The sequence below is a fragment of the Ambystoma mexicanum genome, chromosome 14, assembly GCF_040938575.1.
Source record: "Ambystoma mexicanum isolate Mex_15411 chromosome 14, UKY_AmexF1_1, whole genome shotgun sequence".
Taxonomy (NCBI): Eukaryota; Metazoa; Chordata; class Amphibia; order Caudata; family Ambystomatidae; genus Ambystoma; species Ambystoma mexicanum.
The window spans coordinates 271,720,408-271,792,496 of record NC_090940.1 but is presented as its reverse complement, the minus strand read 5'-3'; positions in this window follow the sequence as shown (position 1 = coordinate 271,792,496).

Sequence of the window (72,089 nt, the reverse complement as noted above, 5' to 3'; positions counted from 1 at the left end):
CGCCTTCAAGAATAGATAACCGGCCTTGGCTGCTTTGACTTTGATACCAGGCCAAACAGCCTTGCCATTCGTATCCACAATCTCAGCCAATTCTTACTTACTTTTCTTCTCCATGGGTCTGGGCTTGCTAACTTCATGACAATGATGTGCACCTTCTATACAATGGCAGCTCCGTCTGCAGTCTATTTACTACATATAGCCAGCTTCTACGATTACTTAGTCTACTTGCATTGCTGCATCTGTACAGTTATTGAACGGCTTGCATTTTTTTCAGTTCGTCACACACGTGCAATTTTCTATTTGCATGTGAAAGTTTACTTGATTCTTAACTTCGTCATCAGTTTCTATAAGGTCCATGCATTCTCTTCAGCCAATATCCTCAGTGCGCCACGTTCATCTTTTGTGATGTCACCAGCTCCTCTTTCTCTGATTTTTTATATTCCTTCAGGGAGTTCCTCCCTCAGATTGTCGTCTCTTCGGGAATACATCTGATAGGGTTTTCTCAGAGGGTACCTTCTTTCAAATATTCGCCGTGATATGGTCACAACTGCTGGTGTCAAGCATGGCACAATCTCAGGCTTCCAATATACAGGAGGCAGGGGGGGGATTTCCTGCAGAGGCATGCAGCTGCACCTCTACAACAGCACTCCAAAATTACATCAGACACAGCAGGAAAGAGAACTACATTGTAGCTCTAAATCAAATAAAGTTAATGACACTCAACACTCTGCTGACACAACTGTATAGACTGCAAGACTCTCCACACTGACTCACAAGCGCACTCACAAGCTGAACTTCCTCTTTATGCACCTTCATTTGGTGCTAGCGGCTCACAGATCATCACAGGGAAGAGTAGTGGCTGCAATTGATAATCATGCTCCCAAAACAGAACCGGGCTGCAAAGACTGCAAGACTCTGCACTGACTCACGCGTGTACGCATGCGCTGAACTTCCTCTTTATGCACCATCATGTGGATGTAAGCGGCTCACAGATCATCACAGGCAATAGTAGGGCCTGCAATTGATGATCCTGCTCCCAAGATAGAAACAGACCGCACAGACTGCAAGAATCTCCGCGCTGACTCACGCACGTGAACTCTGACTTAAAATGGCAGCCCACTGTCAAAATCAGACAGTGATAGTGATTTGAGTCTAAAGTTGCATTTATAACAAACAGAAATACATTAGTAACTAGAGAACATTTACTATGAAAATAAGCTAAATACGTAAGAAGGAAACAGAATTAAAATACTGCAAGAGAGTTAATACTCAACAGCATTTAGGTGTCTTTATCCCTACTTCATCTACACCTCACAGCACATTTTAGGAAGTTTTCTTTCTGAAAATAGTATGCTGGCCCATCAGCCCAGGTCAATATGCCAGAGTCTCCCACATTCTTACTCCCAACAAGGTAAATGTTTGGATGTACTATAAAAGTTCTCAAATGGTTTCAAAATGGGTGTAGGATGCCACCCAGCAGATGCAGATTGGCAAAAACCAGGCAGAGGTGTCCAGTGTCTAGGATGGCCAGAGTACTACAGGGCAGTTTCTGTCAATCAACAAGCGGATCACCCATCCGAAATCAGCTCAGGTTCTGGAAGGGGGCTGAGGCAGGGTACAGAACTCATAAGAGCTCAGAGCGTCGGCCTGTTGCCTCCTCCTTGATACATAACTTACTAGGGGGCAGTGCTGATGGCCTTCAGCGCCCTCTCACCACAACACCAGTTACACTGGGGCAACCATCCAATAACACAGTCTGGATGTTGAGGCTGCAGGTATGTCAAACTTTGTAAGGATTACGGCCTCGGGAAAGCCTTTTGTCCTAGGGGTGTCACTTAAACAGAAACAAGGTGCTGCCCTGAAGCACAGAAGGGTATCGAAATCTGAAGATTCAGAAACAAGCTAACCCTTGATAGCCAGATCAGAGATTCTTGATTTTTGGAAAGCAAATAAGTAATTAAAACCAAATCCTCCCATCAGCCCAGGTCAATATGCCACAGTCTCCCAAATTCTTCCAGGACTCCCCATTCTTGTCAGTTAGGAGCCCGTTAAAACTCAACGTTCCAAATTCTAGAACTCACCATCAGTTCCTCTGATGGGGTAAATTCTTAACAGTGTAAGCGGGCCCATTCTGTAACTTCATCAACGATTAATAGAATAATGAACATGTATATTTCCTTTCACACTTTTCCATACACATTTTACATCTACACAGAGTGTTGTATGTTACAGCATGAGAGAGCCAACACCATGTTGTAACCCGTGAAAGGAAGTGTGGGTTTAAAATGTGCATATTTCTACTCATTAAATATAATGTTCTAAGGCAGTGGTTTTTAAACTTTTTAGCCCTATGCCCCCCTGAGCAAAATGTGGGCAGGCCGGCCCACCAAAAATGCCAAATGGACAGTAAGTTCAATGGCTATGAACTACTGCGTGCCATCACAGCACCCTATGCCCAGTACAGTCTCTGGCCTCCCTCATCCCACTCCTAGCCCAGTCCCTGTACTCTCCTCACCCCACCCCACCACAGACCCTGGGCTCTCCAAACACTGCTCTCACCACTATCCAATGGCTCCTACCATCCTGCTCCCAGCACAGTCCCTGGGCTCCCCATCCTGCTCCCAGCACAGTCCCAGGGCCAGTGGTGGCTGGTGAATTTTTTAAGTGGAGGGACAGACATATTTCCACCATATTGCCATAGCGACCGAGCGCAGCAAGGGATCCCAAACCAATCAACAAAGGTTTGGGGGGTTCCCACCTCGTGAATTTCTTTAAAGTAATGCGTAAAAAAAAAAAGAATATTAAAAAATAAATAAATAAATAAATAATGTGTTAAAATGTTGCGTTTTAGAGCATACTTTTTTAAAATGGGTAAAAAAGCCAAACAGTTTGCAATTGGCACTGGGGGGCCTAGGGGGCAGACATGATATTAATTACTGGCCATCTATGATGGATGTCCAGTAAAAAGATACCATCCCTGTCCCCTGGGCTCCACAGCAGATCAGGAAAGCTGATTTTGGCAGGTGCGTAGGTGGGTATGGGGATTGTGAAAAAAGGGGGGTGAGGCGCGCACTCTAGTTCCCAGCTTTGTGTACCTTCTGCAGTTCAGTTTCTCTTTTCCTCCAAGCATTTTCATGCCTCTTGCAATCTTCAGGGAGGCAGTCTGTTCAGGTGTTGCTGATTAGTACCAATTTTGGCCTCATGGAATCCTGGTAGCTGTAGTCAATGCTAGTAACTGAACTGCAGCAGGTATACAAAGATGGGAATAGAGTGTGTGCCTCACCCTCTCTTTTTTCTACATATTGGTTCAAAAGTCCCAGGCTCCCGAGGCAGCCTCACCGGGGTCACCATGCCCCACCTAGGAGAGCCACATTGATGGTTTCCCCCCTCCCAACCATGGGAAAAAATTGTGCTATTGGAGAGGAGTTGGTTCCTGGTTACCAGAATTGATTACAGTTACCAGAATTCCCTGAAACCAAAATTGAGACTAATCAGTAACACCTGAAAAAACTGCCTCCCTGAAGATTGTTAGAGACATGAAAACGCTTGGAGGAGAAGAGCAACTGAACTGTAGCAGGTTTACAAAGCTGGGAAACTAGAACGTGCACCTCACCCTTTCTTTTTTCTACAGGCAGGGGGATTTTGCAACAAAGGAATGTTTAAAATGCCTTTGTTGTACAACCCTCCTCACCCCCTCTAACCCCCACTCGCCAAAATCAGCTCAACTAACCAAAACAAACACACACACACACATTCACACAGCAATCACTCTTATCATTCACTTAAGCACCCATCACCATACACTCACTCACTCATAACAAAAGCATAGACGCATCCATACACGTATTTAATCAAATGAACATAAACCTACCTTTTGCAGGGGCTTGCGCATGGGTGCTGAACCACCCCATTCGGGCTGCTCTGTCCATATGTGCGAGGAGGCGCAGGAGCTTCCCCTTACACATACTGACATGCAGTGCCCCAGCCAGCATTTCCAATGAGCTATGCAAGGCTGGCGAAGCAACACGCCCCAAGCCTTGCATGACTCAGCGAGCATGTGCGGCTGAGCAACGGAACTAAACTATCAAAGGGAAACAGTGTTTCCCTTTGACAGTTCAGCCATCCCAGGAGCACTCCCTCAGCTGGAAGAAGCAGCTGAGGGAGTGCTCTGTGTTTCACTGGGCTGGCTCCTTGGCTCCTCCATAATGAGTGCGGTGGCCACTAGGTGGACGTCCCCTCGCCCATTATGGATTAGCCGCCAGGCTCGGACTGGCCTATAGGGCAATAAGGCAATGCCTGTACCAAAAATCCAAAATGCTAGTGTTGGCCAGTCAAAATGGGCCACTTTTTTTTATTCAACGTGGACCAATTTGAGTTACTTCACTATACTGCTAGTTGTTTTAACCACTGTTGCTGAATAACTATTCTTTAAATATCACAATTTGCTTACATTTTCACAACAAAAAAAGTTGGGTCCTATTCAAAAAGTCTGTGACTAAAGGAATGAACATCCATTTGAAACTGCGGGCCACTTTTTCACTAGTGCCTGAGACAATGTTATGCTCCAGTCCGACCATGTGAGCTGCCCCTGTCCATTTGCTCCAATCTAGTTTGAAGACCTCTGTTCTAAAGTAACCGCACTCCATCTATTCACAGGAAAATCTTTCCCCCTTAACTGTGCAAACTCTGCTTTCAAAGCATCGTACTCCATCACTCTGGTTGCTGTCTTCTTTTAGCCTGCCATTACAGCTGCATTTTTAATGTGTCTTATGTTATAAGGAAACAATTCATTGCCAAATAACATTTACAAAAAAATTGGTAAACAATAAGACCTGTAAATTGGCAGTGGTGTCTCATTACTCCCGGGTCAAATTCAAAGCTTTATTGTTTACCTACGAGGCACTCTGACCAAGGGCCAACTTACCTAAACACATTCATCATGAATGACCAACCTCAAAGTCCCCACAATTCCTCTAATGCCCCACTTCCAGCAGTTCCAAAATTACCCAAGCAACGAATGGGCAGAAGTCAGAGTTCAAAAACTGTCGCCCTCCCCCACCCCCGCCCGAGCTGCTTCCCATCAGCCTTTCGTAGGCAGAGTACCACTGCTGCTTCCGTTGCCCACTTGAAGCTAGTTTGCTTGGACCTACCACCTAGGGAACCACCCTTCGAAAATTAGAATAAAGAAAGAACTACTTTCAAAATTACTTATAATGGCCCTCATTACGACCCTGGCGGAAATCGAAAAACGATGGCGGAAATGTAATACCGCCATCGAATACCGCTCGGTGCGATTATGACCCGTCACCGTAAAGTACGATGCCATTAGCGACACCGTAGTGAACGCCAACGCTAACTGCACCAAGTACGCGCACGCGCGCCATGCAAAACCGTAATTACCACCATGGCGCAACGGTACGCGAATTCTGACCCTAGCGGACATTTACTTAACGCCATCAAGCATGGCGGAAAGTACCATTCCGCCATGGTGAGAATTACGGCATCGTGAACCAACCGTAAATGGCCCTACTGAGTGCCTGTACACCACTCCCTGCCCACATTGCACAACTCCTCGTAGGTGCAATGAAGTTACACAATGCAACCAGTGAAATGTACAAGTCACCCATGCATGCCAACGAACAAATGAATGTAGGGGCTCCAAGTGCCTTGTGAGTGGCCATCCATATTTGGCATGTCACCATTGCCGTATTGATGCAGCACAGGCATGTGAAGGTCCAAGTACAGCAATATGAACTGAAATATGAGACAAAACAACAACAGGTCCCCATCGCTTGACACCAGTGTAAGGCAACATTCAAAGCAGTATCCTGAGGGAGACTGCACCAGCCCTGTACTCTTGCCAGTAAACAAACCAACCATCAGCATAAGCATGTACCACACAAGTTGGCAGAGTGACTGAGCAGCCAGGCTCATCTCAAGAGGGGCCAATGGGAGCTGCAGGGCACAGATGGCACGAATACAGAAGCTATTCCAATGGACATGACCTCAGTCTCCCTCCAAGAAATGCACGCAAACACAGGCACCTGTGACCAGCCATTTTCTGATAATCACATCATTCCACCAATCCACCTGGCTGACCGGCATCTGTTACACAAAAGCTAATCCCCCGCCCCTGAGCATGACATCATTAAAACAGTCATAATGGCAGCCCCTATCCCTGACCTTACTGGGCTTCGTAGGCAAACGCGGCCAGTACAGTACCACGCAACTATACTCAGAAGCCGGAACCCAATGCAGATCTTCTCACAATACATCGCTCCACAAATAGGAATATGCTACATTACTTGCAAAGAATAACGCTACACGGTTAATATCAGAATAACATTTTAATGCACATCAAAATCACCAAGCCCATACAGCTATTAGGTCATAAACTCCAAAATATTTTTCATTACTGTGGGCTGCATCCGCAATAAATGACCAGCTTCTTCTTGTGTGACGCCCTGTTCCTTCATGGTACACAGGGGCTACATTCACGTTCAAAAAGGCAACATGGAAGCGCCTAGAACCGCAGGGCCGTCCCTTTAGGTAGGCACTAGTCCAGCTGAAAGGTTGATATGTTGCTCCTAGCCACTAGTACTGCGTAAGGGCATGTGGCCCATTGGCGATCGTCCCATAAGATCGTAATGGTGCTCCACTGATTAACTCGAAGCAGCAGGTGTCGGGAGTAAAAGCCATCTGCAGGAGTGGCATACAGATGGCAGCGGCAAAAGGGGAGGAGATACCTGTCACCCAAATGAAATGAAAAAGAATAGTATGGGCATCAGAACTTCATTTGTATCACTCACTTCAATGATCACACTAAATCTACAGCCATATGCATGCTAGCCCACTCAAAAGGATAATTTCCACCCAAAAATCACTTGCGAATCATAACTATATAAATCGAGGTGAAAACACTATTACAAACAAGTGTTTGTGTGCATGCGTCTGTTAAAACAGAATCCATTAGATGGGATTAGTAACGTGCATAGACACAAGTGTTTGAAGGTGCGTCGAGACAGGGAGGGTTCAACAAGGGCAGATAGACGATGGTCCCACTATGGCAGCTCTGCATCACATAGCGCAGGGGAAGGGGATAGATTCCAAAAAGCCATGTACATGGCAAACTCTCAATTAAATCATCTGTCCATGCATCCATACATCATTCCCTCATCCCGGTATAAAAACGCCTGATTATTTACTCACATAACATTAGAAATTTCCATTGAGTCTGTGCGTAATGCAGTCTGCAAAATCCACTGTGCTCCAGGCCGGAATTCTAGTGTTGTGAAGTAACATGTATTTGGGAACGTCCTGCCTTATCGTCCACTACGCTATTGCGCATCCCATACTATTCATATCAATCATTGCATTCTCGCCATGGCCCCTGTCCCAAGGACATTAAACAATAGAACGTTATATTTGCAGTCAGACCTGTGGGCGTCTCCTCGCCGCTAGCTGAAAACCGAAAGTGCTGTCCTTCGAATTCCTCATTTGCAACATCACGTCGAAAAGGCATCTGTGACCGCTTGAAATCACAAATTCATCCATGTAGTGCGGCAGTGTGTGAAAATGGCAACTGGCTTCACTCACAAATGGGACGCCCCGCCCGTCGGTGAACCTCGGTACAGTGCTGCATGAGGGTCCACCGTTAATCGAGTACTACATTCCACTGACCCTTCACAAGTTTGTTCGCGACTGCAAAGATAGTATGTGAAACAATGGGACCAAAGCAGAATGAACATATAAACCAATATTTCACTGCCATCGGGAGTAAATACATGATTGTAATAGCAAGATGCCATGCGTCACATTGCAGCGTTGTGTGCGGGACGTGCTCGCCCAAAGGGGATTGCAGCTGGCACAGGTGGAATGAATCACCACAGGTGGAGGCTATACAGCCTGAAAACACATAAATTGCACACCCAACCCCCTCCCACAACCACACCCACTCCAAAATGCTACCGGCAGGACTAGCGATGTTGGCCCTGGGGGACCTGATAGCACTGCAAGTACTCCAACTTCAAGAAGAAGACGAACACCAACTACTACAACAACCGGCCGCACAGAGGAGACGCAGGAGGAGGAGGAGGGCAAGGCAGGGCCAGCAAGGCCCACCAGCACAGCCACTACCACCACGCAGGCAGCCCGCAATCCCACGCCTCCTAGCTCATCCGTTCAACCTCACTGCTGAGCAGATCCACACCCTCTACCGTTTGGACCGGGACACCATAACCGCCATTGTGAACATGACACACGCTGACCTTGTCAGCATGATAGATAGCCCAACCGCCATCCCACCCCTACTGAAGGTGGTGTCTGTACTCCACTTCCTGGCCACAGGCACCTACCAGCACACAGTCGGACAGTTGCATGGCATTTCACAGCCACTGTTGTCACGGACACTATTGCAAGTGCTCGATGCCCTCCTGAAACACGCAGACGACTACATCTCTTTACCACGCTCGGAGCAGGAGATTACAAACACAAAAGTGGGATTCCATGCACTTGCCGGCATACCGGGTTGCATTGGTGCCATCGACTGCACCCATGTGGAATTGGTTGTCCCACATGCCATGGAGGTCCAGTACCGCAACCGGAAACAATATCATTCTCTTAATGTACAAATGGTGTGTGACTCCAACAGGATCTTTACACATTGTTGTGCCCGATTTCCTGGATCAACCCATGATTCTATGGTCTTGAGGAACTCTACAATACCACGCTACATGGAGCGACACGCAGGGAACAGTTCCTGGCTACTCGGTGAGTCTCATTTCATGCATGATAATGTGGGGTATGTGATGCGGCAATGACCTGGCAGGGAGGGGGGGGGGATGCGTACGTAGCAATGTCATTCCACAAACATCCTTTATTGTCCACATACAGGTGATGCCGGGTATCCACTGAAGAGATGGCTCCTTACACCACTCCGGAACCCACAGAACCAGCATGAGGAGGACTACAACCATGCCCACTCACGTACCCGTGTAGTCATAGAACAGGCATTCGGCCTACTGAAGGCTCGTTTCCGCTGCCTCAGCAGGTCTGGCGGGGCACTCCTGTACCGCCATGAGAAGGTTGCAAAGATGGTCATGGCATGTGTCATGCTACACAACATGTGCGTACGTAGAAATGTGCCCATGCCCCCTGACGCAGAACTGCAAGCACCTGAAGATGGTCATGATGAGGGTGGGGATGTGGCAGCACCTCAAGGAGTCCGCGAGGCAGAGGAGGCCCGTGAAATTCGTCATAATATCATAGATTCATGCTTCTAGCACTCACGCCTGGTGGCTGATACATGGACACGGGACTTGTGGCACTGTGTGTGTCTGGAACATGCACAATGTGGACTGTACGACTATAAAGGCCTCGTACACAAAGATCAATGTCCACACATCTCATTGGATGATTATGAAATGTTTATAGCATATGTGAAATTATATTACACACCCCATCGACCCGCCACCCAAGAAAGCCCAACACCCCCCCTCCACCCTCCTACCTCCCCCCCGAACACCAGTGTCCAAAGATGCTCATTGTCAGTGGGCAGACGCTATTGCAAGCCCCCTCTCTGGGTATCAGGGGCACCCCTGCCTGTGGAGCGCAGGTTCCTCCCAGATCTACGTTGGGGGCTGCCCTGGACGGAACTTGCAACGGATGATGTCTCTGCCTGCTCACGTCCATGCATGTCCCTAAGGGTTTGTGAGAGCTCAGTGAGCACACGGCGCACAGCGGCAAGTTCACCACATACGTCTTTGGACGTCGCATGCAGTTCCCCCCTCAGGCTCTCGGTGCTTCTCTCCATTTGTACCCTTAGTGTCTCTGTACTTCTCTCCATTTGTACCCTTAGTGTCTCTGTACTTCACTCCATTTGTGCCCTAAGTGTCTCAGTAGATGTTTCTGTGGCTGCCTTAGAACCCCCACATTCATCAGCATGCTCCTTGAGGAGCGTGGCCAGTTGCTGCTGTTGCACGATCACCTGGTCGAGGGACTGTTGCCTCTGCTGGGCCATGCCCATTTGCGGTGGTGTCACAGAGGGGCTGATCACCTCATGTTGCCTTGCCACAGGGCTTGTGGGGGATGGCCAGTCGTCGTCTTGTGGGTGCCCCTGCGTGGTATCCTCATGGTGTACGGGATGAAACAAACAGGGGGATTGAGACAGGTCATGGATGGGTCCTACATCGACAGCACCGTTTTCTGTGTCGGAGCATGCTGGCATTAATGCAGTGTCACCTATGGTGCTGCTGCCACCAGAAGCAGTGCCTTCTGTGGCATCCATTGGGGGGACCTGTGGTGCTGCTGTTGTGGGCATGCTGGCTGCTGGGGTGCCTGTTGAAGTCCCCTCCTGTGTGCTGCCACTTGATTTGTGCTGCTGCCGTGTCTTGATCCGTGCAGCTGAGGTGGAGGGTCTTTGGCTGTTGGTCTTGGCCCTCTTTGCAGGTGTGCTGGTAGGGGTGTCCTGAAGCTCGTCGTTTGAATCGGACCATGTGGTGGAGTAATGGAGGGCGAGCGTTATTTATGGGTCTGTGGAAATTGGAATGGCAATGTATCACATGCATTGGGGTGGTACCTGAGGGTGATTTGGGTCAGGGCCTTGGAGGTGGTTTCATTTTTGTGTGGATTGAGGATGCAGTTGTTTTGCAGCCTGCAGTTAGGGTGTGCATGCTGCACGTGTAGAGGGTGTTTTTAGGATTTTTAATTATTCATGTATTTAATGTGACTTTTAAAGTGCGCTATCAGGCCAATGTATGTGGACGTTCTCCTGGACATGTGTTTCTGTTGCACTATGTGGACACATGGTACTTCACATGATTGGACATTGTGGATTTAGCATTGTTTTATTTGGCCCACCTACCTGATTCTTCGGATGTCTGCACTCCTTTCTCCATCCCTCCGACTCCCTCTATACTCTCCATTCCAATGGTGGAGGCACAGATTTCTTCCCAGGGGGTCAACTTGATGGGTGATTCCGATCCTCCCCCGGTAGCTGTGGCAATGTTACGGTTGGCTGATAGTATGCTCCGTACGCGTATCCGCAAGTCGTCCCATCGCTTTCTGCATTGCTGTGGGTTGCGGGGTGCGGTCCCCACCGCACTTACCCACTGTGCCACCAGGGCCCATGTGGCCTTCTTGTTCGCAAGTGCCGTCCTGGTCATTTGCGTCGAGAAGACGACGGCAGCATTCTCCTGGAGGGTCTCTGTGAGCACGGTGAGTTCCTCATGGGAGAAGTGGACCTGCCGCTTGCGGTCGCACGCTTTTTTAGCAACTTTTCCCATTTTGATTGTTTTAACTAGGGTGGCTGACGGATTGGGATGTGTCTCAGGGTCGGATTTTTGATGGTTGTGTTGGGATTCTGATTTAATAGGTGTACGGCGTGCTGTTTCCCGTTCCGGCCCTATGTTTTTACTTCCGTTTCCGTATATTTACGGTCACTGTATTTTGCGATTACCGCTCATTACGGTGACCGCTATGATGGGTGGCGGAATTGCACCTAGGGCGCCGTACGACGGCGGTGAGGGGCGTTTTGGGGACATTTCCGCCATCGCTGACTTTGCACTTCCGCCATGGCGTAATGCTCGTGCCCGATGGGTCAGAATTAGCCGCCCTTTACTCCATCGTGCAATGGCGGAAACGCTATTTACGCTATGGCGGTCAGGTCAGTTACTTTCCGCCAGGGTCGTAATGAGGGCCAATGTGTTTATTTGTTGTGAAATTGCACTTTTGCTGCATCTCTCTAAACACAAGTGCGTCAAGTTTACCTGTACTTTTTCGATTAGTTTATTTAGTTAGAATATGGAGCACCTTTGTGAATGTAGTAGTCTTTAAAAATGTAAAAATTCAAAGCTTTTTCCAACATTAAGATTTACAAATAAAACTGATCATACTGTAAATATGTAAAATCTATTTTCTTAAACAATAGGTAGTTTGTCTTATTATTATTGACTACGATAGAAAGGCCTACTCACAGCTCCAGTATCCCAAAAGTGCAGAAATACCACGAGAATGATTTGCAGAAATGCAATGTCGTTGTCATTGTACCTCCCAACCCCTTGACAAATCCCACGTTGAATGTTTGCCAGAAAAGATCCTAAACGTCATGTGACTTGAACGGCAGTCACGTGATAACGTCATGACAGTCTATAATCTTGCCTTAAGAATGTAATTGATGCTGGGAAATGTCCGCCAATTCAGTAATAGGTGCAATGTGTTTTCTATTAAGTAAGTCAACAGCCAAGATGATTAATTCAGACCGAGGTGGTAGAACACATCATTAGCCTGACACACTAAAGTAAAGATTTCAGCAGCCGTGCTGTGTTTTTCGGCCCACGGGCAGGCCATATAATACAGCCTAACGTGGACATATGCAGTTCAAGTAAAGGGGTCTACAGAGCTGTGACTTACAAGTAACAATGCTTTGTCCATGGCAGAACAACCACAAAGGCCAACACGGTTAAACTAAAGGGTTTTAAAGGACTGTGATAGTTTGAAGGATGACTACTCAGCGCAGTATCCATTGGACAATTTGCCGCAGAGCAGACGATCAATAACACCTGTGTCTGCCATTAATGGGGAAATTTACTGATGATGCTACAAGCGCTTGATAGACAGGTGCCCCTTCGCTGTCCTTACACAGCTGAATTTTCATTCCAGTCCCAAACCTGAAAGGACATTAGGTGATCTAAAGGCAAAGAAAAAACACAAAGGCTAGAACTGAATTTTAAAAAAGTGTTAAACACCTTATTATCCATACAAGATCAGCACGCAAAGGGCACACTCTGTGGAGGCAAAATGCTGATGGCGCCTGCTACCCAACAGGAGACAGCAGAAGAGAATCATTTTGGATGTGCAGAGTTCTAAAATATACGATCATTATTAGCAATTCACACAGCGTGCTCCTCTAGCTGACTGGGAACTGAGATTACAGTATGTATAACATGTTCTGTTTTTCTATAAAAAAAAATCCAACTTTTAATATGTTCCCTTTTCTTACCGCTGTTATCTACCATCAGATAAGACAAAGATTGACTGCTGGCAATTTGTACTGTTTTAAAGGCATACGAACTATGCCAATTTTAGATTAAACGCAGCATGTGCATTACTTATGGAGAACATTTAATTAATGTTGCGCCTTTGTGGACTACATTACTCAGTGCACAGATTTTTGATGCATACTACATAACATATATTACCAGGTGTCTTCCCTAGGTCCCGTTCCTCACGGCCACACGTCTGTCATCATCATAGCAGCAGTAATCTGGAAAGTGTTGTAACCCCTCCTCTTACCTCCCTGGTAAGAGTACTGTCACGACTATCTGTGTTAATCATAACGCGATGCCTGACTCCAACATGGCGGCTCCTGCAGACCACTGCAGTGTGTGCAGCAGTCTAGTTGCCGCGCCCCAGAATGCCTTGCAATGTTTCCGGGTCGACGCGCCGACAGCTTATCTGCCTGCCTATCCCGGACAAGGACGCGTTGCTACTCTCCAAGGAGCTTGCGAACGCTACGTGAGTCCGTGTCATGGAATCCTTTCCTCTTTCTACTCAGGTTTACCTTTGGGCATATTGTCCTATTGCCACTTTACCATTGAAACTAATTGATCATTGTTGTTTTTTATGTGTGTTACTTTAGGACGCCTCGTTGCCTTCCCGTTCTGGGGTTCTATCAGAGCCGCCCAAGCAACTCGCCTTGGGAGAATTTGTTTCCGCCATCCGCCTTCGACCGGTGTGTGTTACTAGGGTTTCCTTTGGTAGGCATCCTTTTCTCCTGAAGCATTTATAGAATTTTGGTTTCTTGTCATGCGGGCTTATATTTTGTTCTTTGATTTTCGTCATCCAGATACAACACCCTGTACTCTCATCCTTTCTGAACCTCAGTCATTCATCAAGATAGAAGGGGTCTCTGTTTATTCTGGGTAACTATTGTTCTCTACTTCCCTCTTGGTGTGTAGGTTGCTTTCAATTACTCTTTAGTGTTTGTTCATCATTTTCCTTTGTTCTACACCCTCCAGTGTATCCACTCTTTCAGATCATACCGGTTCGTCGGTTACTCTCATTTCTAAATCTTGTTACCATCAGATCCCTTGGTAAGGGTTCCGCTTCTAGAAAGGGTCTTTTCCAGTGCTAGGCAGAACCATTTCTATTCACTTTGTTTCGCTATTTCCCTTTAGCTAATCTGATTCTTCTGCTCTGGATCCTATCCTTTAAAGACCCGCCTATTCATCACCACACTCCTGGGAAAGCATAATCTACTTATACGGGACGCCTACACTCACAAGCAGCTCCACAGGGTTTTATTCCCCAAGAGGGTTTCCCTGGGAACCTACCTTTGACCTGGCCTTTGTGCCGGGTCTTTGGGTGTTTCTCGGGGGGAATTCTAATTGTCATCTGAAGCTAGATCATCTCCATCTGGGTACCCTTGTTTTCTACATACACAGCTGCTATTCTTGCTCCAAATCCCCAGGTGAGAGAACTTTGTTTCTATGTTTTCTTCACACGGGACACTTTTGATTGTTAAACAGTGAAGTATTGTGTTCATTCATAACAGTTAGCAACGCCAGAAAAGAGAGTTTATTTTTCTGTTTCAACTTTCAGTTGTCCCTGGTAAGGAATTCATTTTTTGACCATAGCTAGGATGGATCCATAGCAGCAACAGATTCAACAATTAATTGCTGCAGTTCAATCCCTTACAAGTGAAGTTCAGCAACTGAAACAGGAGAACACCTCCTTGAGACAGCAACAGCAGCATGCTTCTCAACAGATTGCTCAACAGGCTGTGGTGTCGCGTATTCCCCATTGTTCCGAGGTACCTCCCGGACCTCTCCCGGGTGGGCAATTCGATAAGAACCCACATAGGGTGAAAGAATTTCTTGATGCCTGTGCTGTGCAATTCGCATTCAAAGCCAATTTTTTTCATACGGACCGAGACCGGGTTGGCTACATGGTATCCCAGATGGTAGGACCTGCATTAGCCTAGGCAACCCCTTTAATTACTAACAACAACCCAATATTAGACCCCCATGTAGCTTTCTGTAATAGTATCCGTACTATGTTTGGGCGACAGGAGATTAAAGTTGCTTCACAAGAACATCTCCTGGACCTCAAGAAGGGTCATTTGGACATACTGGCATATATTACAAAATTTAAACAAATGGCCAGTGAGACCACATGGTCTGATGATGCGCAGGTCACAATATTCAGGAGGGGATTATCTGAAGATCTCAAAGACGAGGTCTCTCGAGTTCCACGTCCCACCACTCTCGCTGAGTTCATTGCTCTGGTGATGCAAATCGACTACAGGATGAAGGAAAGGATGGCTGAAAGAAGGAAGGGAAGGATCACAAGAACATCCTTTGTTCCTTCAACCTCTAAGTCTCCACCAGTTGATGAACCTATGCAGCTGGGGTCTACATCTCGAGGACCGTTAAGCCCCGAGGAAAGAAGTCACAGACGAAGCCTGGGACTGTGCATGTATTGTGGCGCCAATTCCCTCTCCGTCCAGGAATGCCCAATTGCTCCGGTTCGGGGGTCGGGAAACGCCAACGCCCGGTCGTGAGAGGAACCATGGTCCGGGAACCGAAGTCTGAACAAGGTTCCTCACAAGCTTCATATTCTTCATTTTTGCACCAACCACTCAACCACCAACATGATGGTATTAAAGGTATCCTTCACCATAGGAAACCTAATCTTACAAGATGTTCCAGCTCTAATTGACTGTGGGGCAGCAGGACATTTCGTGGACGATCACTGGTCCGCTTCTCAAAAGATTCCACGTTCCTCCAAAGAGGAACCCATTCCTGTTGAAAGCGTAGATGGTAGCCCTCTTATCTTGGGTCCCATCAAAGATCAGACCAAAGCAATCCTAATGTCCATTTTGACCCATCAGGAGATCCTGACCTTGGATATAATCTGAGCAGCTCACCATCCGGTAATCTTAGGGCTACCCTGGTTTAAGAAGCATAAGCCGTTTATCAACTGGATAGCTGGGTCATTGTTTCTTGGTTCAGAGTTTTGTTTGACACACTGCATAGGAAGCCACCAGAGGGTAGCCATAGAAGCTTCTTCTGCCTCAAATAATACCAAAGGGGTACATTCTCTCAACCAGATCGCTGGTCTTCCTGAAGTCTACGAGAAATTTCAGGACGTATTCTCGACTTCTGAGTATAACCAGTTGCCTCCCCACAGGAGAGACGATTGTGCTATCAAACTGATACCTGATCAACCTCTGCCCTTTGGAAGTATGTATATTCTGTCCAACAATGAAATAGAGGTTTTGCGTGAATACCTTCGCTTCAATTTGATGAACGGATTGATCACAGAATCTACATCCCCAGCTGCGGCTTCACTGTTCTTTGTAGCCAAGAAGAATTCTAAAGAACTACGTCCCTGTATCGACTTCCGCAGCTTGAACAAGATCACTGTTCCCGACAAGTACCCCATGCCGCTTATTCCTAACATTCTGGAGGCAGGAAAGGGGGCTACTATATATACTAAGTTGGACTTAAAGGGAGCATACCTCCTGATACGGATAAGGCCCGGCGATGAATGGAAAACGGCGTTTAGAATGCCTTTTGGGCATTATCACTACAGGGTCATGCCATTTGGGCTATCTAACGGCCCTGCAATTTTCCAACGCTTTATGGACCATCTTTTTTCCGACCTTCCCCTACACAGTATGGTGCTTTACTTAGATAACATTTGGGTATTTTCTTCCTCCATGCAAGAACACATACAACATGTACAAGAGGTGCTTCGATGCCTGCAACAAAATAATTTGTTCTGTAACCCGGAAATTCTACCTTTCATCAATCTAAAGTAACTTACTTGGGATACGTCCTTTCCGCCGAGGGGATAGCAATGGACCCGGAGAAGGTATCGGCTGTACGAGACTGGCCTACACCTATGTCAGGAAAAAAGATCCAACGCTTCATAGGGTTTGCAAACTTTTATAGGAGATTCATACCTGAATTCTCAAGACTTACGCAGCCACTTACTAATCTTCTAAAGAAAGGAGTCATGTTTGTTTGGTCGTCGGTTACTGATCAAGACTTTCGCAAGCTTAAAGAGCTATTCACTTCAGCACCGATTCTTCTAACTCCAAACCAGAAACGAAGATTCATCGTGGAGACTGATGCCTCCCAACATGCCTTAGGCGCCGTCCTACTACAACCGGATGACCTAGATCAAGAGAGGTCAGTAGCATTTCTCTCCAAAACTCTTTTGCCCTCTGCGATCAACTACACAGTTTTGGAGAAGGAACTTCTTGCGATTAAGCGTGCCTTTGAGGAATGGCGACACTTACTTTTAGGAGCCAAATTCCCAGTTGAAGAATGGACTGACCACCATAATCTTCGGATACTTCAATATGCTAAAACCTGTAACAGCCGTCAAGCAAGATGGGCTCATTTTTTCTCTCCCTTCCAGATCACATTTTCATTCATTCCCGGAAGGGAGAATTTAAGAGCAGATGATCTGTCTCGCAAGGACCACCCTGTTAACAATCCTTTCAGATCTGAACCTATATTTCCACTAATAACCATGGGATTGGTGTCAGCCTCTGATTTTCTGTCTCGCCTTAGAGCTCACTCTAATTCCATGGCAAAGAAATCACTTTCTTTATCCAACCGATCGGATCTGGTTAAAGAGGATGGATGTTATTTCATGGGACAAAAGGCTTACATCCTGACTCGTCCTCTTCAGAAAGAGGTTTTGGATATGTGCCACAAATCCATAATAGCAGGACATCGAGGCTTCACCTCCACGTTGGATCTAGTTTCACGTTTCTTTTGGTGGCCTACTTTTCAAAGAGACACCAAGGAATACGTGACTTCATGTCCCACCTGCTTACAAAATAAGATACCTAGACAAGCACCATTGGGAGAACTGGTCAGAAAGCCTTTACCATACCGTCCATGGCAAATAATATCCACGGATTTCATTGTAGATCTTCCCCAATCCCAAGGCTATTCTACTATTATGGTTACAATTGACACATTGACAAAGCTGGCACATTTTGTTCCTTTGGTTGGGATACCCTCTGCTTCTCAAATGGCATGTATTTTTGTCAAACATATCTTTTCCCTTCATGGTTTACCTGAAACTATCATATCGGACAGAGGCCCACAGTACACTTCTCAATATTGGAAATTAGTTTGCCGATTTATTGGGATATCCAGGGCTCTTAGTTCTGTATACCACCCCCAATCCAATGGGCAAAGTGAAAGGCTAAATCAAACTTTAGAAGGATATCTCAGGAGTTACATCTCTGCGGCACAGGACGATTGGAGGGATCTCCTGACACTGGCTGAGTTCGTATATAATAACTCGTATCATTCGGCCATTCAAACATCCCCTTTTCAGTGCACCTTTGGGTTCAGTCCTACATCTTTTCCCACTATGAAAAGATCTGACACTAAATTTCCAGACCTAAACAAACTGACGGAACAGATTTGTCAAGGACACCGCTCCGCGGTTATCACTCTACGTCATTCCCAGGACAGGAGAAAGCATTTCGCTGATCGTCATCGAACACCAGCTCCTATCATCAAACCCGGAGATTGGGTATGGCTTTTGTCAAGATTTCTACCTAGACATTTAGTTCCGTCTAAACTCTCTCCTCGGTACTTTGGTCCTTTCCAAGTTCTTGCTGCCATAGGTTCAACAGCTTTCAGAATCTGTTTACCTAGTTCCTGGACAAGAATACACCCAGTTTTTCATGTATCACAATTGAAGCCCGATAATCGGAGTAGATTTCATCCCACAGTTTCCGATCGCTCTGCACCTATCAGTTCGGGTTCTGGACCAGAATATGAAGTCAAGGAAATGTGTGACTCCCGGTATCATCGGGGTCGTCTTCAGTACTTAGTCGACTGTTTTGCTCCTCGGTTGATTAAAAGATTTCATTTGAGACATCCAGGCAGACCGGGAGGTGCCGAACCTAAAGGGGCAAACTGTCACGACTATCTGCGTTAATCATAACGCGATGCCTGACTCCAACATGGCGGCTCCTGCAGACCACTGCAGTGTGTGCAGCAGTCTAGTCGCCACGCCCCAGAATGCCTTGCAATGTTTCCGGGTTGACGCGCCGACAGTTTATCTGCCTGCTTATCCCGGACAAGGACGCGTTGCTACTTTCCAAGGAGCTTGCGAACGCTACGTGAGTCTGTGTCAGGGAATCCTTTCCTCTTTCTACTCAGGTTTACCTTTGGGCATATTGTCCTATTGCCACATTACCATTGAAACTAATTGATCATTGTTGTTGTTTATGTGTGTTACTTTAGGACGCCTCGTTGCCTTCCTGTTCTGGGGTTCTATCAGAGCCGCCCAAGCAACTCGCCTTAGGAGAATTTGTTTCCGGCATCCGCCTTCAACCGGTGTGGGTTACTAGGGTTTCCTTTGGTAGGCATCCTTTTCTCCTGAAGCATTTATAGAATTTTGGTTTCTCATCCTGCGGGCTTATATTTTGTTCTTCGATTTTCGTCATCCAGATACAACACCCTGTACTCTCATCCCTTCTGAACCTCAGTCATTCATCAAGATAGAAGGGGTCTCTGTTTATTCTGGGTAACTATTGTTCTCTACTTCCCTCTTGGTGTGTATGTTGATTTCAATTACTCTTTAGTGTTTGTTCAACATTTTCCTTTGTTCTACACCCTCCAGTGTATCCAGTCTTTCAGATCATACCGGTTCGTCGGTTACTCTCATTTCTAAATCTTGTTACCATCAGATCCCTTGGTAAGGGTTCCGCTTCTAGAAAGTGTCTTTTCCAGTACTAGGCAGAACCATTTCTAATCACTTTGTTTTGCTGTTTCCCTTTAGCTAATCTGATTCTTCTGCTCTGGATCCTATCATTTAAAGACACGCCTATTCATCACCACACTCCCGGGATAGCGTAATCTACTTCTACGGGACGTCTACGCTCACAAGCAGCTCCGCAGGGTTTTATTCCCCATGAAGGTTTCCCTGGGAATCTCCCTTTGCCCTGGCCTTTGTGCATGGTCTTTGGGTGTTTCTCAGGGGGGAATTCTAATTATCATCTGAAGCTAGATCGTCTCCATCTGGGTACCCTTGTTTTCTACATACGCAGCTGCTTTTCTTGCTCCAAAAACCCAGGTGAGAGAACTTTCTTTCTATGTTTTCCTTACACGGGTCACTTTTGATTGTTAAACAGTAAAGTATTGTGTTCATTCATAACAAGTACAACCTGTATGCCTACTATTGTTTCTTCTAAATGTTCTGCGAAAATGCTCCAGGGAACAGGGCAGTCAGCCCATTCTCCATAATCATAAAACGAACAATATGATAAGGTCTAGCAGCTGATGCCCACTCAGGAATCTGTTTGGGGCTTGTCCTCTAGGCAGAAGTCAGCACACAACTCTATTGGCAACCCAGAACTGCTGTTTGCTCTGATTAAGGATTGCTGAACTCCACATAGGATACAGGGCAGTGTGTGCATGTTAGTCCAGCGACAAGTAACGCAGCCCGATGATGAGACTATTCCATTATTACGATTGAATGCTGGATATAGTATATGAGAAGACTACATGTCTGTAACCATTTTTTCCTTGCAATCTTGCCACGAACACAGTCCTGAAGAAGGTGGCACCAACAACCAAGACTACTGAAACCGGTCGACGCAGTAAGGCTTCTGCCGCAAACCACATTCAAGGGAGACTAAGAAATTCTACTACACACTCCCCTGGCATAGTCTTCACAACATGATCATCGTCGACTTCACACTCTCCTTCTGTCCTCACATCTCTGACGTCTCTAAGAAGTCTCACTACCATCTGCACCTCCTCAGAGGTATTCTTCCTTTCTTCACCTTCCCCCAGAAGCTCACTGTCTCCAGAGACCTGGTTCTCTCTATGCTGGACTATTGTAACAGCCTGTACCTAAATCTGCCTGCTTCTACTCTCCGCCCTTTGCAACTTATCCAGAACAGGACTGTGAGACTTGTCCTTGGCCTCAAGCCCAGGGATCGTATCTCTCCATGACTGAAATCTCTGCACTGGCTCCCAGTGGCTGCGAGGATGAAATTCAAAACCCTCTGCATTGTCCACAAGGCCTTCTGGGGGCTGGGGCTGAAATGACTTCAACTCTCTCTTCCTAAATATCTTCCATCCCGAGCTCTTCGCTCATCCGCCTCCAACTCCCTCAGGGTCAGTTTGTTCTCCAAGCAACGAGTTGGTGGTAGATCTCTCTCTTCGGCAGGGGCCTCCCTCTGGAACAGCCTTCCTGCCTCCCTGAAACTTGAGGAGAACCATCTCCGGTTCCGGAAGCACCTCAAACCTTCCTCTTTGCTTCTGCTTTCTCTCCTCCTCTCCCCTGCTGATTCCTGGCTGAAACTGCACTGGTCACATGGCCACCCTCTCTGCTCACAGGCCCGGCCCAGACAGTTGCTCACCTGCACTGCCTCCCTGGCAACCCTGCACTTGGAGACTGTTTCTGTATCCCTACAGTCCCCTACCTGCACTTATGCCTGCACTTACCTTGCACTTGCCACTAGCTGGCCATTATTTATTCTTATCCTTCTATCCCATGTACTGCACTTTCCCCTCTCCCTTCACCCTCGCACTTTCCCTTTCCCCCTTCCCATGCACTTGCGTGATCTGAATGACACCTGGCCTAGTAGGATCGCTATCTGTCTTCCCCTGTTCCCCCTCCCTTGCCTCGTCGCGCCTTGAAACAGTTGTGTATAGGCGCGTTATAAATGCCATATCATATCATATCATATCATATCATTCTTTTTAGTTCTGTAATCAGAGACAAACATTTTAATTTGGGTTAATTTACCTCCAGTAATGGGAAATAAAGTGATAATTTGCCCTAATACTGTTAGGTATCTGTCTGTACCCCTTATTTTTAAATTCTTTAGAAGCAAAGGCCTTGGTTGATCTATGCTACCCATCCGTTCCACACTATGTATAGTTTTCAACACAACAATGTCTGGGCCATTAGTCAATTGAGCATTTAAAAACGAAAGTATACACGAGTTAAAATATGAATAAACTACTCTCTTCTTAGTATATCCACTATTAGACAGGCGGTCCACCAGCACTGACTAGGGATAGAACCCCATAGAGGCAGGGACAGTTAGAACTTTATCTGTCCATTTTTTGCCCTATTATATTGCTGCTTGATGACACGCTCAGGCAAATTTAGTTGCTGTCTATAGATTACATAACAAACCAGTAAGAGTATTATAGAGTGAGATGGGAGAGCATTGTTTTGATTCTCCCTCACCGCTTGAGATATACAGGGTCATTCACAAACATTATAAATGCTCGTTTGCACACAATTGATTCCAGGGTTTGCCTGCCAACGCCATCCTTTTCGTGTTACCAAATAACGCTTGGGCATAACCTGCATGCTCTTTCTAAGCAACCCATAACCCTTGTGTAATTTGCAGGACAAGGTAGGTGTTGGAGACGATTATCGCGAAGAACTGTTATAAAAAGAACAACAGACATAGCTTGCCTCTGATATATACGTGGGTGCCATCAGAGCAGTAATAATATCATGGCTTTCCCTGAGAGGGAAAACAATACAATGCTCCAGTGGCAGACAAACTGAAAATATTCTCTTTGGGTACACAAAATGGCGACAATGGGACGTGATAGAGTTCTCATCTCGATCACCAAATTCTGGACTAGTGTGCACAAATATCCTGAGACCAATGGACAAGAAAAAACCACCATAGTGCATGATAGACAACTGTCTAGCCAAGGAAGTCGTCATTGAAGTTCCCTGACACAAAGCGGTGCAGGGATTCTTTTTAACAGTATTGATGGTACCAAAATATAGAAATAGTTTTTCTAACCCTGATCTTGAAACTATTGAACAACTATGTCCTAGACAAACCATTCCAAAGAGTAACATTCCAGAATGACATCCAACTCATGGAGCAAGAACTGTTTACGACATCACTGAAATAACAATATTCCCAAAATCACATCCTAATGCACCATCATAACCAGAGATATCTCTGAGTCACTGTAACCGGAGGCAGTATCAGTGCAGTCCTGCCATGCAATGTGAAATAGGCCCCTGTGATATTTACAAAGGTGGTGCTCCGATGGTGGCAAGACTACAGCTAAAGGTATTGGAAGTTCCCACGTACCTGGATGACTGACACATCATGGTGAAATCTCAGGATCAAGATATATTGAAGATGGAGAGAGTTTGTATCCTGGCTCATTAGCCAGGGTTCCTTCTGAACTCGATTCAAACACGAATTCAGAATTTTGTAAAAGTTAGCTTTGTTACAAAATATGTTAGTCACCCTGTCCACAGTGAGGGTGACAAAGATTAGAATGGGAATGCAGACCATGCATCAATCCAAGAGGAGAGGCAAGATTGTGGCTGTGTATAAAGGGGGATATGGTGGCAAAATGTTTCCCAGCATTTTGGGACAGATCACACATGAAGCCTCTGTTGACATATATGAAGGCCTATGAATCAGTATTAACATCTTAGTGTATACTAGACCTAGCAGACAATCTCAGCATCAGGTGCATTATAAATTACTTATCATATCACATCATACCATATATTAATCACAGGGTACAAGATTCAGAGCTCTAGGAATGACTGTGGATCCCACCTGAGCCCAGACAGAATGTCAAGAAACAATCATCAAGATGATAAACATAAAATGTTTCTTGAATGTGATGGAAATGAATGTATGCAGAATGTGCCTTATCTACATGGAAATATGCTTGTCACAGAAACAATCAATTCTATTTGCCTCTCTCTATAAACCAGTGTTGGGCTTCAGATGGCAAAGCCACTTCTCTCAATGAAGAGCCCAGTCTCCACAAAAAAGTAGAACATGACGAGGCAATCAAAGGGAGCCTATATGGCCAAAAGATGTGTGTTTTTCATAGCTTTTGAAACGGCTCCAAACTATGCAAACACGATTCTCTGACATTCTTCCTTAGTTATCGTATCACCTTGTGTAAAAGTTGTAAATGCAAGAGCACAAGTCAGCCCCCCCACTTTCTGTAGGAAGGTAGCCTATGCACCCTTTCATCGCTTTATGAGTATCAGTTAATGGGTAAGGCAGTATCTTCCAAGCTGCAGGAGACAATCTATGAGCCAGCTCACAACTTGTGCATATGCTAATAACGGACAACTCCACCCTGTCCTGAGAAGGGCAGCATTTAAAATCTGGATAAACAAATCATGGCTGTGTTTGAACTCATCCCATATATATATAAATAACCTATCATATCATATCATAATTTAGATGTGGCACAAAGTGTTTCATGAACATCAGCTAGAGATCCTTACCTAGCAAGGTGCCAAAGAGAAAGAACATTGATATTACAATGTTATTGGCACGTCCATCATATTCCAACACCCACCCAGTCAATCCCCTTTTCGTGGCTGCCAGCACACAACTCTTAACATTCCTGCAGCCACCACAACATTTTAGGCCAATTTGCTGCACTTTTCAGTACTCCTGTGCCCCCTTCTATCTTTTCTGCTCCTTATTTCATTATGAAGGACCCATTGCAGGGTTGCAGTATCACTCTGATACCAATGCCCTGGTTTTGTACATAACCTGGCGAGTTGAAGGTGGAGGCATGCAATTTTGGTCTGAGTGACAAGTATTTTGGGTTTTGGGATAGACATTAGACCCCTTAAAGCAATGAACATGGTTTCTGTCCCTTGTCCGACTCAAACAAGAAGGGATTCTGGCCACAGGTCCTGACTACCTGACTAATGCTTGTCAAATGCATCATTGCCCTCCCCAAGATGGGCAATGCTCTTGACGGGCAGAATTCCCCGGAAGCCACTGAGCACAGTGTCTGACCATGCTAGAGTGAGGCTTGAGGCATTATTATTTATCATTATAATTGGTTATTTATAACACGCTTAATTCCCAGATTTCTAAGCGCAGAGCCGGGGATTGAGCATGTGTTGCTCTGTATCATCTTGTTTCCAAGGCGTGAGAGAGAGAGAATGAGCGAGAAGCCTACCCCCCTCCTCTGACTAACTGACTCCCCTATAAGATCTCCTAAAACTATATACTACATACACATACCCCCCACACAGACAACCACCACACTCCCAATTAGCACATCAACGCTAAGCTCTCTTCTTTAGCCCTGTCGCACTCTCCAACATCAGCGTATTACCAGACTCAAAGTGCTCTAGTCTATCAAATCTTGGGATTTTCACTATGGATAAGATACTACCAGGTTTTTACACCAAACCCATAGAAATCAGATTGGCACACAACAACCAAGTACCTCCGACCAGTAACCATCAATATCACAGGTTTCACATCTGCCTCTCCCACTGTTTCTCTAATGACCCCCACTTATAATGCAGAGCCTAGTGTTGTGAGGCCACCGATATTGCAGAAGGGTGCTATATAAGACCACTAACATTACATTCCACACAGTATTTGAAGACCAAGACATTGCAACCTTCCAGTATTCTACTCCAGCCCCAAAACTCGATCCCCCCTTCACCCTCATCCCTATGATGTTGAAAAAGATCAGGTCTTCCATTTCAGAAGTAATATTGGTTGTTCTGTGTTGTGGGTTCCCTGTGGTCAGCGAGCTGGCCGCTGGCAATTATCATTGTCATCTTTGAGAGACCCTCAGTTATCCTGCAGGGTGCTGGCTCCGATAAATCTAATGGTGTGGATGTTGCGAGACAGGTGCTCAAACAACAAGGATTGTTTCGAGGTTTGGCACAGCCTGGTCAGGTCAATGGTTTGCACAGCATTAATATACAGGGATTATTCGCAGGATTGTACGTCTTTCCAAAAATGGTGTTTGTCATAAGGATCAAGTCCATTCATCTGCAACCATCCTATAATTCTAGATATCTTTCTGGATGCTTTTAATTAAGGTATGGAATTAGCTACCTTTAAAGCGGGCGTTTATAAAAGAATTAAGGCAGTCTTGGGTTGGCTTCCTGGTGCTGGATGATTTAGTTAAAATATTGCTGTAAGGGTTTATCCAATTGAATCTATCAATGAAAGCTCTGGTACCACAACAGGACCTTCAATTGGTTTGGGTTGGCATACAAGTCCCCCCTTTCAACCCTTAGAAGTTTATTATATGACTAAAGCAGTCTTTTCCTTGGCTGTTTATTTGAAAAGAAGTTTGGGGAACCTGGCATGTATCATGTAAATCCCCTTATTTAAAGGTTCTGCCAGGTGCCTGGGTATTAAGGCTATGCATACAACCTTTGACCTTGATCTGCAGATCATTTTGTTTGCTGACAAGGTATTTTGAAATTTGATGTAAAAAAGCATGGTGCTCATCTACAGGGCTAGGACAGTATCAATTATAAAATGTAATAGCTTGTTTGTAGCTTCCGGAAAAGGAATTGAGGGGAGGAACACGTAGGTGATGACAGTAGCATGTGTATTTGGTTATGTATTGCTAAGGTTTACGAGCTGACAGGCGTGCGTCTTTCTGGAAGTGTACAGGGTTGATCGACAGGAAGAGTGAAAGCACCTTGCACAGATCCTATGGGAGTGCTATTGGTTGATATCTGCCATGCAGCTATGTGCGCATGTTCACCCATGTTCATTTGCTACTGTAAGCTTCAAGTGGTCATTCTACCTGAAAATAACAATGTACATGATATGTCCCCAGACTGTGAAAAAGGAGAACATGGGCCAGATAATCTTGTGCAAAGGAATTTGGCAAATTACCTGAGCACAAATTGTTCTATCTTTATGATAGGGAATATAGCAAACAGGGTTTGCCCCAATTAGTGTTATCTAAAAATATTTGCAATAGGAGAAATATTGACTTTTCATTTTGCTATGCTTGCCGCACAAGTTTAACAAAAATGTAGTAAACACCATTGTATTTATGTCATACTACAGATATAGAAACAGAATCAATCTTGATTTATTTTTGCCACACTGGAAATGGTTTAGATAGTACGGATTGTGATCAAACACGGTGTAAATGTTCAATTATCTTGTCCAGGAGGTAATGTCAAGGTAAATTGACAAGGGGGGTCCTGGGAGGCTCTCTGCCAGACATTAGTCCTGGTTATAAGAGACTTACCCAGAGTCTTTAGCTCACTATCTTTCACAAAGAAGAAATATCCCAAACATATCAGTCTTTGTCCTGCCCTGGGGCAGTCCAGCACCGAAATGCTAGGCAATTCTCCTCTGAACAAGAGCACCAACAGCATCCCCAGACACATGATTCAGTCTGGTTGAACCTCATCAGTAGGGAGGAGATGTGCCTCGCTAAGAAAAGTGAGCAAGGGGTCCACGTCTGGATTCCCCTAGTAACTTAGGGTGAGACCCAAAGTTACTTAAATATGCAAATTGACAAGGGGGGTCCTGGGAGTCTCTCTGGACCCCTTGCTCACTATTCTTAGAGAGGTACAGCTCCTCCCTACTGATGAGGTCCAACCAGACCGAAACGCGTGTCTGGGGATGCTGTTGATACTCTTGTTCAGAGGAGAATTGCCTAGCGTTTCGGTGCTGGACTGCCCCAGGGCAGGACAAAGACTGATATGTTTTGGATATTTCTTCTCTGTGAAAGATAGTGAGCTAAAGACTCTGGGTAAGTCTCTAGTAACCAGGACTTATGTCTGGCAGAGAGACTCCCAGGACCCCCCTTGTCAATTTGCATATTTAAATAACTTTGGGTCTCACCCTAAATTACTAGGGGAATCCAGACGTGGACCCCTTGCTCACTATTCTTAGAGAGGTACAGCTCCTCCCTACTGATAAAGTCCAACCAGACTGAAACATGTGTCTGGGGATGCTGTTGATACTCTTGTTCAGAGGAGAATTGCCTAGCATTTCGGTGCTGGACTGCCCCAGGGCAGGGCAAAAACTGATATGTTTGGGATATTTCTTCTCTGTGAAAGATAGTGAGCTAAAGACTCTGGGTAAGTCTCTCGTAACCAGGACTAATGTCTGGCAGAGAGACTCCCAGGACCCCCCCCTTGTCAATTTGCATATTTAAATAACTTTGGGTCTCACCCTAAGTTACTAGGGGAATCCAGACGTGGACCCCTTGCTCACTATTCTTAGAGAGGTACAGCTCTTCCCTACTGATGAGATCCAACCAGACTGAAACACGTGTCTGGGGATGCTGTTGATACTCTTGTTCAGAGGAGAATTGCCTAGCATTTCGGTGCTGGACTGCCCCAGGGCAGGACAAAGACTGATATGTTTGGGATATTTTTTCTCTGTGAAAGATAGTGCGCAAAGGACTCTGGGTAAGTCTCTCTTAACCAGGACTAATGTCTGGCAGAGAGACTCCCAGGACCCCCTTGTCAATTTGCATATTTATATAACTTTGGGTCTCACCCTAAGTTACTAGGGGAATCCAGACGTGGACCCCTTGCTCACTATTCTTTCAGAGGTACAGCTCCTACCTACTGATGAGGTCCAACCAGACCGAAACACGTGTCTGGGGATGCTGTTGATACTCTTGTTCAGAGGAGAATTGCCTAGCATTTCGGTGCTGGACTGCCCCAGGGCAGGACAAAAACTGATATGTTTGGGATATTTCTTCTCTGTGAAAGATAGTGAGCTAAAGACTCTGGGTAAGTCTCTCGTAACCAGGACTAATGTCTGGCAGAGAAACTCCCAGGACCCCCCTTGTCAATTTGGTAATGTCAAGGTTACACAATTGGTAGTCCATGTAACACTGGTATCCTATCACCTCTGCTTTCTCACCAAACCCCCCACCACCTTCCAAACCCTGGCAAAATGGCGATGGGGCAGTATCTATATCATACTAACAGGAGGAGCAATTTATAGGCCACGGTGCAGGTCCTACTGTTATCAGGAAGCTAAGGGGAGGACTAGGTGAAAGGGTTAAAACTTCATACATGACTGCTGATATACAGAGGGAAATCCTCAGACTGCGAGGAAGCGCAGAATGAAGGATACCAGTGCAATGTGGAATGCCTTATTTCTAATCTTGTCATTTTCACAAACATTCTCACTGAATGCAACGACAATGCAATATAATCAGACAGAAAGTCAATAGGCGCACGATGTTATACAATACGTTTAAGAGGCATTCCTAAAGGTAGAAGAAAAGCATCAAAAACGAATGTATGCACAAAAGAGTTGCTATAAAATCGAAATGATTATTGTTTCCACACTTCAAAAACACACGCTATGGGATAAGATAGCTTAGCATATTTAGGCACTCAACAAACGTTTTTTTTAAAACTTGACTCTAAATACGAGATTTTTACCATAGCTCAACACACCATTTCTGTCTCCAACTCAGTGAAGACCCTGGGAGTATTCTTTGATCTCGAGTTATCTTTTAGCCAGCAGATCAGTCAGTTAAAATCTACATGCTACTATTATACTCAGCTATTATGGCAAATTCGTCCATATCTAACTGACGAAAACAGAGCAATGATAGAGACTGCTATTATAAACTCCAAGCTGGATTACTGTAACAGCCTATTGATGGGGACCTTGCAGACGGATCTTAAAAAACATCAGCCTATCCAGAACGGCGCTGTATGCGCCGTCTGTGGCCTGGAGCGCTGAGCACATGTCAGTGAAGCTCGCAGGAGTTTGCACTGGCTGCCAATCCAACATAGGCTGCAATATAAAGGCCTAGTTACAGTTTATAAGTGCCTCCATGACCAGGCCCCACCCTATTTAACAACCACAATTAAAAAGTAATCCAATCAGATGCAGTTTATGCTCCAACAACACTGTTCGACTGAGCCAACCACGCAATCTCCTTAAGAAAATTGGTGCAGCCCGTTTCAACTCGTGGGCCCCAGCTCTATGCAACATACTTCCCAAATTTCTTATGGGCATTGACTGTACTGCTCTCTTCAAATACTTCTGAAGACGTTCCTCTTTCATGAAGAACTTGGTTAAACGACTGACTGGAGAATAAAACATTTTTTTTTAAACAGTACACTTTTACAATTACCCTTTCTGTGATTAGGCTTCTCCCCTCCTATCTTCTTTCATGTTTTCTCTGTGAGCGCCCTGAGGCCTATGGGTTAGTGGCGCTATAGAAAACAGCAGATAGATAGATAGACAGACAGACAGACAGACAGACAGACAGACAGACAGACAGATAGATAGATAGATAGATAGATAGATAGATAGATAGATAGATAGATAGATAGATATTCTGCCTCGGCTACAGAGTAGTATATTGGCTGGGCTGAAAACTATTGCATCTTATTTACAGTGCAATGGCACCACCAATACTGTAGTTGTAAGGGCAATATAAAACACAAGATATGACTATTAAGTATCAATTTTGGGTGAATGAGAAACAGATAAAGATTGATACAGCTCAAGGAAATGATCGACAACAATACAGTGATTTATTACGCTGCAACAATAAAACATCAGCATAGGCAACCATACAATTATAAATGGCTTTATTTGTTTTTGGCTGCGCTGCCGAAGGCGAGATAAAGGATCCTTGGTGTATCCAGGAACTACAATACCCAGAGAGCAAGGGAGGTGGCTGCGGGGCGTGATCCTTTGAACCTCCAGCTGCCCTCTATAATCAGTAGATCTGCGCTGAAGCGGCATGCAAGCAGCGTGATAGCGGCGCACTCCAAGCACGTGAAGCGTGCAAAGCACGTCACCATCAGGCTTGAAGGCAGTGGAGGCCATATAAGCCTTAGAGCGTGAAGAGTGCACACTGGAGGGAGTCACATTGACACAAGATTCTACTCAAGAATCCTAACACATTAGAGATAACATAGTGGTAAGTCAAGCCCCAACCTCTATGCTCCCTAACTGATAGTAGTCACTCAGACATCCCAGGACTTGTCTGGCAAAACTTATTAAAGCACCGTTACATGTGAGCAAAGAGGTGAGAATAGCAATGCCATTGAACAAAATAACTAACTTTTTTTCCCATTAGTGCTATCAATATAAGAAATGATCCAAATCCACCCCCAGATTGACTTTTCATCCTCTTTGGCATGTTTGGGTACACAAATGATTGAATGTATTGAAAACACTTTACAACCGACTACAGGACTTTCTAGTGAAATGCTGTGTACTTAATCAGGAAGAAATACATCTGGGGAATTCCTGCAGACTGGCTTAATTAGTGAAGAGTTGAAGCTTTTGTTGTCCAATATCGAGACAAATATTGATTCTGAGAGACTGCAAATGTCAAATGCTACTGTAGCGGCAATAGAAGTTCATTGGACCAAGGAGAACATAATGCATGAACATTCATTTAGCAATACTCCAGATTTATGTCATGAGATGGTCTTGGAAGAAATGCAATCTAGTGGAGAGGTTTTGGTGGTGGACATTCAACTGCATAATGAATCTGCGAGTAGTGACTGTGAAGTGTGTCTTCAATTACTCAGTATCTGGCATTGGAGCAATTATTAAGAGTTGTTGTAGGCAAATGTGAGTTGACAGAGTCTAATTTGGAGACACACTATAAAGTATTGCAGAAATTAATGCAGGTATCTACAAATGGAAAACAGCTTCCTAACCTTACTAGTGATGTGCTTGGTAAATGTGAGATGTTAGCAGCTAAGCTGGAATATTTGACTGCCATGATAAAAGATAATATACCGGAGGGAAGGTGTGGTAATAGGGTATTGCCTAATGCATTAGAATGTGCAGAGTAACCAGATGGGATTGGTACAGCAGAGTGTCCCAAGGCTGGCACATATTGCCTTATTTGAAGTTGAGGATGTGATATCTAACCAGCAACATGATGCTGGGAAAACAGGGAAAAATCAGAGAAAGAGTAAACAGAGAACCTGTAGGATAGCACACCATGCCATAATGTATAGTAACGAAAAAATAATGAGATGTAAGAAAAATTGTGTAGCATCCAACTCAGAAATGGTGACGATGATGATTGACAAGAAGAATGGGGGGTTTGATCTAATAGCAAATGAAGTTGAAAGCCAACAGGGCAGTGTGATAGAAATAGCCAAGACACAAACTAAAAGATGTTCAAATGTATATCCCCCTGAACCAGTAAAAGAAGGATATAATGCATTGCAGTTGCGTAGTGCATCCCTGCTGAGTAGGCATCCCAACATAAATTGTACCATATTGATGCAAATATTAAAAAAGTATAATCCCTTTACGGATAATCTCGTTTGAGGATTTTGTAATTGTTGATCAAGTGGAGTGTGGGTCAGGGCAAACGTCAAACATGGTACTTAATTCAAGTGATCTCTTGGAATATGTGATGGTACACAAAGAAGATGTATTTGAAAAGCACTTTGAATGTAAACAGGTAATGTTTACCAAATCGAAGGAAGTAGTAGCTACTCCTGTGAGAAACAGTAATATTTCTGATATGCAATCCAGTGGTGATGAGGAACCCACTAATCTGTGGAAAAATGATACATCTAGGGATGATTAATCTAGTTTGTTTAAAGCTAATGGCACAGATGATTCTGAAAGGCATTAGCAATGGCTCCCCAAGATATTTCAAACCCATTTTTTAAAGAAGCCCTGACCGCAATCAAATTCTCAATATTATTGTTAGAAGAAACATGGTCCATGGAACCTTTGGAATTTAATGGACGGACTTCAATTAATGTTGTAGCAACAAAGGAAGACCTAGGGCTGGTCTGCATGTCTCTGTTGGTAAAGTCTGGACTGTTCAAAAACAGGAAATGAGCACCAAATATGTACTTGCAGACATGATGAGCAGATAAATGAGGTAAAGAATAGTATACTAATCACAAATGTATAGAACTCACTTGCAATGGTTAAGCATAAATCCACTGTAAGGATATTAAAAGAACACTTGGTTATGGTGGTGAGGATATGCCAGTCATATTGGGTGGAGATTTTAATGCCTGGAATCCTCCTCATATGGATAAATATACAACTGACGTAAACTCGTCCCCAATCGAAAATAATTGATATGATAAATAGGGTCCGTGATCGGCTAGCACACTTTATTTAAATGGTGTTAAGATGCTTAATCGTCATGGTGGATTCACGCGTGTGTGTGGAAAAAGTGATTCAACCATTGATTATCTCTTTGTAAATCAGCTGGTTTGGACAATGGTTACTGATATGGCGAAGAAAGTGACCACCTTCTGTTATGTGCTATCCATAAGCTTAATTCAGCATGACATGATATTGACAACTGTGGGGAGATTGTGGTCAATACAAGCCTGAACAGGTGATATGGAGCCCTACCACAATGGAAAGAGAAAATTGGGTTGTTTGTTTGGGATTGGAGGATTTCTAAAATAAAGTGGAGGCTAAAATGGATCTCCTGTGAAGGATATTTTTGAGCCATTTCAGAATGTACTGCTTGCTGTTCAATATCAGGTACACAGTCGCTGGGCTAGAGGTAAAGTAGCGACACAGAATATAATGATGCAGAAAAATAGGCATCGTTATCACCAGAGGGTACAGTCTGAAAGAAAAACTTTAAGAATGGAAATTAAAATACTGATGACCTTCAGAGTAGGAAGCTGTTTTCTACTTCTGTCACATAGGGTGACGTGCTATAAGAGAGAGAACAAATCTAATGTGCAAGGGTGTTGTTTTCCAAACTAAAGTGGTAATGGCAGTTCTTGCCAACAGAAAAGTTCCCAAGGTCTCTGGTGGTCAAAATGACAAAAAGAAAATTCCAAAATGTATTACTCCAAGAATTAGGGGTTAGCTCTTTCTACTGGATTCCTTCTGGTTCTACTTTAGGAGATTGAGTCATCCGTATGTACTTTCTTTTCCTTTTCTTATATCCTTGTGTCTGAGACCCTGTACCTTCTTCAATGAATTTCGGAGTATTATTATATTTTCATATGGGTGCAAGTCCCAGGCTCGCAATACATGGTTGCAACAGCTTGGTTAACTCTCTTGCCAAGCATGTGCTTTCTTTGGGCTGTCTCTGTTTCCCTCAGGGTGCCAGACCCATTTATTGCCTGGCTCTCATAGTGGTGCAGGTGCCAGACTCGCAATGTGCTGTTGCAATAGCTTGGTTTATGCTACTGCTAAGCATATGCTTCCTTTTGTACTGTTTCTGTTTTTCTCAGGGTCCCATACCCTCTCTTGCTCTTATATGGGTACAGGTCCCAGACATACAATGTGCTGTTGCAATAGCTTGGTTTACACTTCTGCCAAGAACATGCTTACTTCTCTATTGACTCTGTTTCTATCAGGGTCCCAGACCCTCTTATTCTCTGGCTTCCATGTGGTTGCAGGTCCTAGACCCTCTTATCTCGTGTTTCCCAATTCCTCCTGGACCTTTAGCACCTCTCAGTCTGCCCGTGTACCTGTTTGTGTGGTTCTCGTGTTCTGAGCACTAGAGCCTTGCTCGAAGTCTCCAGCAACATTTGGGTGTTCTCTCCAGTTGGTGGTGTCTCCACCTGTCAATTCTTCATCCTAGGGCCAGAATTTCTGTCTCCTGCTGCCTTTAGGTTCCCCTTCTTGACAGTGGTTGCCACGCCAGTCTCTGGCTATGCTTTTTCCTTACAGTGGCTTGCCGGACACACTGAGCTTTGTTCAGGCAGCCTGCAAAGTAGCTCCTCCCTGGACTACCTTTGCGGTCCCGTTCACCTCTGTGCACAGTGTCTCCTGTTGCGTTCTATTGTTCGCTGGGTCTACGTCTCCCGGGGTTCCTCGTTGTAGGATGGCAACATCCATGTTGTTTTCGCTATGATATTTTGTATTTCCTTTGCCAATGAAATGCTGTGAGAGACTAGACTGTTCACTTGTGTTCTCTGAAGTGATATTCATACTCCTGGGCATCTTCTTCACAGTACTTGCATTGGAATTATATGGAAAGCAGTTTGTATTTTCTAGACAGCTAGTCAGGTCTAACCTACTAAGTTGGTTGACCTTACAACAAAGGACATTGGCATTCATTGGGAACAGGGAAGGAGAGTTTGGCTTGGGGCAAAAGAGAGGGTCTAACCAAGCAGAGGTATGCCACGTTCTCTGGGATGGGTTGTCCCTAATCCCTTAAGGGGCTTCTTCTCCCATGTGATCCTCCACCGGTGCACCACCTCCAGGGGACCATTGTACTGTGGATACACCACCCTGGTCCCATGGGAAAGGTCTCCCCTAGGGGAGAAGGGACGACATCCACATATTTGTCACATACTTTTCCCCTTAAGCTGCTGGTTTTTTCATCTCATAATGGAAAATGAGACAGAAAGTCCATATTACCATGCTCTTTTCCTTTCCATTGTTCTACAAGAAAGCAATAAGGTTGGAGATCAAGAAACTAGCACATAATTATAAGGTTGGTGTCTTTTCAAACACTCATTCATGTGAAGGATGAGTGGTCAGAAACTAACCGCAATGTCCTACTGGTAAGATATTACTTCAAGTACTCCACAGCCCATTTTATGGCTAAGTCCTCCAGTTCAACTGTAGCATAATTTCTGTCTTGAGGGAATTGTAATTGTAATTTGGTATTTATAATGCACCTAATACACAGAGGTTTCTAAGCGCGGACCTGGGGATTGAACCTTAGTTGCTCCAAGTTGTCTTGCTTCCAAGGCGAGTGTGTTTCCCCTGAGCTACCCTCCCAGCCCAAGGGAGGGAAGAGCTTTCTACTGGTGTATAATACAGTAGACATTGTAAATGTGGTGCTAGCAGCCCATTCTGATGAAAAGGAATTGAACAATAATCTGTTGGAAATAGGGGTTCCCAATATTCAAACTAATCACTCTCATGTGATAGTTGTTCTTGATACTCAAATCTGGGAACAAAGGCAAGAGATGGATGTCATGAAGGAGTCTCCTTCATGTGCCTCTGACTTCACTGATATGAATAACAACTTCTCCCCATACCTATTTCTGACACCCTGACCAAATTGAACCTAGAAATCAAAGACACATGCAGAGATTAAGGAAAAAGAGAAGGAGGAGTGTCAAGTGCACAAGGGGCCCCAAAGGTTACTCTTCAAGTTAACTCCCGACTATTATCTCTCACAGGCACTTGTAATCATTAGCTATGGTTACTGAAATTGAAAATATGGCCTGTGTGGAAGTGGTTAACAAATTTGATCTACTATCTACAGATCATTCATCGATGATCATGAACCACAAGGCAATATGATCTAAATCAAATACTCTAGATACATGGTTAGTCCAAGAAGGGGCTACTCGATTACCAAATGTAATCGAGAATAATCATGTCATGAATACTTATACATCTAATGGGAAGGACATTAAAGAGACACAAAGTAATAAGGTAAGGCACTTGCATGTAAATAATAAGTCTGGGGCCTCTGGCCAAACTCAGTATCAAAGTTGGGCACAGCCAGAAGTCGTCTTAAGTGATCCTAAGAAATAAAGTTGCACACAAATTGTAATTACTGAATTGCTCGTGACAGATTCCAGTATTTCCTCAATTGGAAGAGAATTCTCCAGCTGTTCGACTGTTTGCTTCATTTAAAACTCATTTCATCTAAGGATATTTTATCAGTTAAATTGCTGAGCTCTCATCAGGAAACCAACTGGGCACTAGTAGACATTAGCTCACTTGTCATTTCAGAACCTGCACTGTCGATTTGGCAAGACCTCCTGTGAAGAGGCATCAACTGTCAACTAGTCGAGGAAGCAAAAATTACTAAGAAGGAACCACAAAAATGAGTAGACTGTCAAAGGTGCACTAGTAACATTTTAGAGTTGATTATAAGCACATTGACAGATGTATTGCAGAGCTACACCAACGCTAAGCATAAGAACACAACTTGTGGTGATAAAGTCGCATCAGAGTATGCCTGACCAGGAACAAATTAAATAAGCCGATTGGTGTTACTTTCTTGGAACACGAGAGGTTTTGAATATTTCACATCAAATCCACAGGGACTAGTACTTCTATACTTCTATTGAAATCAGATGTTTTTGTCTTGCAGGAAAGCTGGCTTACTGAAACATATTGTCTGAATGGGTATCAGGTTATACAAAGATTTGCTCTAACTAATCCTGTGGTAAGACCATCTGGTGGACTATCAATAGGATCCAGGAACAGACTTAATATTACTGAATTCGTACCCAATCTTCCCAACCCATTTGTAGTGGTGGGGATGCTTGTGACTAAACAGAATGGAGAACTCCAGAACATACTGATCATTAATGTTTATGAGCCACCAACAAATAAACACACCAATAACTTCATAACACATGTGGAATAAATGCTGAACGAATGGTAACTATTTGCCACTTTGGGTAGGTTCATTATAGTGTAAGATATGAATGTCCAATGATACCCATCCATGCCGTATAATCCCAGTTGGGATAGTTGCTTTAAATTGTACAGACATAGTTCTGATGTATCAGTGTTAGAGATGGATTTTGATTATGAAAAGAAAATGCCATTATGAATGGTTGGGAAGCCTTTATGTCTAGTACAGGAGTGATACAACGGTATTATGTAGGTGCGCTGCGGGGGTTCAGAGATATATGCACTGTCAAATAGGTGTTGTAGCTCTTGGATAGACTATGTACTCTGGTGGGTCAGAAATGTGAGGCAGACACATTTGTGAAGGTTTTTCAAAAGATGCCATTTAATGAACTCAAAAGGTTGGATACATGTCTCACTATCTCTACCCTGACAAGGATTTCCCTGCCTAAAATCTAACTAAAGGAAACACTCTAACAAATGATATATGTCCCTCAACAAAGCTCCAACACAGTTCTTTGTAACTCCAGCTTGATGACACAAAGTTCCAAACAGTTATTTGTAACTCCAACTTGGCAACAGAAAGTTTCAAGACTGTAGTGCTTTCAACAAAAAAGGTTCCTTCTCTTCCTCTTGTAATAAGAAGATTAAAAATAATCCTCTTCAAATAACTGAAAAAATGCGTGTCTCAGTTCATAAGTAGCAAGGTAACTTGTCTTGGTCAGCATGCTTTGCCACAACGTATTATTTCTAAGGTGAATAACACTTTTGCAGCATTCTTACACAGTTCTTGCTTCAGCAATGAAAGTTTGTCAGAACAATTTTCTAACACCACTTCATAGCACTTCATCAACTTCGACATGGTTACTTCCATGCCAGGCCTACTACTTCAGTCAAACCTGGTTTACTCCCATGGCAGGCCTACTACTTCAAGTTTGCTATTCAGGTATACTCACTTGCCCGAACAGTCCTTTACAAACAACAAGTGCCTCTGTGGTTAAGATGAACTTACAACATCTTTTCAGTGTTCATCTCCTTCAATCATCAGACTTTAAGTAATTCTTCAGAGAAGGCAATATTCACATTAGTGCTCTTTAGTACTCTTGTTATTTTCCAGGCCCTCTGCATGTTATGCTCCTCTCCTTCCGAACATCCTTTTCCAGAAGGGCAACTCTAGCTTCCCCACTGTATTATCAACCAAACACTGACCAGAATATGGATTTATTCATCTTTTTACCTGGCTTTGGTAATGTGCGCGTATACAAGTTTTTGTTATACACTTCTTCAAATATGGGCAATATGCTTTGACCTTTGGAAGTTTCATTGGTCCCCTCCTGCTTTTGGCAATATCTGTTGGTTTTAAATTGCCTTGGTTTTACTCTCTTTAGGCTTGGGTAGTGGTTGTTTTCATAAGGTTTACAAAGTATTGCCCCATCTTGTTGCTGGGTTCTCAATAAATGTTCATGCTTAAAAATACAGTCATTTGGTTTTGAAAAATAATTTGCTCTCTTGTTTCTAACAGTTAAGCATTCAAAATTGCCTCTGTTAATGATTTCGCTCACTCGCAAGTGTTCCCCAACCTGGAAACCCCTCTATTGAGCATGCAAGCGGTACCAGAGCTCTCTCGTGTCACTATCAGCTGGTGAACTCAACGGGCAAGGCATGCATGCCTGATTCCCTAGCGGCTCACAGTTAATCTGCTTCAGTGGCTCCTCGCCACCCGACAATCTGCTGCTTTTTGTCCGCTGCCACCCCGGGCCACTTGCATTCAGAATTTCCTCTGCTTCAGAGACTCTCTGCTGCTCGCTGGCCACCGAAGATAGCCTTTAGGGGAAGAGAACTCTATGCACTTTCACTTCCTGCTACAAAGCCTCTGCAAAACAGGTTTTCAGAGGGCAAGCTTCCTTCTTTCATACTTCCCACTGTGTAAACCCTGAAATTATGGCTTTAAGAGCAAAGACCCTCTGCTCGACAGTGGTCCTGGCATCTTTTCTCTCTTCCTGTTTTTGCTTCCGCTGCTCACACTGCTCTCCATGCTCACTCTGCTCACTAATGACCTGCACCTGAAGGGGCCTTTTAAGCCTCCAAGTCTCCTTTGGTGTGAGTCATTCCCATTAGCAAGCTGACTACTCCTGCCATTTTGTTCCTCTTAACTCTTTACTTTGTCCCAGTTCATTAGGAATTATGGGACTTGAAGTCCCTAATGAAAAAAAATATTTTTTTCTACTTTTATTCTCGGTCTCAAACTCATTTCCATTCCTCATGATATTCTTTAAAGGAGTATTTTAAGGATCAATCACAAGACAAGATTGTATGGAGGAATAAAGTTCTTTCGAGTTTAGATTGTTATTAATCATAGATTTCCTTTCACTGTGACTTTGGGAGTTAGGGGAGCTTTTAGCTCTATGAGTCTCCATGGTTTTACAAGGGTTTTTATTTCTTTCAATGCCTAAGGGTTTATAATTGTTTTTATCCATATTAAGAGGTTCAACTTGGGGAACGCAAAGATTGTCATAAGAACAAACCATTACTTACTTTGGTATTTAGAAACTGTCCCCCCTAGAGGAAGACAAATACAGCGTCTCACCCCCCGGAGTCCTCTCATTCCCCTGGGCCCTTTTTCCAGGTGATCCTGCCACAGAACAGTCCCCCCAAGATAAGGATCAGAAAGCGTCTGCCTTTCACTGGCCACCTGGGAGAGGACTTTAGGTAAGGGCTTAGTGAGTATCCCGTAGGATTCATCACAGTACTCATAACTCGGGACCTCTTGAAATGAATAGATAAGAAGACACCACGGCCGTCATTTCACCACAATGCCAGGAATAGCAGAAGTGACATTGCATAACCCTTAACATCTGATGACACCTCAGGAAGTGATGTCATTAACCCTGCCCTAATGTGACATCACAGGAAGTGATGGCACATGACCTTCGGATGTGTCTAACACCCGTATTTCAAGGCATTCTCATTTCAGCCAGATATAAGAACCGAGGCACAGAGGGAGGTGTGATTAGGCCACGATCACACGTTTACATTTGGGGTATGTCATTTTCCAGGTTCGACGTGGAGCATACATGTAAAACATACATAATTCAGTACTTGTAAGAGAGTAACCAAAATCTCTAATGTATGCTGCAGCTAGTCTATTAAACATCTATAGATCAATGGGCAAAGAAGTACTTGTTATCTTTGGCATTGATGTGTTAAAGAAGCAATAAAAAATGCTGACCTGTAGAGGTGTGAGCTGACTGTTTACCCAGGAGCAAAATGCTGTACGAGCAAGGCCTGAAAATTAAATAATTGACCAGGATTTAGTATCAACAGAATTCCCTGTTTATAATTGTTTATATGAGTCAGCTACCACTACGATAGAAGAAACCTATTTGCAGGTGTGAGATAAGGCCATCTGTCTCTGTGTGCTTCCGATAGATATCCCTCTCTGTAACCATGCCATCCATAGTAAAAGAGTTAATGCATCAATACATGTCCATAAACAAGAATCTCACATAGTGCCAGGTGCACATTATCAACCATGCATGCATTATGTACAAGACCAACCTGCATGCACATTCATACTGGTGATAGTCTTATGATATGATCTATTTTATTTGTATCACACTCATACAGACCTGTTTCAGAGCGTGACATGGCAAGGGAGGGGAACAAGGGAGGACAAAACAACAATCTTACTAGGTCCAGTGACATTGAGAACGTGCAAGTACAGGGGAGAGGGAAGGGGGAAAGTGCTAGGTGTCAGACACACTTTGCAGCCGTCTTTCTTGTGTGATGTACAAGAGTTATTGCAGTGGAAACTGGCATGTGCGTTTGCACTACTATTAGTCACTGGCTCAGGTGTGCTAGGTTTGCCTGGACAGTGGGAGTGTTCTGGAAGTATCATCTGAAACATTTGTCCTATTACATAGTTGTGTTTTGCGCTATAATTTCTGTGTGAATAGCCTTAACTTGCAGTGGGATTGCAAGGTGCAATCTGAGGGGTTGCGCAAAAACTTTGCACCATTCCAGTGATTTTTTTGTGTGAATCGAGGCCATATGGTCTTGATAAGATAATCCATTTGATTTTCTTTACCCGTACCTCCAGCAGCAAAAAGGTTTCCAGAATCCTTTGTTTGATGGTGTCTGGTTGCCTCTTGAGATTTGTTGAGACATCATTCGCTGGCTGGCCTCTGCCACATGGGGGAAGTGTAATATAAAGAACACTCCAGGCTGCTTTAAGTTGCTTCTTAATAAGTTTACTTACAGTTCTTAAGTTACAAGTTACATGACACTGAGACAACAGGTATAAGACAGAGATCACCGGCACCCATCACCCAGGGAGGGAGGGACCAACCAAACTGTTACAGAACACTCAACACAGCATTCTTATACTCATACATCAACATTCCACTTGACACTTGCATGACATCACTAAGCACATGACCAACTTCAGCAAACTCAGACAAGCACATCATAACACATCTCCCTCCTTTCCGAAACACCTACACAATCAACAAGCACTTCGCATACAGACAAGTCACACCACCATCCACCATACAAACTTCACAAGATACTCTCACAGCTATGCAATTCCAAACTTCACCTACACATATCCAGGTCTCCCTCAATACTAACACAAATCACCTTCTGTCTGTCCCTGCCACGAACAAACTCTAGACTCACACTCTAGACACATGCCAGCCCATACACAAGGCTAAGACTACCCTACAAACCATAAACTCACTAAAATAACATTTTTCCTTCCGCTCACCCCCGCCACAGGCGAGCCTCCAGGCTGCCATCCTGAAGCACAGCTTGCCATCCTAACGCAATACTAGATGACCAGGATGACAACAGAATCACCATACCTAGTAAGAGAACTCATAAAACCACTAAACCCACCGCTACGAGATATCACCAACTATTCCTGCATCACTCACATACAAACAGATACATAAATGGACTAAGCCAATCGAGCCCACCCAACCACACCAAGATATTCAGATCCTGCAACAACTTGAAAATGCTGGCCAGCCATCTCCAAGACCACCGACAAAACAAAGGGTTGGCCTAAACACTCATCTCAATGGCAGAACTAACAAGTCCCATAATCGAACCCTGACCTCAAAACACAATTGCCAGGCTTGAAAGCTAACAACATAGAGAAAACTAATCACCAGACAACTCTACATCTTGGACAGCTTCTTCCCTTTTCACCATTATGTTTGCTGGAGGGCGTCCCCAACCAGTATCACTACTTCATCTAAACAAAACCACCTGTCCCTTAAAATAAAATAAGAGTCGACTTACACCACAGTGCACTACTACCGCTTCTGGAATTACCAAACAAACATCTTGCAGACACCTTAGTGCACATCTCAAATACCGCTCACACATACTACTGGCAAGGGCTCTACCCCCAGGATTTACTTTACTCAACAAATATAACCCAAAGAGGCGCTACCTCAAAATGGTTACTTACACGGAGCCTTTAACTCCATGACCTAGAAGTGCCATGACACTTAAAACTAAAGCTACTTTAGGAGACGCTACCACCTAGCAATACTCATACACCAACACGGAGGCGCTACCTCCTGTTAACTTCAACAGAGACACTACCTCCCTAATCTCTGTAGTGATTACCTCACACCAACCCAACATTGCTATTTGAAACACTACCACCACAACCTTCATAAATCAGAGGCGCTACACAGAGACGCTACCTCCCATCCGTAGCTGTCCCAAACACCCACCTAAGTAACGCACACAAGTCATCTCACTAGACGCACTGAACCGGAATACCTACTCCCGTCACAGGCATACCTAAATTCATACAGAACGACTTGCGCACATATCTCCCGTACCCGTCACATCCATTAGGCCTTATTATCACTCCCATACTTCTTAACCAAGTGAATATAAATGTGACACTTTTTCAACATTTAACATTTTAAACTGAAACTTCATATACTGTATAGTCCATTATCCTGCCCATGACCCATACGGAAAATAAATGCCTAAAGGTCCATGTTGTTAATTAACAACCTAAAACCTAAAAATCCTCAAAAGGTTGAGTCTATACATAATCTATGCATGACTCTTTAAATAACTCTATGCCTGACTCATGCTCCCGTATGCACAAGCTTCCCACACACAAGCACATAACACTTCCCATGCATGCGCATATCACTTGCCATGTTTTCCGATCATTTCAACTTCGGAACTCATCTGAAGTCCTATGTGCATTGCAATCCGTACCTTTAATAACACATATAATTACAATTTTTAACACTTCACGCTAGCAATAAAAGCATTGTCAAAGTCCTTCTTGTTGACTCCAGTCCATTAACCTGCAATTCTTTAAAGAGTTAGATTTAACCTCTTAATGTAAAACATTTTTTAAAACGTTTGCCACTCTTAAATACACCCACGAGTCACACTAGCAAGACGTAAAGGTTTCAAACTGCTAAGCTTCTAAAATTGCAATATTACCAATACTGCACTTTTCATTTTACATGGGCACAAGCATTTAAAACAAAAAAAGATACACCAAAATGATTTTCCTCTCGTTTTCCATGGCTTTCCACCTTTTCATCCACGAGCGATGTTATATCCGCCCTGTGCCCGCTACGCGGTGACGCAGGGCGTCTGAATAAAAGCCCCGCCCCTGCACAAGGGAGGCAGTTCCGGGCCCAGACTCCAACAACGTGTGGCGTGTTTCATTTCGCTCCGGCTGGAGCTGCGCCACTGCGGCCTACCTCAGAGGCCTACAACGTTCTGCTTCCGCACAGAGCCAGAACGTAACACTGGCGACAAGGGAAACGGGACCCAGCACACACGCTCAGCGCCCGACCATTTCATTCCTCCTTTAACGCACGGCTGACCGACATCCACGGGCCACTGGCACCGCTCTTCGACGTGTGGGCCTACCGCACATGCAGTGCGCACGTGCGTTAACGGCAGTGGACACTTGGAGAGAAGCAGCGGCCCCGTCCACCAACACTTCATAGGCCGGCCTCGACAAGGACCATCAAGAGACGGCGACACCCGCCATGGCAACTGGCACGTCCACCCCTGGGCCTGGCACGCCCTCCAGACTCGCGGCAAATCTGTCGATTACGCCACCGCCAGCTTGCCCACAACGCAGCTCCTCTACTATGATTCAGCCATTGGACCCGTTCACGGATCCATCCTCGGTTGGCCCCCGGTGGCAGCTATGGCTCCAAAAAGTCAAGATGGCTATGGAGTGCAAAGGCGTGACCTCATCCAGAAAGATGAGATCACACCTACTACTGAATGTGGGGGGCGAGGTGCTACGCATTTTCAACACGCTAACCATTGCGGATGGCCAGGACATTTACCAACTATCGAAAGACTCTCTGACGGCTCATTTTCTCCCGCAACTCAACCCTGATTATGAAACTTTTATATTCTGCACCACGTTTCAGGCAGAAGAGGAGACCTTGGATGCCTATCACACCCGGCTCAGGAAACTGGCGATGTCGTGTGAGTTCACGGATGTCGAGAAAGAAATCCGGGGACAACTCATTAACGGCATCCAATCTGAGAAACAAAGAAGGTTGGTGTTGGGTGAGAGGGGCATCTCCCTGACGCGCATTCTGGAGCTGGGTCATCAAAGGGAGCTGGCACATGCCAGGGCCACTAACATGGGCATGACTCTGCAAAAATCACAACCAGCCCTTGCATCATCCATGGTGGCCCACGTCACCAATAGACAGTCCACTAGAGAGGAATCTGGCGGCAACTACGCACCGGCCAGATGGCAGCCACGGATCCCGGGGCCCACGGACTGTGGATGGTGTGGTGGATCGCGTCATGGACCGCGAAATTGCCCGGCACAAGGCACAACGTATGGGGCATGTGGCAGAAAGGACCACTATGCCAAGGTGTGCCGTTCTTCGGGCGCTCCACTACCACCTCCGCAGAACCCCCAGGAACAAAGAAAAAGAAGCAGGCAGTCACGAGGCGCATCGAAACGACCAACTCGTCGACCGAGGAAGACGGGGATGACGTCACAGGGATGCAACTGGACCCAGGTGGAGAGCAGCGGACCAAAGGGAGAAAAGTCTAACTAGTGTCAGCCCTGGATCGTGGGCGTGCTACGCAGAAGAAAGGGCTCCGGAGGCGCAAATGCCAGGTCACCATCCAAAACCAGCAGGTATGGATGACCATAGACACGGGAGCCTCGGTGAACGTCATGCCCACGTGCACTTTCGAAACATTGCAACCACGACCAGCCCTCAAGAACACTGACACTCTCCTTTTTGCATATGGCTGCAAAAAGCCGCTACCGGTGGTGGCAGATTCCTCACCACCCTCAGCCATGGTGAAAACAGGCTACCGTCCAAAATATATGTAGTGAATGCGGGGATTGAATGCCTTCTGCGTGGTGATGCGGCAGAGGACCTAGGGCTGGTACAGTTCGTCAGTCAAGTCAAGGAAGCTCAAGAGGTCGAGAAAATCCTTGCACAATATCCCAATCTGCTAAACGGAATTGGGTGCCTGAAAGTAAAGACGATCAAGCTCCACATTGATAAGTCGGTCCAGCCAAGGGCCGTCAGACATCGGCGGACCCCATTCCACATGCGCGAACAGGTGTAGATAGAACTGAAAGCGTTGGAAGAAGCTGGCATCATCGAAGAGGTGACAGGGCCGACTCCATGGGTGTCCCCGATAGTGGTCACAAGGAAACCCAAACAGCCGGGAAAGGTCCGCATTTGCATAGACATGCGCCTCCCGAACACCGCCATCAAGAGGGAGCGCCACATCACGCCAACCCTCGATGAAATTGTGGCTGACTTCACGGGATCGAGAGTCTTCTCGAAGGTTGACTTGAAAGCAGGTTACCATTAGCTGAAGCTACACAAAGACTCTCTGTACATAATGACATTTTCCACACATTTGGGTCTGCGTAGATACAAGCGGCTAAGTTTTGGTGTATCTTCGGTGGCCGAAGTCTTCCAACAGACCATTCAAGAAGTCGTCCGGGACATACCCGGTGTCCTGAATGTGAGTGACGACATCCTGATCCACGCCCAGGACAAAGTTGAACACTCGAGAAGACTACAGATGCTTCTGGAACGATTGGAGGATGCGGGCCTAACCATCCATAAGGAAAAATGTGAGTTTTTCAAGACAGAGATATCGTTCTTTGGCTACAAGTTCAGAAGTTCTGGCATCTCACCGGACCCCCAGAAGGTTGCTGACATACAGGCCGCGAGTCCACCCAGGATACCCACCGACGTCCGCAGCTTCCTGGGGATGGCCACATACTGTGGGAGATTCATCCGAAACATGGCCACTTTGTCGGAACCCGTTCGAGAACTTTCAAAGCTCAACGCGAAGTGGGAATGGGGGAAAGCTTGGCAGGATGCCTTCGAGAATATTAAAGAGTCATTGTCCGTGGAAACAAGAATGGCGTACTATTATACAGCACTTCCGACTGAACTCTACGTGGACGCCAGCCCTGTCGGCCTGGGGGCCATCCTCATGCAGATCACCAAAGAGGGCGAGAAGAGACCCATCGCCTATGCGTCGGGAGCTCTTATGGTAATGGAGCAGCGATACTCTCACATCGAGAAAGAGGCAATCGCCGTACTGTGGGGGTGCTGCCATTTCCACCTCTATCTGTATGGCTGCCGGTTCACAGCGATTACGGACCACAAACCCCTGCTACCAGTCTTCATGGGCACCTCTTCGCAGCCTCCGGCCAGAATAGCAAAATGGCTGCTACATCTCCAGCAGTACAATTTTGAGTTGATTTATCAGCCGGGATGCGGCAACCCGGCGGACTTTCCCTCCAGGCACCCGAGAGCGGCGATGCCACAGGAGGTTCAGGTGGCCGAAGAGACCGAAGAACACATCTGCCAGGTGGTGCGGGCCATGAGGCCGAAGGCGGTCAGCATTGAGGACATCGCAAAGGAAACAGGCAATGACCCCTGCTGCGATATGGTAAAAGATGCCATCATTTCGGGTGACTGGAGGTCATTCATGCAAAGCACACACAACAGGACGGAAGAGGCAAAGGCGTTCCTCACAGGGACATTCACCGTCCGCCAGGACCTGTCGATAACAGAGCAGGGTCTGCTGCTCCGCGATAATCGCATCATCCTTCCGCCAGGCCTGCATGACCGGATAGTGGCCCTCGCCCATGAGGGCCACCAAGGGATGGCTCGAACGAAGGCTCGAATTCGACACTGAGTGTGGTTTCCATGGATAGACGAAAAAGTGGAAAAACTAGTCAACACCTGCCTACCATGCCTGATAACCGGAGCCCCACCTGATCCAGAACCTATCATATCGGCGGAACGAGGCTCTGGCAGGTGGGACGCAATAAGCATTGACTTCTGCAAACCACGAGAGGGCCTGTACCTCCTGGTGGCTATCAATGACCACTCCCGATACCCCGAAGTCGAGGTGGTCGAATCCACGGCAGCGGAAGTGGTCATCCCGGCCATCGAGAAGATGTTCGCGACACATGGACTACCCACTACGATCAAAAGTGAGAATAGTGCACCTTTCCAAGGGGTGGAGTTCAAACAATACTTGCAAGATCTGAACATCCGGTATCACCACATCATGCCAAGGTGGCCACAGGCGAATGGGGATGTGGAACGGTTCATGAGAACAATTAACAAGGTGTTGAGGCTATCGAAGGCAAATACCAGTCCGTGGAAAGTCGACCTCAATCGATTCCTGAGGAACTACAGGGTCACCCCGCACTGCACGACTGGTGTCCCCCGAGCTGATCTCATGTTCGGCACCGTCATAAGGTCGTCCATTCCACATCACCCCAGCAGAAGACCGGACGAGCTCGACGATGGGCGCACCGAAAGAAGGAGAAGGGACGCCAATGCCCACATGAGTGCCAAGAGGAGGTCACGACCATCCAACCACCAGGTGGGCGACAAGGTGGTCATGTTACGGAACCCGACGAAGTCCAAGATGGACTCCTGCTACGAGACTCTCCCATGGACCGTCACGAGACACAAGGGACCATGATAACTGTACAAAGGGGGCACCGTCAGGTGACACACAACGCGTCATGGTTCAAGGCGGTGCCGCGCAACCTCTGGACTGTCCCCAAGAAGATAAGGTTTCCCCGCTGATCGAGGACGAACCTGAAAATCACCAGGGCGAAGAAAATGCAGGTGACAGAACGTGGGAGCAGTGGATTGAACTGGACCTGGGTGAGCCGGAAGTGGAAGGTGAGAGATCCGATGAGACAGTAGAACACACCTCCCGGGGTGGCAGATATGGCCTGAGAACCACCACCCAGCCGCCAGCTCGTCTCAAGGACTATGTGTGGTAGTTTGCACTTTGAGAACTGTGAAAGTGGAAAAACGTTTGTATTTGTTGCATTCATAAGTATAGGCCCATTCGGGTGGGTGTGTTCAGTTGTTGTGTTTGTTTATAATAAAGAAGGAATGTTATATACGCCCTGCACAGGGCGTCTGAATAAAAGCCCCGCCCCCACACAAGGGAGGCAGTTCCGGGCCCAGACTCCAACGACGTGTGGCATGTTTCATTTCACTCCGGCTGAAGCTGCGCCATTGCGGCCTACCTCAGAGGCCTACAACGTTCTGCCGCCGCGTAGAGCCAGAACGTAACAAGCGAAAAGCCCTTTCAATCTTATGTAAAAATGTACCGCGATAAGCCACAGATACAGCCACTTAGGGCTCCGTAGTACACATGTTCTGCGATGAGCATCTTTTACCCTGCGATATTCTGCCAGTTCACTGTAAATCCATTTTTCTTTAAGTTCCATGCTGACAGTACCCAGTTTCCCCTTTTCTTTGCAGATCCTTGGGAATCCGTAATCGTAACCAGGCAGATCAAACAACAAATCCCTCATCCTGGCGGCGCTATGTCAGCGTGATGACACAGGCGTGCAGATGACACGCCACCACGCTTTTGGGTCCGTTTCTTTTATTATTTTTTTTCTGCTCCACGTCAGTCACCTTCCCAGAACACTGATCCTACAGCGTTCCTTTCCTTCTCCGACTCCCTCAGCATCCAAACTGACGTCATCATTCTCTATATGTAGACAAGGGGAGAGGAACTCCTGCGCTGACCGCTGGACCAACGGTCACGTGACACTTCTCTTTTTTTTTTCTTACCACCACAATGTGGTCACAGTCCCTTGGGTCATCCATGCTGCATACCCTGAGGCTTCTTATACTTCACCGCAGGACTCTTCCCGACCTCTCCTGTTCCTTAAGGGAAATACCACTTATTTTCCTTGTTTCCCTGCGCTTGCCTTAACTTCAGGTTCTTTTCATGCACTTTACGGCCCATATCCGCTGCTCACAGGATTGGTCCAAACAAGTCCAGGGGCACCCCTCTCACATGGACTACTTCCCAGGACTTAGCACTCCCCATAACCTATGGGCTGCTGATCCTATCTGTAATGGTCCTTAAATCCTCCTCCCTTATCCGCCCTGGGTGATGGGTTTTCTTACTTGGGGGAGGTGATGTCCATTTCTTTCCTTAGTCCTGATGATTCCTGCACCCCCACAGCAGTCCTCTTCAGTCTCTGTCTTTCCTTTCCAGCTTTCCTTGCACCAGGGTTCTTCTTTCCAGAGATCCTCGTCGCCAATGTAATATAAAGAACACTCCAGGCTGCTTTAAGTTGCTTCTTAATAAGTTTACTTCCAGTTCTTAAGTTACAAGTTACATGACACTGAGACATCAGGTATAAGACAGAGATCACCGGCACCCATCACCCAGGGAGGGAGGGACCAACCGAACTGTTACAGAACACTCAACACAGCATTCTTACACTCATACATCAACATTCCATTTGACACTTGCATGACATCACTAAGCACATGACCAACTTCAGCAAACTCAGACAAGCACATCATAACAGGAAGGTACCTTCAAAGTTCCTTACAGTGCTTGCATTGTTATTGTGAATCCAACTTGACAATTTTCGTCTGCTATGCGCTTTAAATCAGTGTTTTTTTTCACCGGGGAGGGAGGTGGGAAGGGAAGTGTTTGACAGTATAAGCAGTGGTAATACTACTGAACTGAATAACCATTGCCCTCAGTGCTTATAGATATTTAATATTTGAATTTGCTTTGTACTCCCTAATTTTACATCTGTTGGGACTTCTGAGGGGTTCAGAGGTATTATTGCATGCTATAATACTGCCTGCACCATTCCCGCCATTGTTAATGAAGGTCATACCTCGACTCACAAGCAGGATTTTTTTTTGCCTATGTCTTGCAAAACCAGGGGTGTTGCTAGGTTTGGAATAGACCTGGGGCTACGCTGATGTCTGAACTGTCGGGACTGGGGGCTAGCTAGCCTTTTGGTTGTAGCTGCTGAGATTTTATCCAGGGCTACAATCAAAAGATCAGGGGCTAAAGCCCCCTTAGCCCCTCCCCCCCAGCAACGCCTCTGTGCAAAACCTATAATCAAGTGGATCGGTAAACGAGGCAGTATTTGGGAATGCCACCTGTTTTACTAGGACCAGGAGACTGTAAGTGTAACTGCATATGTCAGTGTGTGCTGTCCTATAAAAGGATCATTATGTATGGCTGCTTACTGGGAATCCTGGCAATAGAAATCGAAATGTGTGGTGAAATAAAAAAAAATATGCTTGGATGCTGCAAATATGCAGTTTCTGTCTACACCATGAATCAGACGTATGATAGCCTGACAGCATACATGGCTGTTCAGATGTGGCAAATCAGAAAGGCAGGTGGATGGTGGTTTTGAAGTCTAAACCCTTAATTTGAAGAACATAGCATACCGTGAGAATATTTTCTTCCGCCTCCTGTACACTTCATCCATCTGTCTATCTGCCTGTTTATCTATCTGTCCATCGATGTCGCCTCGGCAACCTCCTCATAAAAAGTGTGCGCCTCTACATTTTGCATACATTGAAAAAGAATGAAGAAAGGTCGGGTAGCACAGCAATAGCATCACAGCTAAGTGTGAATGGCTGCATTTAGAATGAGCGGCACATTGTTATATTGTAAAACAGCCATTTGTATGCAGGTTCTCCTATAAAAGCAAGAGTGGGAACGAGCAGAGTGGCAGGATGCTATTCCCCGTTGAGCAGTCTTCTAACTATAAATAAACACCATAACTGACACAACATATACTTACTTTCCATTTTTCATTTTTACGCATTCAGCATGCAGCCAACCATTTTATTGTTTAAAACATGTGCATTCGCTGCGTGCTTGATTGGCTGCAAGAGCGTACATTTTCATGACAATGCACTGCAAGTTTGTTGTCTTTGAATATGTACCTGTACGCCCTTCGGTTACGGACTCATAGGTCTAAACCCCCTAAAGGCCTCGAAACACGGCACCTTTAATGGGGAGCAGGTACTCTTCTGACATGCTGTTGCCCTTGTTATACCCGTACTACATACACTCTTAGCAAAAACAAAGAGGTGATGGCTGGAAGGTTTAGAATTAATCTTAACCACTGGCAATGCTCTGGGCAACCCTCCAGACCACCGTTCTTCGCCTGCCAAGCCATTACAGAAGGGAAAGACCATATGCAAATCAGGCTTGGCCCCACCTCAAAAGGGGCAGTCCAGCCCGAACTGCTAGGCCACATCCCTTCTGCACGAGACCACAAGCATCCCCAAACATGTTTCGCCCTTGTTGGGGCTCATCAGTGAGGAGTAGCTTGGGTCTCTAGGCGCAATGGCGCAGACGGGCTAAAAAACGGTGGTGTGGAAGGTTGCCCAGAGCAATTGCCAGTGGTTTAGATTAATTCGAAACCTTCCACCCATCACTTTTGTGGTCACTACATACACTCTTGCCAGTGTTCGCAGCATTGGTTGGATGCACATTGCCCCGGAAGGAAATACTTGCAACCTTCGCCAGGAGAGGCTTTTACATCTTCGCTGCCAAACAATTCACATCGGCCAGAGACTCTTACGATGTCCAAAGATGCTGCATTATGCTAGCAGAACGCATTGCTCTTGGATCATTTTTCTATGTTAAGCCCACATGCTATGAACCGCAGCAAGAAGCCATTTGGTCAGCTGCTGGACGCACCCAGCATAGTGTGCGCAGGATTCGTTTTAATCGTTCAATGTTTATTTTTAATTTAGCTTTCCAAAATAGGACACTACGTTATTATAATATATTGGGCCTCATTACGATTTTGGCGATAGACATGCCGCTATTGGCGGCATGGCTGCCGCCCAAATCGGGTCCGAGTTCCCAGAATGGGGAATTACCAGGCCATTCCGAGTTCAGAGGGCCCAGTAATTTCTCCCTCCAGGAAACGGGGCCCGGACCTTCCCCATTCCCATTTCAGCCCCCATAGGGCTGAATGGGACTGGGGGAGGGATCAAACAATGGGCCGATTACGAGCGGCCCGTTGTTTGCTCCCTCTTCCCCTCGTGGGACCCGGCAAGCACGCCTGGTTTGACCAGGCGTTACTTACCGGGTCCCGCGAGGGGAGCTTGTAATGAGGTGGAACGGATTTAACGGGTCTGCCTCCTTTAGCGTATCCTGTTAATTCATTCCGCCTCACTTGTAATGAGTCCCATTCTCTTAAAGACACAAAGAAGTACACACAAAATGAATGCACCATGTTAGTTCGCTGGGAACTTTCTGATTAGAAAGGCAATTTAATTGGACTGTCTACCAGTCCCAAAAAACTTAATTCCTTTGATATGGAGCTACAGAAACAACCCCAAATTTAGACTTCAGTGGAGCTACATCTCGAACCGGTGCGGCCGGGACTGGTAATCCTGATTATTGACACTGCTAAGGAAACTGTAGAAAAAATTGAAATCGACCTAAAAAGGTACAGGAAGATATAAAAAAAAAAGTACCTCTCTAGATACCCTAAAAAAAAGAATAGAAGACATTGAGAAAGAAAGGAAGGAGTTTAAAGAAAGCAATACATCTGATGGTATACAAAGGCTGAAGAAGGACCTAGCAAGATTTACTCGTGAAAGAGCATTACCCTATACCAAAGAGGGCTATCAGAATTCCTCTTTCCAACAAAATGGTCAAAATTGCCAATTGCGGAGAGTTCACTTCCGTGCTACGTCGTATAGTACCAGCAACAACAGTAGCACGAGTGATCCAGATGACCCAGGGGAAGAAGGCTCAACTCAACCTCCAAAAAGTGGTAGAGGTAATGCAAACTACAGACAGAGGCGAGGCAATCGAAACAACACACAGAGGCCTTTTTTATACCAAGGGCCCTCCAGAGGAAACTGGAGCGACAACCTAAAACACCCGAAGCGGGAGTCGATTTAGTGAACCTGTCAGATTACAGTTTAATAGAGGTCGAACAGGAGGTCCTTAACAAAGGTCTATGGTTTGTTAAACGGGATAGCACATCGTGCCTCTTTTATTGTATATATTGGCCTAAGCCCAGTTGCTCTGCGAAGAAATTCGCGTTGCAAAGTTCTGATCTAAGATCGATTTAGTCGCCATTTTAGGTTCATCCGCCATTTTGATTCTCACTCCAAAGTCACGCTGTGTTCCAAAATGGTGGACAGTGTTCTTATGTTTGTAACTTGGCCGTCTTGACCTCTACATTTGGTTAATGTCTAAACTGCCCATAGGCCAAACGTTAGGGTCATGTAATGAGACCTTGTCCTTCGTTGACCTGTAGATCGAGGATTACATGTGCCAACGAATCTGATCTGTGAGCATATGTTAAGCACAATGTTGCTTAAATACTGAATGTGAACACTTGTTTAACTGCATTGTATAAAACATGTACGAAGGCTTAATGTTAAATCCGAAGATACACTGTTGCCATTGTGACTTATTTGTGTATAAACTGGGAAAAATCCATATGCATATAGAAGAATAAATTAGAAGTGAAATCGGCACAAACCCCTAGCCCGAGGAATGGTTAACCTGTAAATGGGCTGGACATTATGTTACAAATTGTATAAAAGAGTGAATGGTCTGATGTACAGTCCCACTCAATACTCACCCTGACAGGGCTGGTATTCGCTGTAATGTACTGAGGGCCAGATAGCTATCTGATTCTTTGTTCCTTTGAAAACTGTTCAGTTGTAGAATAAATATCTGTGTATCTTTGTAAGCCCGTGTTTGGTGTATTTCCTTTTGGGATACTCAGCCTCAATATTCTCTTTTTGCTTTTACAGATGGTGCCCGAATAGGGACTCTCAAGATTGATGCCAGCTCGTTGAAGTTTGACGCGACTATCGGGATTGGACGGTGTAAAGGGGCCCCTTTTTTGGATGAGAAGCGACACCTCAGCAACTCTGCACGACCCGATCCCTGGACGGTGAGCATGCGGTCCGAGTCGGCATCTTGACGAGGGTCCATATATCGAGGCTGGCAGATTTGCTAAAATCACCAAACACAAGGAAATCTTTGTTAGAAAACTTTGTAATCCGATCGGACCTCCTTAGGATTTGATCAGGTGAGTCGTGACCCAATTCTTAAGTATCCTGATAATTTGTTTTGGCGTATTGCACTCGCAAGTTCAATTATTGACCAGGTAACACCAGTATTCTGATATGCGTGGGAAATTGTCTGCCTGCTTCAGGGCATTATTCCGCAAGGACAGACAATCTTTGGAATTTGGCCGACCGGTACTAATGGAGGGGTCGCTGGCATGTACTATGTACTGTAAGCACGGCATTGGTTGTATAGTATTTAATGATATTTGGCACAGACAAACTAGACATGCTTCCGAACTTCCGTGGCCAATCAACGGTAGTTTTGAAATCCCTCGTATTGAATACTTAGAATCTATATTGTTGAAGAAAAAGGCTAGACCTGCAGCATTTGATGTATTACCGAATTGGAAGAAAGAAGCTTTGCAGCTGCTCAAGAGTAGAGAAAAGCATGCACGCCACCATATGACGAACGCCGAAAAACTGTTGTTGCATGACCAAAATAAACAGTCTAAGTCAGTAAGGAATATGGATAGGGCTTTTTCACTTGGTATTCAGAAAATGTATCCTTCTAAAGACTTTCATGTTTCTGATGAGCTTATCGATAAATTGTTAAATGAACGAAGGCATGGTGCCACTGCGCCACCTCCGTATGTTCCTCTTCCTGCGGCTTTGCCTCTCCCTGCTGTTATTCCTCCTCTCATAGTTCCTCCTGCTCCTCCTATTGTTCTTCCTGCTGTTCCTCTTCCTCCAGTCGTTGTTCCTCCTCTTGTCATTGCTCCTCCACCTGTTCCTCCACCTTTGCCTGCTGTACCAGTAATAGCATCTCTGTTTCCTGATGTTCAAAACGTGCCTACTCTCCCTCTTTCAAGTAGTTCTACACTGCTTATAGTAGATCGGGGAGGGGGATCCAGGGTTGTAACTCGTAATACTGTGTCTTCAGAGAAAAAACGCGAGTTAACTGTGTGGGCTAAGCATTGCATGGAGAAGGGTGAACAAGCTGATGTTTTCGCCACACTTTCTAATATATACAATCTTCCTGAGAAAAACCTTTTTCTTGAAAGATTAGGAATTCATGTATGTGTAATGTGGAACAGGCTAAATAATATAGATCTCCCACAAAGGTTAAGGGATCTGAACACTTTAGTGTTCTCTAGAGATACTGCGGAGAATAGAGTCTGTCTTGCAATCATCGGTATTCACCTTAAGTGATATTGATTTGTTATTTCCCATACTCCTGCATGTCGACTTGTGGAAACAGATTAGAACTGTATATGATGTACCAGGGCTAGGAGATACATGGACTAACATGGTTAGACTCGATGGAGAAAGGCCAGCTGGCGAAAGACTGCCTCAGGTAATATTAACTTTGCCTGACAGAATAGTTAGAAAATTGAAAACTATAATTCCTGAAAAGAGAATTATTTGGGACAAGCTTACTGCCTGTGTGCAAGGGAAGTCTGAGGGTGCTACTGAGTTCTTCAATCGGTTCTAACAGGTATTTTCAGATTTCAGTGGACAAGATTTAGGCACAGAGTCGGGGAAAAGATTATTCGTGGACAAATTTGTGCATGGATTGCTGCCTGACATCCAGTCACAAATTATGTCCTCCGAGAGCGCTTGGCAAGCAAAGTCTCAGTCAGAAGTATTGCACATGGCTCAGTACTATGAGAATCGTGTCAATAACGAAAAAGAAAGAGTTGAAAAGAGAAAAGGAGACTTAAAGACTAAAGTACTATTCCAGCAAATTGTTAGAGGCCCTAGAGGGGGTAATTCGTAATTTAGAGGTCAGTACGTTCCGCAGGGAAATGCGCCATTGGGTCCTGTAAACATTAACCAGTGTGCTTATTGTAGACAAGAGGGTCATTGCCGTGCACAATGCCCAATCCTCCAGCAGAGGTCAAATAACACATTTGGAAATATGGGTAGACAATCCAGAGGTCACCCAGGTGTAGGGGGTCCTGGTAGAGATTAGTTTTCACAGGATTCATAGCAACCTTTTTTGCAGGACAATCAGTCATCGAGTGTGGATAATAGAAACATTTTTGATCATCCTTCTGTTGCTTACCTCTCAGAAGAACTTCCTTTTGACGACATTTTGTTCCGCTAGGATGCCGAAACAGGGTTTGCAACCAACGCCTAGTCCCGTTAATCAGAAAGGTCCCTACGTTGAGATGTTAGTGGGAAATAGGAAAAATCTATTTTTGATAGATACAGGGGGACAGAAGAGTTCCATTGATCATTCACGGGTTCCAACCATTCCACTGTCAGGGCAAACCAATGTTTCTGTAGGGTTTTCTGGCACACCAGTTGTCTGTCAGGGATCTTTACCAGTACCTATCTCTTTGAGTCCCTTTACGGACCATTGTCCATTCCTTTTGACTGCGAATTGTTGAGAGAATTTGTTGGGGTTGAATCTGCTGAAGGAATTAAATGTGGTAATTCATTTTTCTGACGGAGTGCGTTTGACGATTTCACCACAGCAACATTCTGTCTCTCAGTTCTTGACCATACCTTTGCCACCGGAATTTATTTAGTTCTACGCCCACAAACACCAGAGTGTTTGTGGGCGATTGACGACAACAACATCATTATTTTGCAAATTGAGCCTGTTATGATTGTTTTGAAACATGGAGTAAAGCTGCCACGTATTCCACAGTATAAGATCTCGGTCGATGGTGAGCAAGCTTTGAAATGCATCATCTCTGATTTTGTGCATCGAGGGGTGATTGAGGAAATTGCAGGTAGTTTGTGCAATAGTTCGATTTTGCCTGTGTACAAAAAAGGCGATAATGCAATTGCTTTTCGTTTCATAATTGATCTTTGTGCCATCAATAAGATTGTTGCTCCGCAATTTCCAATTGTGCCTGATGTGACGACAATATTAACTATGATCCCGGCTTCAGCTACTCATTTTAGTGTTGTGGATCTAAAGAACGCTTTCTTTAGTATTCCTATACATAAGGACAGTAGATACCTGTTTGTGTTCACCTTAGGGGGACGTTCGTTTACTTTTACCAGTGCACCACAAGGTTACACGGAAAGTCCTAGTATTTATAGTAGGGCTTTGAAAGAGCAGCTTGATACCCTGGAGTTGCCCTCTACTTGTACACGGTTTCAATATGTTGATTACTTGCTTTTAGCTGCTGACTCAGAGAGCGCTTGTAAGGAGGGCACTGTGTTGTTGCTTATTCATTTGGGTAAACATGGACATAAAGCTTTGCTTAAAAAATGGCAATACTATTATCAGGAGGTCGCCTATTTAGGCTGTCTCCTGTCAAAGGAGGGAAGTAGGTTGACGTCTGAAATTTCTAGCATGTCTGTCCCAAATACGCAGAAGGAAGTTAGAGCCTTGATAGGTATGGCTTCTTACTGTAGGCAGTGGATCCCCAATTTCTCACTAGTGATTAAACCAATGTTGGCTTTGACGAAGAAAGGCATTTCTTTGCCATTGCCATGGAACTTGGAACACCAGCAAGCATTTGATTTGCTCAAGACTTCATTGTGCTCGGCACCAGTTTTAGGCACACCAAACTATGAAAAGGCCTTCGTGTTGTATGTGCACAAATGTGATGGATGTGCTTTGGCTGTATTAATGCAGGAACATGGAGGGAAGAATAGGCCGTGCGGCTACCTTTCTTCCACCCTTGATCCTGCAGCATGCGCTTTTCCAAGATGTTTGTGAGCTGTCGCTGCTGCTGCTGCGTCCGTAAAACAGAGCGACGGAATGGTCATAGGCCATGCTTTAACCCTGATGGTACCTCACTCTGTAGATGTTCTATTAAACAGAACACAAACGCAACACCTCATCTCCGCACGATTAACGAGATATGAATTCATCTTGTTTGCACCGCACATACAAATTAAGAGGTGTTGTGTTCTTAATCCGGCTGAACTTCTACCTTTCCCGCAAGGTACTGTTTGCATTGACGAAGAGTAACATGACTGCCTTTACACTACCGAACAAGAGACAAAGGGTAGAATCGATCTGAAAGATACTCCTTTGAACAACCCACAAGGGAAGCTGTTTTGTGATGGCTCCTGCTTCAAACTTCCGGATGGTACATCCACAGCTGCTTATGCAATAACTACATTGAGCACGGTCGTGGGAACCAAAAGGATCACGCATAACTCCACGCAGACTGCAGAGATTATAGCATTGACCTGAGCTTGTGAACTTTCCGAAGGGCTTACAGTAAACATATATACCGACAGTCAGTATGCCTTTGGGGTGGTTCACAACTTTGGTAGACTTTGGGCAGAAAGAGGTTTCCTGACTTCACATGGTACAAAAATTCATCATGGCTCCTCGATAGTACGGTTACTCTCAGTGCTTGCACTCCCTACTAAGATAGCTATCATAAAATGTGCAGCGCATCAGAAGATTGTAGATCATGTAGGAAAAGGGAACGCTTTTACTGACCAGATAGCCAAACAGACTGCCACTGATCTCTCTTCAGAAATGTATACTTCAAGGGAAGTCACAAATGCCTGTATTTTGGATGAGGGTATTGATTCCGTAAGGGATATCCAAGCCAATGCCACATTAGAGGAATCTAAGAAATCGGCTGAGGATTTGGTGAAACTGGATGATGATGGGTATTGGGTGGACAAAGTTGAAGGGAAGTGGTTACTGCCTGATGCATATATTATGATGATGGTTGTTATGGCTCATGGTCCCACCCACATATGTGCTCATAAAATCACTAGAATGTTGCAAAATGTGTGGGTAAATGACAAAATCCCTAAAGTAGCTGAACGCTTCGTTCAGGGGTGTATGATTTGTTTGCAGCATAATGTGGGAAAGGGCACATCAACTCCTAGAGGAAGTTTTGGTCCACCTTCTGTCCCTTTCAAGGTTATTCATTTTGATTTTATTGAGATGGAGCTTTGCAACAATTTCACGTATGTATTAGTCGTCATCTGTGCTTTTATCAAATGGGTTGAAGCCTATCCTGTCAAAGATGTCACAGCGATGACCACGGCAAAGACTATGTTGAAGGAATATTTTCCAAGATTTGGGTTACTGAGAGTCATCTGGTCGGACAATGGTCCACACTTTATGGCTGCTGTAATTCTGTAGATATGCGCGGGATTACAGATCGATAAATGGTTCCATTCGGCTAGACACGCTCAGAGTGCTGGATTAGTAGAAAGACACAACGGCATCATCAAGAACAAGCTCGCTAAGACGTGTGCCGGCACCAAACTAAAATGGCTGGACGCCTTACCGATCGTGTTGTTATCTATGAGAACAACCCCTCTAACTAAGACTGGGCTCTCTCCCTTTGAGGTGGTTATGGGTAGGCCAGCTAATATTTGGAATGTTCCGAAGTCTCGTTCTTTACGAGACATTGAAAATGTACTTCTCTCTGATTATTGTGGCCAGTTAACTAAAAATCTGTATTTGATTTATCACCAGGTGCGAGAGGCTTTACCTGTACAGTACGAGGGTCCTGGTCACAGCATACCACCCGGAGACTGGATCCTCACAAAATCGTTTGAGCGATCTTCTTGCCTCACACCTCGTTGGCGGGTTTCCTTCCAAGTTTTGCTGGTCACACAGACTGCGGTGCGGGTAGCAGGACAGAAGCATTGGATACACGCGTCGCACACCAAGAGGATTCCACACCCAGTGGCATACGATACAGAAGATACAGAACCCCTCACCAATGCTGTAACCAAAGATCACGAAGCAGCAACCAGCATAAAGAGTGCATCGGAGACTCTCCCTGAGCCCGTGGGGCCTTGGGAAACAGTCATTTCGTCTCCACATTCTCCAACAGTTTCGTCTTTTGAATTTGTTCCGGATCTTGTATCAGATCCTGCTTTGGATTCATCGCTTCCAACGAGAAGTGACAACACTTTGTTCACAGATCACTCAGTACCAGGAATCAAAAGGTGCGATCTGCGCTCGAGAAAGTAGACTTACTGCACGGTTCGGCTGTGCCATCAAGGAAAATCATCGAAGGGCTTGTCTTTTTGGCCCGATCATTTGTACATAAGGGGATTCTGTTGGCTAGGGTTTGTGGAAGGACTAAGAAAACGCTCGGCCTGGAGTGTCAGATCATTGAACTTTGATAGGGTAAAGCGCCTGGTGACCAAAGAGGAGCTGTTGAACCTGTAGTGCAGTAGTTTGTTTCTTCCCACCAATGTAACACTCAGGTGTGCATAAAAACAGTCTGAGCATTCAATTGGTTGAAAGATGTTTGAAGAAGGAACAGAACACGCTGGAACTCCAATGACTGCAACTTCCTTCAAGGTGTTTGATGACTGCACAGGACAAGCTGGAACCCCACTGGCTGTCAGTAGGGTAATGTGCATAACATGTCGGACATCAAAAACGACAGTAGATTGGAACTAATCAGCCTCTGGAATGATACAAGAGCTTACGTAAGACAAGGATAAACAAAAGAACGAACAACTGGAAAAAGAACAAGAGGTGAGATTTCTTACTTGTATATCCGTAAGAAGAGATTCAAACGAAGAAAGCGTGATGTTGTTGATATAGACGGATCCAAAGGGAAAGTCCAAGAAGAACGCAGGGTCCAACACAAAATCCTATCCCCGCCGGCACGCGTACGCCTAGGAAGTTATGCGAGTTCCCACGTGTGCTGTAGGCAGTCTCTAGTCCAGCACCAGTTTCCTATTCCCGTCGGCACTCGTACGCCTAGGGTGAAAAAATCCTTCTTCTTCGAGACGAGAGTAGACAATCCAAACAACAAGTCTGTGAGCGGTCCGGGTCAAAATCCAAGTAAGCAGGCAAGGTGAAACAGGAGACGTGAATCTGAGCCAAAAAGGAAGTCCGAGTCATAGCAACAGGTCAAGGCAGAAGTACCGTGGGCAAGACAAGAGCAAATCCAATAAACAGGCAAAAGGTTGAGAAGGAGCAAGATCCAGGATAACGAAAACGCCACTGTTGTGTTCCGAGGAAAACGATCAGAAGCACCAAAGCAACAAACGGGGCGGCCCTAAATTTGAGTGGCCACAACGCGGGAGTCACGTGGACGGGAAACAGCAGAAAAACCTGACTGCAGACGTACTAGCGGTCAGCGTCGCCATGGCAACCCCCATTGCCTTCGAAACAAGCCTTTAAAGGAACGGAAGCGTAAAGTGTTGTTCCTAGCTATTTTGACCCCCGAAAGTCTGTCGGGTAAGCGAGAAAGCCCACTAGGATTCCGTGTTCTGACAAGGACGTCGCCAGCAAATAACATTGGTGCATTTGCTTGAAGAATACAATGCCTGCAACCGCTTCCGCTCATGCAGAACTGATAAGAGAACATGTGACCAGCTGCGAAAATGGACAATCTAATGTGTGGGCCCCGAAAACGTATTGCTGTCTTGTGATAATGTTAATCGGTTTCACAATAGTCACTGTCTTAGGTTTCTGGTATCTAGAAGAAGTACAACCATTAGAGAATTTGTTACCTACTGAAAATGTACCTACTATTTCTACTCCTTTTGTGCATCTGCATACTCTATCTCCTAGGGACTCTCAGCACAGACAGAGTTATCACAACAACGCGCTATTACTCATCATGAATGCTACACATGCTATTTTTAACAAACCTAATTTTTGGGTCTATTCACATTTACCGCAACACGGGGATAAGGGGCTAGGTTGGTATATTCATCCTTTACCTTTGACAACTGCTTGCTATGCTTCTCTTAAAGCACTATTCTTTGGCCGATGGAACGATAGCATCTCGGGGAACTTTGATGGGACTAACTTCTGATGCCCCTGGGATGCTCGCTTTTTGCAAATAGGAGTAAGCTTAATGTTATTTCTATTAGGTCTTCTGAATGACTTTCCCGTCCTTTTCAATCTTTGATCTCTTTCAATCTCTTTCAAGATGGCTCCTATAGGCAATAAGGACGCCACGCCTCCTTCCTACACTGTTAATCATAGCCCCTATTCAGATTTTTCTGCTTACAAAGGAATGGTACTCAGTTAATGGGTGATTTTAAAGGTTGCACCAACGTTGTGAATTTGACTAGTGAGGACAGACCTTTGTATGTAGGTGAATCTGTCTACTTTGTTTGCGGTAATGTAGCATTTCCGTGGTTACCCAGGGATTGGCAGGGAACTTGTTATTTAGGGATCCTGTTACCCTGGGTATTCATTGCAAGTACTGTAGAGATTTCAAAGGCTCGTCCGCGGCGGGACGAGAATGGTGACACTTCGGCACAAGTTCTAGGAGATGTAGCTAAATCCTTTGTGCCATTTTGGGGACAAATAATGAACTCTGAAGATATCAGGAGTCTAGAGAGAGTACTGGAGAGGACCATCAACCGGACCACTGACATACTCTATAATATGACTCTAGAACAGAAAGCAATAAGGTTAGTAGCACTTCAGAACCGGATGGCATTAGATGTAATCCTGGCTGATCATGGGGGGGTATGTAAATTAATGGTGTCCGCTCTCTGTGTTTTCATACCAGATTCCTCCCTAACTATCTTCAAGGCAATACAGAATCTGCATGTCCTAAGTTCAGAAGGGCATGTTCCCGAGGGAAACTGGGATCTTAGCGCTTGGTTGTGGGACTTCTTGTGATTTTGGGATGGAAACTACTTTCGGTCTTGCTGATAATTTTAGGTATTCTGTTGTTTCTTTGCTGTTGTATACAATGTCTTTCTGGTATGTGGTCGATGCTAGGGGGATGTTGCGCACAAGCGATGGGCACATTAGGACATAAAGTATATGCCTCAGAGAAAAACTCCAATGAATATGTGCTGAAAGAAATCTTAGTATCTGATCTTATGGCAATTGATATCTCCGATAGTGATTCAGGATGTATGGACATTGAGACGTGGAGTTACTCGTAAAGTGACTAGAAGTAGTTTAGCGCTTGGCTTAGGCCAAAAGGAGGGTTTGTTAAACGGGATAGCACATTGTGCCTCTTTTATTGTATATATTGGCCTAAGCCCAGTCCCTCTGCGAAGAAATCCGCGTTGCAAAGTTCTGATCTAAGATTGATTTAGCCGCCATTTTAGGTTCATCCGCCATTCTGATTCTCTCTCCAAAGTCACCCTGTGTTCCAAAATGGTGGACAGTGTTCTTCTGTTTGTAACTTGGCCGTCTTGACCCCTACATGCAAGTTAATGTCTAAACTGCCCGTAGGCTAAATGTTAGGGTCATGAAATGAGACCATGTCCTTCGGTGACCTGTAGATCGAGGATTACCTGTGCCAACGAAACTGATCCGTGAGCATATGTTAAGCAAAATGTTGTTTAAATACTGAATGTGAACACTTGTTTAACTTCATTGTATAAAACATGTACGAAGGCTTAATGTTAAATATGAAGATACACTGTTGCCATTGTGACTTATTTGTGTATAAACTGGGAATAATCCATATGCATATAGATGAATAAATTAGAAGTGAACTCAGCATGAACCCCTAGCCCGAGTAATGGTTAACCTGTAAATGGGCTGGACATTATGTTACAAATTGTATAAAAGAGTGAATGTTCTGATATACAGTCCCACTCACTACTACACCGACAGGGATGGTATTCGCTGTGATGTACTGAGGGTTAGATAGCTATCTGATACTTTGTTCCTTTGAAAACTGTTCAGTTGTAGAATACAGATCTGTGTATCTTTGTAAGCCCGTGTTTGTTGTATTTCCTTTTGGGGTACTCAGCCTTGATATTCTCTTTTTGCTTTTACAGGTTTGTCATCACCAAACTACACAATCCTTTTGAGTTCCACACAGACTTTTACATGATGCATTTGATCCACAAACTTAAATGCATAAGCATAGTTCTAACAGCACCCTATGATTTGTTCTACAGGAATTAGATTCTGTATACTCTCTGTGCTACCTGATACACTCACTCCTACAATCTCCCTGAGTCAAAAGAGTGACCTGTGAGTACCTCATCTCCTAAATGTGTGTTTATGCTCCAACATTTTGAAAATAACAGGAATAAACAATGTATATTAAAGATACTTAAAGTGATCACTGTTCCTTTTGATTCCTCGTAGGGGCAGACTGAATATCTCCATAAAATTCACTCAGGTAATACCATTCCATTTTGAATTTATAAGTTGGATATGGAGTCACAATGGCCGATATTCACCCATTAATTGAAAAGCAACAATTCCTTACACCCCTCTAAGAAGACCGTCCTGAAGAAGGTGGCAATAATTATGGTACCCACCAAAACTGTTTGACACAGACGTGGAGACAGCAGGGATTTCCTGCTGCATTTCCTGTCGGGACCTAGGTTAGACCCAAAAACAAGATAGTCTAAGCATCAACATCATGTTTTTCAGCTCTCTAGACAGAGCACACATTTTAACAGAGGGACATAATCACCCACAGTATTGGCCATTAAAGACACTATTGCCAAAATACTATTTGAGGATTATCCCCAGCAGTCATTTTTAATGCCTCACAACAGTCAGGTTTGACACTAGTCCTCCTGACTGGCACAGGACTATTTACACATAAACATTGACTGGGGTTAACATAAAACAAATATGAGTCAAATCAAAATAACAAAGAGTTGATAACCAAATAATTGTTGTCCATATTTTTCTTTCTCTATCGACTATTAGGTAAGTGACACACCAGTGCAGACTAGAGACACAGTTTTAAATAGGCAGGGACAGATAGAATCTTCTCTATCCCCTCCTTCGCTGTCTTCTAATCAGCTTGTTTTTTGGATCAATGTCCAGAATCACTAAACCCTAAGACTCAATCTCATTAATTCCTCCAGTTCCATGCACTCAAGACAGTGTGTGACCAATTATTTTTGCTTTTTTTCACGCCCGAGACATTTCTTAATTTTCTGCGAGCATTATAGATCCTTAGATGTATCAATAAATGTTTAGGGTGTGTTGCCACTCTTTCTCGTTTTCGTTTTGCAAAATATTGCTTGGGCACAACTCTTACCAACCACTGAAAAGCAACCTCCACACCTCTTTTGTTTAGTTTATGACATTAAATACAACAATCGTGAACATTCATCAGGACATGGCTAGTAGACAGCCAAATCTTGATTTTGTCTTTATCGACTTCTCCAATGCCTTTGATTTTGTCAACCGTGGTAAGTTGTGGTGCAAACTTTCTGACTGGGCCTTCCCCGCAGATTGCTTAACATCCTATTTACCTACATACTGACACGTGCACCTGTGTATAATTCAATTTTGAAGGGAAGCTGTCAAATATGATTCCCAAAATCATGCGGTTTTCCAGAAAATGAGGAAAACATGATTTTCCTGGACCCTGGAGAATACAGTGATTACAAACACACATTGCTTTATGTATCTAGGAGTTCAAATGTGTTGCAGGAGATATAAGACAGTGCTAAAAGCAGCCTTATAGTTGAAGGTGGAGTGCTTTATTCCAAAAATGTGGAAAATAATCAACACATATGAGAGGTTTTCCCTGATACCAGTGATCAAATACTATAAAATGAAACCGATCCCAAAACGAATCTATGGTTTATAAACACTGTTATCATTAAAATGGATCTCTTGAATTATTTTGATGCAAAACTGTGGCCCAAGGGTCTAAGTCTTCCTAACTGCACTCTGTAGTGGGGATTAGGTTCGAGCTAGGCCTACTTCCCATGAAGTATAGATTGGAGTGGAATTAGCTATCGTTGCTGAATAGAATTTGATCACCACTTCTCATATATTCTTTTTTTCTGATATTAAGGCATGCCTGTTGGATAAAAAGAACGAATGTCTGTCAGTTTGGGTCTCCAGGTGTAATGAGTTATTGGATAAATTAAGTTGTACCCACTCCCACCTCATTGAAACACCTCAGTTAGTAAAACAAATCACTGTGGGAAATGGACTGGATCAGAACATGTTCTAAAGTGTCAAAGTACAAGGTACAAATTATATAATGAACATAAAAGAGAGTTGTTTTGCCAAATTATCTGGTAAGGTTCCCAAACAAAACTTTAAGAACATTGTTTATGCAAGTACGAATCAATGTATCCTTACGAGTGAAATTTTGCACATTCGTAATCCCTCAGTTTATGAGGGCCGTTTGTGTTGGCTTGGTAAAGAAGAGGCTAGCGGAAAACCATAAAACATCTGGTATTGATCTGGCCAATACTAGCCCCTGTTCACACTCGTTTATTTGGGGAGTACTACACCATTATGTACCCATTAAATTTAGCCCTTTTTTTGTATCTTCAGGGAAATCAGTCTCATTAACTATCAGGATACTAAGGGTTTTGCAACATTTCAATATCTTGTACTGATAAAGAGTCAAAAGTATTCCTATTTTGGGTATTTTTAAGCATTTTTAATTGCAATAAGATATATGCAAATGATTTTGTGTAATTCTTGTGAAAGGTTTATTTTTAAACCAATACATAGTAATACAAACATAAAAAAAAAATATTTTGCTTTAATTGCTCTTTATTCTAGACTGTAATATGGCTGTTTCCAAGACCCTTATGCAACTGTTGGCTATCTAATGTGGTGCACTAGCTGGGTACCTGACCATAAGGCACTCTCTCTGAACACTGTGGAATAGGTGGGCTGTGGAAGAAGTAATACAATTAATGAATTTGCCGCAAGTGAGAAGACACTAGAGAGCAACATGTAAGGTTGCAAAACAGAGTCAAAAAAATTGGTTGCTTGGCTCCTTAAGCAATCCTGAGTTCCTTTGAGGACTGTTGGAGCCTAAGTAGATGAGGTGCCTGCATGGAAATTGCAAGTTTGTTGTGCATACAATTCCTTTGATTGATGGGCATCCACCTGCAGTGGATAGAAAGAAGAACTCTAAGGTCGATCCGAATTTCCAATAAATAACATGCAAAATAATGATGAGTAAAATAACTGATCCCAAAAATGAAAAATACGTGCACTAACACAGTGATTTACTATCCCTTTAAACAGTATATTGCATTTCTTCCAACTGAATGTTGCTTAAGGGCACCCACGCTACAATGTCATTCCACATCAGTATAATGCTCAGGGCATAGATTAAAAACCTTCTCTATAGAATACAAGAGTGTGCAATCATGAATAATAAAGGTAGTTGCAGAATTAAATAGGCTTGACACCAAAACATAACTTCAAAAGATCTCCTAGCTGAGAATATATGTAATACATAAGGAGCCAAACAAATAACTACTTCAGCTATCAAATAAGGCATTGTATACAAATAATATTTCGGATTGCAAATGCCCACTCTGATGACTAGCACACTGTACTGATTTGCATTGCTTTATACCAGATATATATCCTACTATATTGAACTGCCTACTGTATGGAATTGCACCACCCTATGCCTGACTAGCCTATTATGCTGATATGCACTAGCCTAATGCCTGATAACTAGCCTACTGCATTGAACTGCTCCTACTGAGTCGAATTACACCAGCCTATGCCTGATTAGCACACTATGTTGATATGCACTAGCCTATGCCTGATAACTAGCCCTCCATTCTGAACTGCCTACTGTGTGGAATTGCACCACCCTATGCCTGACTAGCACACTATGTTGATATGCACTAGCCTATGCCTGATAACCAACCCACTATTTTGAACTGCCTACTGTGTGGAATTGCATCACCGTATGGCTGACTAGCACACTATGTTGGTAAGCACTAGCCTATGCCTGATAACTAACCTACTGCATTGAACTGCTCCTACTGAGCTGAATTGCACCAGCCTATGCCTGACTAGCCTTCTTTGTGGATGTGCACTAGGCTATGCCTGATATCTAGCCTACTGCATTGAACTGCTCCTACTGAGTCGAATTGCACCAGCCTATGCCTAACTTGCCTACTATGCTGATATGCACTAGCCTAATGCCTGATAACTAGCCTACTATTTTGAACTGCCTTTTGTGTGGAATTGCACCAGCCTATGCCCGATATCTATCCTAATGCATTGAACTGCTCCTACGGAGTTGAATTGTGCCAGCCCAGGCCTGACTAGCCCACTGTGTTGAATTGCACTAGCCTATGCCTGACTAGCCCACTGTGTTGAATTGTACTAGCCTATGCCTGACTAGCCTACTGAGTTGAATTGCACTAGCCTACGCCTGACTAGCCCACTGAGTTGAATTCTACTGAGTTGAATTGTGCAAGCCTATGCCTGACTAGCCTACTGTGTTGAATTGCACTAGCCTATGCCTGACTAGCCTACTGTGTTGAATTGCACCAGCCTATGCCTGACAAGCCTACTGTACTGGTTGCACCAGCCAATCGTGTTGACTTGCAACAGCCGCGGCCTGACAACTAGCTAACTGCTTTACTGGAATTAGCCCACTGCTCTCATTTACATTTTCCTTACCGACTATCAGCCCTTGATACTTATTGCCTTTATCTCTGCTATATCAGCATATGACAAATTCCTGCCTTAATCATTGGCTGACTACCATTCCATAGCAATTGAGTAACCGAATAACTGAGTAATTAAGAACTATTTTCCCTAGGTATATCCAGATTACCCTTTTACCATTTATTCTACCTTTAATTTTCCAGCAGATCATAGCCCCAACAATGACCCACACTAGGCATGCCCATTGCCCTCTATCTGACAGAAACAATAGACTGCGAGCCAGACTACCCTGCATCTACGAGCCTAGGATCAGTAACATTACGAACACCCACCTTAGTTACAACAAAAATGCCCTGGGGAGCGAATCTACACTCAGACCAGATCATGAGACCTCACTCAGAACGTTGAACCCTGTATCCTTCCCTCCCCGTAAGACAAACATTTCAACTCACCTCCCTAAACCTGCTCTAACTAGATCACAGGATCCTAAAAACATGACCACGATCTCCAGAGCACTAATCAATGCGAGAACATATTATTATTATTATTATTATTATTATTATTATTATTATTATTATCGCTAGTGGCACATGCCACCAAAATAGCAGACCTGATGTCCACAGATGACCTTGACATTCTAACTGTCAGAGTCTTGGCTGCATGACGCAGCTGGCCCAGCCCTTACGTTAGCAATACTCGACAAGTACCAAATACTCAGAGCAGACAGATCCAATGCCAGAGGAGGCGGCATGGCCCTCATAGCGAATATTAACCTCGCCATAAGACTCTTGCCACCACCCCCACTTAAATCTTGCGAAATGCTTATTGCCAAACTTGCCATCTCCAACTGCTGCACCCTAACTATCTACTTGCTATACAGAGCCCCGGGACCTATCAGTACCTTTGAGGAGGATATATCCAGCCTTCTTGCCATAAATACCAAAGATTCCTAAAAATACCAATATTGGGCGATTTTAACCTTGGATTTAATGATCCCGGGGACAAAAATGCTCAGGCACTAGCTACCATCCTCTCAGAACATGGACTGACCCAAAAAGTTTCTGCACCGACCTATATCAATGGAAGGACCTTAGACTGGCTGGCTGACTTGACTGTGAAACCTCTATTACCAAGGTAACCCCACAATTGTGGACCGGCCACCACCTGATCGACTTTTCCCTAGCAATAAACAAACAAATAGCCAGAGATTAAGTCATGGCACCACCCCTTCCGACTAGGAGCAAAAAAATATTACGTCAGACAAACTACTACCAGAAATCCTTCCATCATTAAACTCACTCCCAAGTGATTCCGACCCTAACCTCCTTGTGGAGGTATTCAACAATACTATGTCTAAGGCCTTAGACACTATTGCACCTATCAAACTGCGTAAAAGTAAACAGTGTGCACATCTCAATGCTTTGATTACACCCCAACTCAAAGACTTCAAACTACAAAAAATAAAACTAGAATCTGTATGGCGCCACACTCCCTTAGGGGAAAATAAGATGCAATTGACTGACTTTGCAAATAATGATAAAAAGAAATTAATTCGCAATAAAAAAGACCTCTATAACGAAAGAATCTCCAATGTCAGCTCTAACACGAAGGAACTATTTGGGATCGTATGAGAATTGGAATCCCTGGGCTTGAGGCCGAGGACAAGTCTTGCAGTTCTATTCTGGATAAGTTGTAAAGGTCAAAGAGTGGAGACAAGCAGATTTAGAACAAGGTTGTTGCAGAGGACCAGAATTTTGGAGACAGTGAGCTTCTGGGGAAAAGCGAGAAAAGGAAGAATACCTCTGAGGAGGTGCAGCTGATCGTTTGACTTGGAGACTTCAGAAATATGAGAAGAGAAGGAGAGGGTGGAGTCGAAGATGACACCAAAGTTCTTAGCCTTACAGAAAGGAGCAGGCAGAGGGCCCAGGGTGGGCAGCCATATAGAGAGAGAGAGGACATGAGGAAGCAGGTGTCCCAATGAGTAGGATCTCAGTCTTACTGGCATTAAGGCAGAGATCATTGGCGGCACACCATTCCTGAATTGCAGCCAGACAGTCCGGTATGAGAGAACAAGCAAGAGGTGGCTGAGTGGAGCCTAAAAAAGAGCAGAAAGTAGTGATGCGATGGGCAAGAGGTGCCAGGTATTGGTTGAAAAGCCAGAAAGATAGGTTAGACCCCTGGGCAACACCACAAGTAGAGAGAGAGAGATAGAAGAGAGGAAAGACCCCAGTTGGACCTGTGAGGGTCGGTCAGTGAGAAAGGAGCTCAACGAGGCAGGGCCTGATCAGTGACACCCAGGTTGTCACAGAGGCATTTGAGCAGGATGCCATGGTTGATTGTGTCAAAAGCAGAGGATAGATTGAGTAGAATGAGAACAGAAGGGAGATTAGAGTGAAGATTGGAGAGCAGAACATGGGTGTTCAGGAGAGCAGTTTACGTGCTTCTGGCAGCTCTCAAGACAGACTGGTGGTCGTGGAGACAACTAACAGATTCAGTATTCAGATTAGGCTGGGAGATGGCCAGCTTTTCCAGGAGTTTGCCCATGAAGTGGCGATAGTTAGCAGGAGAGGAAGGATCATCTAAGGGGCGAGGGGAAAGTTCCAGTGGCAAAGGAGTGATTGCAGAAATCGACCAAGGCTGGAGCAAGGGTGCCGATGGGGTCCTTGATGGTTCTGGATGAGCAGGGGGGAACCTGCTTTGATGAGACTTTCATAGATAGGATTTTTCTAGAAACATTGTCAGGGGTGAATAGGGAAAAGGAGGAGAAAGGAGGCAGAGAGACGGCCTCAGACAGGCCTGGAGTGGTAGAACAGGAGAAAGAGGAGGTAGAGGAAGTGAAAGTGGACAGGATGTCCTGAGCTTTCGTGGTGAAATGAGAAGCCAAGGCCATGCAGAGGGCCTGAGAGGGAACAGGAGAGGTAGAGACCAGCAGCTGGATTTGCCAGGTCCTTGCAGATTTTGAAAGGTTCGGCCGAGTGGTTAGATGCCGCATAGACGTGGATGTAGGCTCTCTTCTTAGAGAGGACAGAGAGTCTGTGCTGCCTTTGGAGCAGGCAGCAGGCCAGTCTGTCAGATGTAGCGCCTCTTGCCCTTCACTTCCTCTATGCCACCCTACACTCGCGTTTAAGGGTGGCGAGGTCAGAATTGTACCAAGAGTTGCACTTGGAATTGGGCTTCAAGCAGATCGTCATGACAAGGGCAAGAACATCCAGAGTGTTATAGATAGAGAGATGAAGGTTAGAGAGGGCTGTGTCAGGGTGTGAGTCAGCAAATGGTGCCGTAGGAGGAGAGAAAGTAGCGGCGAAAGCCTCAACTGACACGTGATTCATGGGTCAGATGACCA